The following is a 72,089-nucleotide window of genomic DNA, read 5'->3' as shown; positions in this document are numbered from 1 at the left end:
AAAAGTATGCGGACTGTCCTAAGACTGAGTCTACCAGTAGTTGCTAATTTTCGACCTAATCCATGCTTAGGTCAAAGGAATTTGTCAAAATTACTGTGTAAATGTTCCTACCAGTTTATAGCTCCAGAAACTCCTGCTCCAGGTTAAGTAGATCCCACATACTGTATTTCTCTGACTCTTCATGTTTTATGGTGGCTGTTTGCCTTGTGATCTCAATTTTCTTTTCTTTTTTTAATTTTTTTTAAGTTTATTTGTTTTGAGAGACAGAGAGAGAGAGAGGGAGGGAGGGAGGGAGGATGGGACAGAAAGAGGGATAGACAGAATCCCAGGCAGGCTTTGTGCTGTCAGCAAAGAGCCCGATGTGGGACTCGACTCACAAACCTTGAGATCATGACCGAGATCAAGAGTCAGATACTCAACCAAACTGATCCTCCGTGGTGCCCCTGACCTCACTTTTCTGATGGATCTGCAAAAAGTAGTTGTTTTTCAGTTTATTCACCTAGTTGTAAAGGGTGATGGTGACAGCTTCTGAGATCTTTACCTATCAGAACTGAAATCAGAATCCACCTTATTTTTCAAAGTTAGTGGGAAGAACTGAGGTATTTAAATATTTGCTTTAAAAAGATCCTGAAGAATGACTAGGTATAGAAATGGCTTAACTTTTCTTTAACAGAGACAAGATGAGTAAAACCGAGAAATTTGAAAATATTGTTGTTACTGCTGTTGTTCTAGTCTGGGCTACTGGATAAGTATCTTTCATTCATATTCATTCTCTTCAACCCCTAACCCACCAACATGTTAATAAAAATGATAGCAACTAATTTTAACTGAGTTCATACTATGTTCCTGGTAGTGTGTTAAGTTATTTACTTTCATTATATAACTTGATCCTCACAGTCTGTTGTTATTATTTTGCCTTTTAAAGGCATTTCACTGATGGTTATAGAAGGTTAATAACTTGCTCAAAGTCACAGCCGACCTAGAATTAAAATTTACTTTCAAAAAAAACATTGTCTCAAATATATATGCCCAATGATAAAATTTTCTCTTCTTAGAGATATTAATTTTAAGTCTTCTTATAGTTGAATGAAGTAAAATTTATGGTTTAGATATTTTGTGTTTTACTGTTTATTTATTTAGAGAGAGACACAGAGCATGAGCAGGGGAGCATCAGAGAAGAGAGAATCTCAAGCAGGCTCCACGCTGCCAGCATCCAGTTTGATGCAGGGCTCAATCTCACAAACCACAAGATAATGACCTGAGCTGGAATCAAGAGTTGGATAGTTAACCGACTGAGCCACCCAAGTGCCCCATAGATGTTTTAGATGCAGGAGAAGGACAAGTGATGAACTTTGGCTCAGTAGGTTTTGTCCAGGTGTCTAAAGTGTCTTCGGGTAGCTAACTTCTTTTGTTTTACACAAAGACAGCTTTATTAGGATTATTTGTTATAATAATCAAAAGGCAGGGAGGCAGACAATGAGATATCTTTTTTCATGAATAAATCTGCCATTTCTGAGCAGGATAAGTTATTTTCCAACACTCACTCAACTGGGCACTCATATCCTGAACATCCGGATTCTCTTGCATAACAAAGCATTCTTCAAAACATCTGAATTGGACAAGACTATTATTTTGTTTTCCTGTCATTAGCTTATTGGTCACTGGGAGCAGAAATATCACAAGTTTTCTGGAACCTGAGGTATGTCGGGTAGAAGGTGTGGGGGAAACCTGGCAGATCTGTTCATTTAATTGTGTGGAACTTCTGAGAGATCATCCTTGCACCATTTTGATTGATATTCTTGAAAAAGTCAGGGCCATGGTTTATAATTTGAGTCTTTTTCCATTCGTTCATTCCTTCCTTCCTAAAGCACATGAGATTTTCCTGGTATCTTAAAATTAAACAAACGTAGAAATGGTTAGTGTGAAAAAGAGGCCATTAACTCAAGTAATGGTGATGCAAAGCACATGATCAGAGAATTGCTGATTCATCAGCTCTCTTGCCAAATTGAGCCACCTTTGATGGGTTGTTTGGAGGGTCTCTTCTGATTTCCTTGCCTTTTTAGTTTGTGCTCTTATGTAGTCATTGGCCTTCTGTCGTTTTTCATTTTTTTAAAGCTCACAAACCATCTGTGCCTCCATTGTGGTGCGTCATGGTCTAGGAATGGATCTATGCCTGAGAAAAGCTTGGGGTTTTGCCTCTTTTTTTTTTTTTCCTTAAACTAGGCTTCCGATTTTAACCATTTTGTTCCTCTGGTAGAGACTATTTCTTCTTCCTTTGAGGCCTGGAGACAGTCACCACTCTGTAGATGAACACTTGGAAATACTTGGCTTGCTTGGCCCTCAATTTGATTCTAGAGAAATCCAGAATCAATATATAAGTGTTATTTAATTTTTACATTCTCACTTCATCTCTCTTAGCTACTTAAAATTCCCCATTATAACATGCAAAAAACCCTATTTTTTATGTAAAATTTTGCGCCATATAAATGATCTTGGCAAACATATCTCAAAAGTTAATATTTGTTTCTTGACTAACTTGGTGAACTATTTTTCCCTCCCAAACTTTTTGAATGATGGACAGATCACTTATCTTACCTGAACTTTGCTTTTGCCATTCATCAAATGGGGCTAATAAGACTTGGTTTCACATGGGAAAGTCTAAAACACTTAGGCATGGTCTGCAACAGAGAGGTAGTTTACAAAGATGAGGAGGAATATTTTCAGTTAACTTCTATGTTAACTATATGCCAAGTGGTGTAACATGCTTTACCTACATTATTTCACTTGATATCTCATGTAAGGCTTAGAGATGTTCCATAACTCACCTAAGGCAGCACATACAGTGTATTAGCTGTTATTCTGTTTCTGTCTGGCTCAAAACTCTTAACTATGTTGTACTGACTTCCAACAGCAGGACACTGGTGGAGTGCCCTCTGTCCACCAGGGATTTCAAATATTGGAGAGAGTTCACTCTGCCTTAATGGAACTTGCCCTCTAGGGAAGATAAAGAATTAAAGATTCTTATGAATTTGGTGGCGAAATTGCTTAATCTCTTAGGTGTATAAAGTCAGAAGTGTCAAACAGGCTAACAGATTCAGTTGCGAAGAAAACAATGAGCCCAGATAAATGCAGGCAGCTTATCACTTATGCAGACAGAAAAAGCAAGATCAGCAATAATGTTAGTTCCTCATGTCCCTGTCCAACAGGATGACGTGGAAACAAAAGTCAGCATAAGTGCTGAGTCACTGTTGCTGAGGAACCATTTCCATGCTGCAGCCAAGCGCTTAGCCCACATTAAGGTGGGCACGGTGGAGAGCCCCATTCCTCACCAGAATGAAGGAGGCGGATGAGAAACTGCCTCATGACAGCCTCCCTCATAGTAAGAGGCAGGTGGGAAATAGCCTGGTGGCAGTTCCTTACAAGACTAGCTATTTTCCTCTAGACTGGGAGGGCCACAGGATGCTCCACCAAGTCCTAGGTCAGCGTGTAGTTGAGCTTTGGCTACATCATCTATATGAGGATATGCAAGGTCATTAGTGTGCCAGCACCAAGCCATTCTGTGAATTCAGTTCAAGAAATGAACAGATCTCTGTCTGGACTTGTATCCTCAAATACAGAACCAGGAGTTTGCAGTCCTGTACCTTCCAGTTCTACCATTCTTTAACCAGGAAACTCCTGCATATTTTATGTCTTTTTTCACTTTCTTCTTCCAACTGAACAGCTCAATGATTTTCCTTATTTTCTTCTATTTCCTGGATTCCATTGATTTTCCTTTGCCAGTTTTTATTAGTTCCCGAGTGTTAGTGGCCACACATGGAAGCAAAGAGGTTCAGGACCGTGAGGGCTCAGGCTAATGCTCTGGAGTGACATGGCCTGGGTTGGCAGCCTGTAGCAGTCATTGTGCCAGCTTTCCTTGCCAGTCCCTTCTCATCCTACCTATGCCACACTGCTGACAGCCTGCTTGTGGGCTCCCTGCCGTTGTCATAGATGGGCCCACTGTGCCGGAGTAGAGAAGTCATGAAGGAGAATTAGGTGTGGTCACTGGAAATTACTGCAATTGTTGACATCGAATAAATTAGTCTACCTAGCAGGGTCCCAGAAGACTTAGTGGGTCTATCTGGTTGAGTCTTTCAGCAATGTGCTATAATTTAGGCATTTTATACCTAAAATTTTTCAGCCATTTGAAAAAACAATGGGAGTTAAGTTAAAGTGTGATAAGAGGAATCTGTCTGTGAACTTTTGCTACATGATATTTTTGCAGAAAATATGTGCCTGTTTAAGACTCTCTCAGTTTGCCAATGCCATTCTCAATCATTGATTCATTATTCCATGTAATGTATGTGCATTACTTATCGCGTGTTAATCACCGTGCTGGGTGCTAAGAAGATAGATAATATCATTAAAACAAGTTTTCTTGTCTTTAAGAATGCACACCATATTAGACATATAGGATTATAGAATTTGAGTGCTATTAACCATTTTAGATAATTTTTGGCTTATGTTTTTCATACTAGGGAATAAATTATTTCCAGAAATGCACATGTGGGAACAAAATGGAATTAAGGGGCGGGGCGCCTGTGTGGCTCAGTCAGTTAAGCATCCGACTTCGGCTCGGGTCATGATCTCACGGTTTGTGAGTTCCAGCCCCGCATAGGGCTCTGTGCTGACAGCTCAGAGCCTGGAACCTGCTTAGGATTCTGTGTCTCCTCCTGTTTCTGCCCCTCCCATGCTCATGCTCTGTCTCTCTCTGTCTCTCAATAATAAATAAATGTTAAAAAATTTTTTAAAATGGAATTAAGGGGTGAATTACCTGTATTTGTGACTAATAAATTTTGAATCGTATTAAAGTGATTGGGTTAGAGTGAGAACACAAAGCTCCCACACATAGCAGGGATGGTGTTGGGTAGAAAGGATAATACTATTTTAATTTTAGAAAACCTTGTTAAATATCTGGCATTTCAGAACAGGTAACAAGTAGAGAAAACAATTTTACATATGTTGTCACATATACAGGGTTGATAGAATTAGAGTCAGCTACAATAGGTATTTGTTTCTTTTTATTCAAATAATACACAGACACCCAGAATTGATTTTACTTCAGAATTGAGCAAACTATCATCTTTTGAGCAAACCCGGTATCTTTGTGTGTTGCAAATAATCTTGTTCAGGTGGGATCTAACATTCTTCATTTGTCTGAAAACTCTTCACCTTTCCTTAGAGGCAAAATTACAAATAACCAGCATGACCAAAATTCCCGGTTTATCTAGGAAATTCGTACTTTATGTCTTTTTAACCAAATACTCTATTCAGTTAGCATCCCCTTTCTCTTTCAGTAGTGTTTCAGTTTAGATGAATTATAATCAATCACCAGATCTTTTTTTTTTTTTTTTGCATATTCCCCAATAATTCCAAGAAGTTCTAAACAATCATTGTTCTCCAATATATTATAGGAAGATATTTGGAGTCATAACAGAAAGTATGTCTTTTCCTGCTTGGCTGTAGTTAGACTTTGCTGCCAACACAGACATTTTCACATACTCAGAAGCCTACTCGCTATGATATTTGCCTTACTGCTTTTCAGTGCAGGGTGTGTTGACGGGGCAGGCAGAAATAAAATTTTAAAAAGGCTCAATTGCATATTTAAATGGATTCCCACTTCTGGCGGAAAGACTTTAACAGATCATGGTAGCTAAACATTATATGGCTATAAAGATCAAAGTGGCTGAAAACAACACTCTGGACCATTCACGCTTTCCACGTTGCTAAATGTAGCCACCTCTCCCTGGTTTGGAAACCCTCATTTCTCCTCATGAGATAATTCCAACGAAGAAGTAGGGTCTACAAACATTTCTTAGGAGGAAAGCAGAGTTCTTAAGAGAAAGGGCTTTGAAATAATGTAGATCTGAGTTTGAATCCTGCGACTAGAAATGATTTATGAGTAATCTCACCTCAGTTTCCTAATTTGTATGAAGTAGATTCCTCTCTCATGGAGCTGTTTTGAGATAATGATCAGAGAATATCAAATATATCTGACATCTAGTAAGAGCTTAATGAGTTGTGTATTTAAGACCATTCTTCAGTTTGGGCCTGCAACCCTCTGTCACCCCTGTCCTTTTTCTTTACTTTTCCCTTTTCTTTTTGGTTTTGGCTATGCCTGGGCTGTCCATAGAATTTCTTTGCTGTGTGTAGCTTCAAAGAATATATGGAGGTCTTTGAAAAAGCTTGTGTTTACACCATGTACGAGGGCAGTCTCCCTGTTTTCTTTTTTATCTGGTGTCTCCTTTTAACTGCTCAGCAGAACTTACTGGGTATTTTCAATTTTCTTGACTTATGTCAGGGTATGTGTGTGTACTTTCATCCAGCAATCATTATTCAAATATTTGTCTTATGAAGATAAATGGAATGGCAGTATTAGGTACTTCCAGCTCTTTGGTTTGTCTGTTCTTGGCTTCTCATCTGAATAATGCCTTGGGCCTTCTTCTTAACCCTTTTTGTTTGGAATTCAAACGAAGTTACATCTGTGCTCATCACTATAACTACCAAACTGAGTTTTAGAATATTTTGTTCCTGTTTTGGGAAGCACTGGGAGGTTGAATTTAGAAATCAAAAGTGAATCTTGTTGGGTAAAAATGAGGGATCTGCAAGCCTCCCTTTGGAACATGGCTTTATCTCAGAATCTCTATACCTGGAAGTTGTCAACAAATGGAGAAAGAAGGAAGCAAAATGATGAACCAGTCAGGAGGGGTTCTGGGTAAAAGTTAAATATTGATGGTTTGGGAAAAAAAATTATGAAGGAAAGTTGAAATGAGAAAAAAACTCTCTGAATCCTCTCTCCCTCCTTAAAGAAAAGGTGCTAATGGGTGGAGAGTGATTGTTTAGTGAGAATAACCAGGAGGAAGTTAAAAACATTGTGGCAAGTTAGGGGATAGGTAAAATATTTGAGTTTTGCTATAATACAATCTATTTTGGAGTAAAATGCAAGACCGTGTAAGTTTTTCTTAAATCTAAGGGTAAGGGAGTTAGCATATTAACATGTGGGAACACAGTATAGATATGTGTTTGTATTTTCTACTTCTGAACTCAGGAAGACTGGACTGATAGTTTAGCTCTGCTGCTTTATGCCTGTGCAATCAGTGAAAAAGTCAATCACAATGAATCCTATTTGTTTCATCTGTGAAATGGGGATTATAATATTTTCTACCTTACAAGATTGTGATGGAAGGAAATAATGCTTGGAAGTCACTTGGCGCCCAAGTGCTGGGGTTATAGAGAATCTTTAGTTGTAGCTATTATCATTAATGCTTTAATGACCTTATATTCCAAATGCTATAACAGTGCTTTACATAATCTTACTTAATTCCCATGACATAAAGTAGGTGTTATTACCAACTCCCTCCAGTTTGTAGAATGGAAAATGGAAGACTTGAAGTTCAGTAACTTGTTCAAGACCAGTTGCTTAGTAATCAGGAGAACTGAAACTACATTTCTAGTCTGCTTGCCTCCAAATCCTGTTTGTTGTTGTTGTTGTTTGTTTTTTACCATGTCATGCTGCATTTAATACAAGTAAATCAGTTTGTATTATAATAACTCCAATTATGCTTGTTTTCTAAATAGAATATGACATCAATATAGGTGAAGAGTTTAAGTAATATGAGAAAACAATGCAGCATTGTAAGGATTGGACATATTTAAACAAAACAGTCTGTAATGGCAGCTCTTTACATGTAGCTATGCTAATGCACAAAGATACACTCTTCAAAAAGTATGGTCATTGAAGTACCCAATATCCACTTCTTTTCCTACTACCCATTCTCTGAGGACAGAACAGTGAAAGTATCCTGATGATTCTCTGGTTGTACACATTTTCTTATAGATGGAGGCTTGTCTCCAGTACTCAGAACAGCCAGTTTTCTTATCCTGACAGGTCTCTAGGGATAAAATTTCGCTTAATTCTTTTTTTTATATATATATTTTTTCAACGTTTATTTATTTTTGGGACAGAGAGAGACAGAGCATGAACGGGGGAGGGGCAGAGAAAGAGGGAGACACAGAATCGGAAACAGGCTCCAGGCTCTGAGCCATCAGCCCAGAGCCTGACGCGGGGCTCGAACTCACGGACCGCGAGATCGTGACCTGGCTGAAGTCGGACGCTTAACCGACTGCGCCACCCAGGCGCCCCGAAATTTCGCTTAATTCTTATAAATGATGTTTACTTAGTATGCAAAACTAAAATTGGTTTCTCAACATGAAGCACCCCAAAAGGAATTTTTTGTATGTATTGATTCTTTCAACTTTCATTCATTGTTTTAACAAATATTTATTAAATGTGTAATCTATTTTAGTATTTGTTCTAAGTGCTGCAGGTAGAACAGTGATTTAAAAGAAAAAGAAAACAAAATAAAACCAAAAATCCCTCTGCCCTCCTTCAGCTTATATTCCAGTGACAGGCAGATAATGCATGGTGAGAACACAATAAATATGTGCATTATATAATGTGTTAGGAGATACCTGAAAATAAAATAGGTCTGGTCTATGGAGGTGTCACATTTATAATGGGTTGTTCAAGTAATGCCATATTCAGATGTGGTGTTTAAGACAAGACTTGAGGAAGGTGAAGGTGAGGAAGTGAACTATGGGGATGTCTGTGGGAAGAACATTCTAGAGAAAGGGAAGAAGGGGCAGCAGTGTGTATTTTGTCCAGCATGGTTGGGACTGAAGGGGCGAAAGGGAGATTAGAAAGAACTACACACAGAAAACAGAGGGTTAGATTTTTTAGGGCATGTTGCCCTTTTTAAGGACCATAAGGACATTTTACTTTAAGGGAAATGTGGAGCCCACTGAAGGTTTTGGAGCAGAGAAGTGACATGATTTGACCTACCCTTCGTAGGATCTGCTGGGCAACTGTGCTCAGGATGAACTCCATTTTTTAGCCTTTTCTCACCCATTGCCTTTCCCTACATCTTTTTATATTTAGCTGAACCATCTAGAATCAGGCAGTTCTTTTGAATATTACAAGGACTCAAAGTCTGGACTAAAAGTTCTTGAATAGGGATTGCCTTCTGTAGTCTTTAATTTTCAGTGTCTAGTATGATGCATATCACATAGAAGACATTAAATATTTGTTTAATGTAACCTGAACGATTGGGCATTTCTCCTCTTCCAGGAGTCTTGATACTCAAGATCATGGCTTATTATTGCTTTTCTCCTTAATTTTCAAGATGGTGCTCCAACACTGGATGATATGAAAGCTTTCTTATTCTCTTTTTTCTAATGTTTACTAATTAATGCAGAGAATTCATTTAATATCTCCAACCTGACATTTCCAATATTTATTATCTACGTTATTCATGGATTTCTGCTTTTCTCTTATGTGTCTCACCTTTATTCCTGACCTCCTTGTAACTTTTGTTGTAGCACACTTTCTTTTAATGGGTATTTTATATAAATACAATTTATTGTAAAATTTTTGCACTTCTGTTTTTCTGACTTAAGATTGGAGAGTCATTGAGTCCTCTCCCTTCCTTCCTCCTTCCTTTCCCCCTCCCTTCCCCCTTCCTTCCCTCCTCTCTCTTCTTCCCTTTCTTCCTTCTTCCCCCTCCCTCCCCCTCTTTCCTCTTCCTTTTTCCCATACCCCCTCTTTCCCCCTCTCTACCCCTTCTTCCCTTCTTCCCTTCCTTCCTTCCTTCCTTCGGTCCTTTCTTCTAGAGAATAGAGTTATGCCATTTGAGTTACTTTGATGAGATGAGAACCTCCAAACAATAAAAATGCAACCTGAGAGTGTAATTTCCTTGTATTCCATCAGACCAATAGAATATACATCCTGCACAAACTGTCTGATCTCTCCTTCAAAAATGAGTTCTTTTCTTATTCCCCATCCTGGAGAAGTCTTTCTTATGTGTGAAATAATATTAGAGAAATTAAAGTCAAGATTACTTTGCAATCTTTCTTCTCTTTTTGTGCCAGATAAATTTTCTATAATCTTGTATTAAAATGCAGTTTTAAATCTAATACTCCCCTCCCTCCATCATTTCACCCCATCTGTATTGAAATTCTCTAACATTTATTTTTTGAACATTTGTTGACCCTGAGCTCCAAGACACATGTGGGTGGGTACAAATGATATTTACACAGATATGAAAATGACTTTGAGAAGATATTTTAACCCTAAAGTTTTCTTAAAAATATTTTATCTTGGAAAGCAGATTTACTAGAAGTCTTTGGAGATTCTGCTTTGTTTTCTATTATGATGGCAATTATAATAGAGTAACCTGCATATAATAATAGATCATATAATGACACATTATCTAATGACTTAAAAGTCCATGAAGATGAACATTTTTTAAAGGAACAAAGTCATTGTAAATCAATATTAAGCTTTGGGATTGGGGTAAGAGTATCAGTGCTGCCCCCATGTAAATATAATTTTCAATTGGAGTAGCATGTACAAAATTAAGGTCACAATCATAATGGATGCTCACTGTTAGGAAAACTGGCTGATAATAGTAACAGCTCTGCTGTTGGACATCTGTCTGTTTTAGAGCCCAATCCCACAAAAGTTTCTTATTTGACATTATTTTTTTGTATGTCCTTGGCATATGCTTTAGGTGGACTGATTATTGCAGCAACATCTCAAGAATGCTGATATGCTGACTATTATAAACATGCTATCTAAGGCTTCTTTTTCTTTGTCCCTCCTGAGACTGGTAAATCATTTCTAGTGTGAAATGCCTAGGTTTGCAGGCTCTGAGATAAAAGCAGTATCTGATTTTACTATCATTGTCTAACACCTACTCTGCTTTGCCAAGTCTTCAATTATGTGACTCTATTCAATATTTCCATGAGGGACTTCAGCTGACAAGGCATTAGTGATCATAGCTGCTTTCAAGAAGAAGGTGTCATTTTTTAATAAAAAAGGGGAGAAATCTTTTGGTAACAGCAGCACTAAAGCCTTAGAATTTTGGAGAAGATAAAAATCCTGATTTCACGTGTTAAATCATTACAAATGATTATGTTTCTGTGGGTGTGCATGTATGTGTGTTAATCTTCTAGCCTTCAGTGAAAGTGAGACTGTGAATTTGCTTCGTATCTATCAAATGATGGTTAGAAAACCCTTTCAGTAAATGGGATAAAACAGTACATAGAATAAAACAATACATTAAAACAAAACAGAAAATGGAAAAACTGAATGCCTCGAGGCCTTTTCTTCTCTCTGCTTTAAACTATTTGGTGTACTTCTCCATTGAGCATGAATGACACATTTGAAAAGCATAAAGTAGAGTTTAAAGGTGTAGACCCTGGTTCCAGGTGGCCTGAGTTCAAATTCTAGCTTTACCCTTTGTTTGCTCTATGACCTTGGATATGTTATTTATTCTCTGTTCTTCTGGAGTTTTAGTTGTAAAAAATATATAATAATATTATTTTCCTCATAGTGTTGTTTTGAAGGTGAAATGAGTTAAAATATGAAAAGTTTCTAAAATAGTGCTTGGAACAGTCTTCCAGGAATAATAAGGAATAATAAATATTAACTATAATTATTGTAATACCATATTCATCTGTAATTGATGTCTGTTGTTTATGACAGCGAAGCATCCCTTTCTCTTTGCTTGGGAATGAACTCTTAAATTTTCTGTGGGAACCATTCCACACCGTATATAGTCTAGTTTGGACTTTCAAGCATTGTGGAAGTACCACCCATAGGCTCAGGCAAGAGGGATCCCAGGACTTTAGATCCATGCCTTAGGAGCCCCTAAATTTTGGAGTCCTCTATGGTGCTTAGGGCCAACCAATATGGCAGTGCCATTCAGGCATGGTGACCCAGTCTTGACCAAGATCCACATGGTCTCTGGTCTTTCCTATTTGGAATCACACTGTAACCATCCACCTCATACAAGTAATTGACTACATACCCCAAGGAGCTCAGGGACTGTAACTGTGAGATTGTCCCAGGGGTTCATAGCCAGGGTCTGATTCAGGAAAGCAACTCGGTAAGTGGAATGCTCCTGCTGACCATTACAATATTTCTTTCACTGATTACATAAGATTTACTTCCAGAATAGTGGTAACACCCTGATTTTGGGTGTCACTTACTGATGTTGAACATGAGAAGAATTCAGGTTTCTGGTTTATAGATAGTCTACAACTAACCATTGGGTATGAGACACTAGTGGTCTTGCTTGACTGTGCTTAGAATATGTGCTACCTCTGGTCAACATGATCCGAGTGTGGCCGTGGTGAGAACAGTCCTTTACTCTGTGTGTCTTCCATAATTGCCACCCAGGGTGTTCCACAATATTCCCTTCAGGTTCTGTAACACAAATCATACAGTCCTTTGAGGGTAGTCACAACTATGTGTCTGAGTGCTTTTAAGACTGTTGCTTCTCAGTGCCAACAGGTAAATCCAATTGATCTCTACTTTCTTTCCTTTAAATTTCAAATGTAGGGAAAGGTAGACAGACACCTATTCCAATTGCAGTCAAAATAAAATTGGAAGCCCTAGCCTGTATAATAAGACAAGAAAAAGAAATAAAAGACAGATAAATTGGAAAGGAAGAAATAAAACAATCCCTATTTATTGATAACATAAATTTACAAGGAACCTATTTTTTTTAGTTTATTTATTTGAGAGAGAGACAGAGAGTACATAAGGGAGGAGCAGAAAGAGAGGGAGGGAGAAAGAGAATCCCAAGCAGGCTCCAAGCTGTAAGCACATAGCCCAATGCAGGGCTCAATCTCATGAACTTTGAGATCATGACCTGAACTAAGATCAAAAGTTGGCCTTTAACTGACTGAGACACCCAGGCACCCCAAGGAAACTATTTTTTAAAAACCTACAATTAATAAGAGAGTTTAGTAAAATCACAGGATAAAATCAAATTATAAAAGTCAAATGGATATTTTTATACTAGCAATGTTTATTTGGAGGCCAAAATTAAAATTATACTATTTTCAGTAAACCAAAAAACAATGAAATATTTATGTATAAATATTACAAAAAATACACTGGATCTGCATGTTGAAAACTATGGAACACTGATAAAAGTATTTAAAAGAGCTAAATAAAAGACAGACCATATTCATGGATTAGCAAATCATCATAGGAAAGATGTTGAATATTCCCCAAATTATTTATAGATTTAACTTTATACCAATAAAATTTCAGTAGGATTTTATTTGTGTGGATATAGATGAGCTGATTCTAAATTTTATATGCAAAGGCAAAAAATTAGAATAGTTAAAGAATTTTGAAAAAAAGAATAATGTTACTCAATTTCAAGATTTTCCATGAAGTTATGTCAATCAAGATTGAGGTATTGGCAAAAAGAGAGACATATAGCTCAAAAAAAAAAAAAAGAATAGAATCCTGAAATAGACCCACATAATTACAGATAATTTATTTTTTACCAATATTAAAAAAGAATACAAAAAGCAATCCAATAAAGAGCCTTCTCAACAAATGTTGTTGGTCAATTAGATATACATAGGCAATAAACAAAACCAAGAAAAAAATTTTGACCTAAATCTTATACATTGAAAAATAAACTCAAAATGGGTCATTGGTTTAAATGTAAGATGTAAAACTGTAAAACTTTTAGAAGTAAACACAGGAGAACAATTTATATGACTTTGATCATGAATTTATATACATGACCCAAAGCATGATTCATAAAAGAAAATTGATAAATTCATTGCATTAAAATTTAAAATGTTAATTTTGGGGCGCCTGGGTGGCGCAGTCGGTTAAGCGTCCGACTTCAGCCAGGTCACGATCTCGCGGTCCGTGAGTTCGAGCCCCGCGTCGGGCTCTGGGCTGATGGCTCAGAGCCTGGAGCCTGTTTCTGATTCTGTGTCTCCCTCTCTCTCTGCCCCTCCCCCGTTCATGCTCTGTCTCTCTCTGTCCCAAAAATAAATAAACGTTGAAAAAAAAATTAAAAAAAATAAATAAAATGTTAATTTTGCAAAAGATACAATTAAGGGAATGAATAAATAGACTAAATTATATACTAAGAGAAATATTTGCAAACCATGTATTTTACAATGGATCATAACTAGAATTTATAAATGACTCTCAAAACTCAAAAATAAGAAAATATGGTACTGGCACAAAAATAGACATATAGATCAATGAACAGAATACAGACCCTAGAAATAAATTCATATTTATGTGGTCAATCTATGAGAAAGGAGGAAAGAATATACAGTGAGAAAAAGACAGTCTTTTCAATAAATGGTGCTGGACAGCTACATGAAAAAGAATGAAACTGGACTACTTTCTAACACCATACACAAAAGTAAATTCAAAATGCATTAAAGACCTCAATCCAAGACCTGAAACCATAAAAATACTAGTAGAGGGTACAGGCAGTAATTTCTCTGACATTAGCCATAGCAACATTTTTCTAGATATGTCTCCTAAGGCAAGGGGAACAAAAGCAAAAATGAACTATTGGGACTACATCAAAATAAAAAACTTCTGCACAGCAAAAGAAACATTCAACAAAACTAAAAACATACTGAATTGGAGAAGATATTTTCAAATTATATATCTACTAAGGGATTAGTATCCAAAATATATAAAGAACTATACAAGTCAACACCAGCCACCCCCCTCCCCCCCGCCAAACAATCTGATTTAAAAATGGGCCGAGGACCTAAATACACATTTTTCCAAAGAAGACATACATATGGCCAGCAGACAAATGAAAAGATGCTCAACATCAATCATCATTAGGAAAATTCAAATCAAAACCAAAATGAGATATCACTTCACACCTGTTAAAGTGACTAAAATCAAGAAGACAAGAAACAACAAGTGTTCGGGAGGATGTGAATAAAAAGGAAATCTTGTGCACTGTTGGTGGAAATATAAACTTGGTACAGTCACTATGGAAACCAGTATGGAGGTTCCTCAAAAAATTAAAAATAGAAATACCATATGATCCAATAATTCCACTATTGGGTATTTACCCAGGAAAAATGAAAACACTAACTTGAAAAGATACACGCACCACGATGTTTATTGCAGCATTATTTACAACAGCCAAATTATGCAAGAAACCTAAGGGTACACTGTAAGTGAATGGATAAGGCAAACATAATGTGTATGTATAATATATACTATATATGGTATCTATAAATATAAATAAAATGGACTATTACACAGTCATAAAAAGAATGAAATTGTGCCTTTGAGACAACATGGATGAACCTAGAGCATATTAAGCTAAGTGAAATAAGTTAGACTGAGAAAGATAAATATCCTATGATTCATCAATGAAATCTGAAAAAAAAATGAACACATGGAAAACAGACTCAGAACTATAAGTGCAGAGGACCAAACTGATGGTTGCTAAAGGAGAGGTGAGTGGAGGGTTGGGCAAAATGAGTGAAGGGGAGAGGGAACTACAGGCCTCTAATTATGGAGTGAGTAAGTCACAGGATTAAAAAGCAGCACATAAGGAATACAGCCAATGATATTGTAATAGTGATGTGATGGGACAGATGGTAGCTGTACTTGCGGTGAATGGCATAACGTATCAAATCACTACGTTGTATACCTGAAACTAATGTAACATAATGTGTCAACTATACTTTAAAAATAAGAAAACAAAACCCCAATTTAAAAAAGAGCTAATGACATGAACATACACTTCTCCCCAAAGGATGACAAATATACACATGAAAAGTCATAATATTTAAAGCCATAATAATTGCAAATTAAAACTTGCTGAGATACTACTACACATCGGACAGAAAGGCTAAATCAAAACATTCAATACCAGGATCTGACAAGGAAGTCATAGTCACTAGAACTCTTCATGGATTGCAGGTGAGTACAGTCACTCTAGAAAATGGTTTGGCATTTTCTTATGAAGTTAACCCTACTATACTGTGGACCCAGTGATCCCACTCTTGGGAATATATCTTAAAAAATGGACATATATGTTCATACAAAAATTTCTACGTGGATATTTATAGCAGCTCTATTAATAATTGACACAAACTGGAAACAAACCAAATGTCTGATAAGTGAAGGGATAAGTAAACAAAGGTACATCCACACAGTAGAATACAGCTCAGATATAGGAATAGAATGAAACAGAATTGTTGTACACATAACTTGCATGTATATGCATTACTACTGTATGATTACATGTACATAATATCCCCCCAAAAGATAAAACTTCAAATATGGAAAATATGTCAGTGATTTCTGAAGTTGATTTTATTTTTATTTTTTGGAAATTGAGTTTTCTATGCACTGATTATTGTATTATTGTGGTATTAACGTGGACCTTTACAGGGTTGAAATTCATAGAACTGTGTTACCAACAGATCAACTTTCTTGTATAAATTTAAAAAATAAAGACATTGTTAAGTTAATGAAAAGACAAGACAGAAAACAGTTTCAAAACACATGTTTAATAAAATACATGTGTCTGTAATACATTAAGACCTCTCAAAATTTTATAATATGAAAACATTCAATCTAATTTAAAAATTAAGAATGAAGAATGTTTCAACAGAGAACACAAATATGCACAAGAAAAAGTACTCAGCATCATTCGTTATTAAGAAAATGCACATTTAATCATAATAACAAGTAAGTGACTTAAAAACAAAGCTGACAGTACCACATACTTGTGAAGATATGGAGAATCTAGACTTCTCATACATTGCTGGCGGGATGTAAAATGTTATAGCAACTCTGGAAAACAGGTGTGCAATTTTTTATAAAGTCAAATATATATTAACCAATATGACCCAACACTTCCATTGCTGGGTTTTTATCTGAAAAATAAAAAGTTATGTTCACACAAACACTTGGGCATCAATGTTTATTGCAGCTATATTCATTATCACCCCAAATTTCAGCTGGTGAATGGATAAATGAACTTTGGCCCACCCTTACAATTGGATACCATTCAGCTGTAAAAAGGAACATGCTACCGATAGCGTGATGATATGGATGATTCTCAGATGCATTATGCTAAATTGCAGAAACCAGATGTAAAGGGCTACATTCTGTATGATTATGTTTCTATGACATTCTGGAAAAAACAAAAATAGAGGGGGGAAAAACCCATACCAGAGCTTGCCAGGGACTAGGGTGTGAAGGGAATGTTTGATTATAAAGGGGCCCAAGAGAACTTTATGGTGTGATGGAAGGCTGTGTCATGACTGTCTGGAAGGTTTTACAGTGGTATGCATTCATTAGGTCTCATAGAATTACACACTAAAGAGGATATTTTTTCCTAGATATAAATGATGCCTCAAAAAATTAAAATATAAGGGTTCAGAGGTGGTGTATCGATGAAACTGGGCGATGGGTGTTTGGGAGTTTATTATGCTGCTTTCTCTATTTTGTACATGTTTGAAAAGTAAAAAGCAAACAAATTCAAGAAGGTTAACACGGCTGGCAGGAATTTGGGTAAAAGGATGCTCATACATTACTGATGAACATGTAGATTGCAACAGAAGTTTTTTTGAAAGCAATCTTGTAACAGCTGTTAAAACTTGTAACTACATAAACCCTTTGTCCCAGAAGGCTCGCTATTTGAATCTTTCCCATAAAAATAAGAGCTCCAGGTTTTTAAAGATATATGTACAAGTGTTTATGACAGCATTGTACTTAGTGGTGATCAACTGAGTACAGAGTGTCTATAAATGGAGAACTCCAGAAACACTCCCTTGTGATACTCCCTTTATAGTCACCTACGTATCCCAGTGGCACAATGGCTTACTCAATTACAGAACAGCTGCACTTTGGAATATTATGCAGATACTAAAAAAATAATGAATCAGAATATTAGTTTACAAATCGAATAAATGACAATGTTTCAACCTTTCTTTGAATGACTCCAGTACCTGCATACTTAATCTCTGTGTGCTATTTTGTTTTTTATTTTTCTTCTTATTTTTTTTTTTCACTTTATGTTCTTCCTGGCCTTCACCATATCTCTTTATAGTAAGAGATAGTGAGCTGAATTTAGGGTTTGAGATTAGAATAAATTACTAAGAGATAGCAGGGCATTTTCCTGGGAAGAGGTAGTTTCTCTTTGTTCATTTGGGCAACACTTGCTCACTGGCACATTGCAGTGAGATTTGACAACAAAGCCCTACATGATGATTCTGCACCCACTTTTTTCCCCTCCTGTCTCCTTGGGGGCCTTTGAACTGTGTACCCGGCCACTTAGAAGTTCTGGTGCTTCATCATGTCTCTCTTTTCCCCTGCATTCCTTAACATGAGAAACCACTGGCTTTATTATAGTGGATGAAGTGCCCAGGGGATTGCAGTTGGGAGGCAAGTCCAATGTGAGGGGATTTGTGTTCTTGCCTCTACTGGCAACCCATTCAACTATAGTCTCATGATTCCATTTCTATAAAGTAGCAACACTAATCTGTGCTGTTGGAAGCCATTATGCTGGTAACTCTTCCAGGATATCATTTTGGGATGACATGGAGGGAGGCAGACAATCTTTTTCTTGATCCTGGGGCCAGCTGCATGGATGTATTTAGTTTGTGACAATTCATCAAATTGTACACTGATTTTGGCTTTTTTATATGCATATACGAAAGTGTGTATGTTATACTTCATATTAAAATAACACATACTGAAGTGTATCATACTTGAATAAAAGGTTAAATACAAATAAAAACATCTATATTAAAGTTATGAATATTAGTTACTATATAAGTGATCATACAGTCTCAATGGCTTAGTATAATAACATTTTATTTCTTTTTAAAAAAAATTTTAACGTTTATTTTTGAGAGACAGAGAGTGCAAATGGGGGGAGGGGCAGAGAGAGTGGGAGACACTCAGACAATCTGAAGCAGGCTCCAGGCTCTGAGCTGTCAGCACAGAGCCCAACGTGGGGCTAGAACCTATGAACTCTGAGATCATGACCTGAGCTGAAGTCGGCTGCTTATCAACAGACTGAGCCACCCAGGCTCCCCATGTTTTATTTCCTAGTCATATTTCTGAGATTGTTGCTTTCAGGTAGTACTCCTAAGTAGGTCTTCTCTAAGCACTGACTCAAAGATCCAGGCTCCTTCCATCTTTGGGCGTGGCTATCCTTAACATATGGTTCTGTGTGGTAAAGGGATATACAGGAAAATTCTAAATGGGTGGATTCTTAGGGGTCAGGCTTGGGAAAAGTGAGTATCACTTTCTCTAATATTCTATTTGATAAAAGTGATCAAATGACCTTACCTAGAGGCAAGAAAATTTAGTCTTTCATTTTTTCCATTAGGGAAATAATACAGTTTGATAAATATATAACATTATTTTGTTTTGCATAGACTCTATTTTTAAAAAGTATAATGCAATCCATTTGGAAGAAGTAAGATTGTCATTTGAAACATTAATGAACCAATGATTGAACCATTTGAGAAGATTTCATGGAGAAAGCAGTTTTTCAGCTGTGCCCTGCTGGATGAGGGTAATATTGAATAGGTGGAGAGATTGGGGAAAACATTGGTCCTGGGGACCTTTCTCATTACTGATATACCTACACAAAGAGCAGAACAGGAACATCGCTACTGTATAGCAATTGTTTTATGTATCCCTTATTTTCCAGAGGACCCTTTAGAATGAAAATTAAGTTTAGAAATTGGAAGTTGGAAGTTGGGGTTGCCTCTACTGTACCTAGGGGCCAGCTTAATCATTTTTTTCTCATCAGGAATATAATTATCTTTTGTTTGACATTGCTTCAAAGAAGCGAGTTTACTAATCTGATTTATGAGCATTTTATCATCTATCTCCCTCCACCCAAGATATTTTCTGACAATTTCAGCATGTCTTGTGTTCTTTCAGTCTATTTTGCGTATATGATAATCTTGCTTTCTCCACTAGATTCTTAACTTTGAAGACAGATATTCTCATCCCTCCACACTAAGCACAGTATGGGAGGTATAATAGTAGTAAAAAACTAAGACATTTTGGTTCCTTGATTCATTGGGTCTTGGAAAATATCTGACGTGATAATTTTTTTCCTTTAATTTTGTTTCCTATATTTTTACACAAGAACAACAAAACACCAGTATCATGAATTTAAATCTTCAAATATTTTTCCTCTTTGCAGCTAGTCAGCGAGGGAGCAAGAGGCTAGGTTATAGTAGTTACTGTCATGAAGCTATGTTTCCTTGTCTTGTGAGGTGAGAGGCAGAGATGAATTTTATGAAACGATGGATGCCTTCCAACCTGCCTTTTCATAGAGCCACAAGTAATCCACAGAATGTTGAATACTCTATGTTCCAATACATTATTCATTTAATGTTCTACCATGTTTACAGATTGGGGCCATATGTGCTTGTATGTGCCTTCGACTGGCATCAAGCTCTAGTGCTCTCACTTTCAGGACTTAAGATAATTTGGTGCAACGGTGATTATTTCCTGACATCTCCTTTGCCAACTTGGAATCTTAGATGAGCAAAGAAATAACAATAACATGTCACATAAAATCCAATACATATCCAATTGGTGTGCCTCCAAGAAGCATCTCTCAACAAAGCATCTCTAGTCCGTGTTAAACTTGCATTTTAAGTTAACTGATGATTTTGTTATAGATCAATTGAATGGGAGAAAAATAGAACAAACTAAATTATATTTTCTAATGTGAAACATAATCTAAGAATGTGAGTAATTTGGTTTTCATTTCTATTATCTTCAAATTATTGTGTCATTAGGCATCTTGGCAAAACCAGTAACAAATGTTGAAGGGCAATGTTTTCCTTGCTAAGCCACTCTGGTACCTTGCTAGAGTTCTTGTCTTGAGTGCTGGGACCAACCTCTGAGAATCTATTGTATTTATCAGGTACTTCCATAATTAAGGGCATAGTATTCATAATTAAATGTCAGACCCTTCCATGATTAGGGTCAAGGACCAGAAAATCCAAGGAATCATTTAAGGTGTTATATGGGAACATACTTAACATTCAAAACAACAAAAAGTTGGGTTGTTGTCCTGCTCTGAGCAGGTGGAACCATTGACAAGCCTGACAAGTTGCGCGGAAGCCTTAAAAGTTGAAGCTGTGTCAGCTTCCAGTTTGCTAAGTACTGGAAGTTCCCAGGAAAATGTTCCCTGGAAAACACACTGCTCTTCTTATCCTTCCTTATTTGCCTCAGAAATTAATTTACGAGCTAAGGCACTTGAAATGATGCCATAAATGTTGTGAGACTTTCCAAGACCCTCAGCAGTGCTGAGCCTCAATATTTTTGTGTTGCAGTCTCTCTCCTGCTGCATTTTAAGAAAGCTTGCTCATCTCAGCTTTGTCCTTGCCAGAAGTCTGTTACTTTTTCTTTCTGGCAGGTCTTCCAAGTTGCTGGCAATAATTCCATTAATATCAGAATATGGATTACTAAGTATATCCATTAGTTTTGGATCTACATCCCTCTCTGGACTGGCCAGTGTTGGCTAAAGAATAAATTGGCTGGCTCCAAAATCAAGGTCAAGAGTAACACCGGCATTGACACAGACATGAGGATTAGACAGATGTGCAAGAGAAGGATGATGAGGAGGAGAGCTCAAATATTTCCTAAGGTTGAAAAACTGAGGTGGAGAATGACATATTCTAGGCCAGGGAGAAAGAAAACCAAACCAAACAAAAAAAACCAACAATAACAAAAAACCAAGACAGCCTGGAATTTAAGCATTAGGGAAATGCCAAAGTATTGAGATTTACCAAAGAATGTTCTGTCACTAGCAATGGTGAAAATGAGGAGGAGGATGTTGATGATAATTAACATTTATTGAGTGATTATCATAGAAGGCACAGTTTTACATTGCTTCATACATATTTTCTAATTTAGTCTCATGGGGTAGCTGTTACTAGCATATGCATTTTACATATGACGAAACTAAAGATCAAGGAGATGTAGTAACTTGCCTAATGTGATGCAGGCAATTAAGTGTTCAGGTAAGATTTAAGCTCCATTCTGTTTGATAATAGAGTAGGTGCTTTCATCTTTTCTTTTTGTTTTAAATATTATAGAAAATATTGTTTATGTCCCCAAGATTTCCTCCGCTAGTTCTGTGGGTAAGTCCTGATTTCTGTGAGCTTCTCCTAAGGGTTTGAACCTGCTAACTGTTTATAGAGACCTACCATTGGGCTTCTGGCACTACTTTGATCAAACCAGAAGTCAAAGATGCCTGGAGTTTTATTCCAGTTGGAGACTTGTGGGGGCACTCGGGAGGGAGTATGTAAGCCCCGTCCCCTTGCCTTGAGATGAGACAAACTCTGTGATGTAATTGTGCTGCAGAGCCCCTGCTGCATCAGGCTGAAGAGGAGTATGATACCTGAAATTGTATCCTGCTTGGCTTCTTCCCTCTCTTTCCCTGTGTCTGTCACTTCCTCCCTTTCTCCTGGGAACACCCCTTAATAAATCACTTGCAAATCCTGTCTTCCTGCCTGCTTCCTGGGGGTGGTGGCGGGGGATGTCTGAACCAAGACAATTATGCCCCATTCTAAACTTGACTCCACAAATGAGCCAACTTAAAAAAAATAATGTTTATTTATTTTTGAGAGAGAGAGACAGATCAACAGTCAGACAGACAGACAGTGAGAGGGGGAGAGGTAGAGAAAGGAAGACACAGAATCTGAAGCAGGCTCCAGGCTCTGAGCTGTTGGCACAGAGTCTGATGCGGGGCTCGGACTTTTTAACTGGGAGATCATGACCTGAACTGAAGTCGGACGCCTAACCGACTGAGTCACTCAGGTGCCCCATAAATGAGCCAACTTTGATGAAAGGCAATATGATATAATAATTGAACACAGATAATGAAGACACTTTAGAGATTGTTCCACATGTAGATTTGACCTCCCAGTTACTCTCATTTCATTCATTCAAGCATTCATTTCATTCATTCAACATACAACAAAAATGTATTTTGTACTACGTACTAGGACCAATATTGATGTGTACACAACCCTTCATGTGGATAGGAAAAAAATATGTACTTGTCGGTGTATACACTCAGGGAATTCAGAAGGAATAGACGTTCCAATAAAATTCAACCCTTTACCATTGTGTGCATCATTTCAATTTCCACAATATGATTTCTTCTTGATCTGAATTTATTATGGTTTGAAATATTTTTCACCGCTGAGTGGTGTATGGAGCATCAAAGCCTGAGGATGGGGTTGGCTCAGACTAGAAACCTTCACTCACCACAGGCTGAATAAATGTCTTGCATACAGTGTGATAAAACCACCTTTTTGCAGTTTTGGGGGATTGGTCTTGGGGAAAAAGACGAGTCATAGAAATAAAAGGATTCATCAAAGAAAATATTGTTAAGAATATGCTTAATTATGGAAGGGAGATACTGCCCTGGCTGCAAGTTACTTCTTCATTCCAAATTTATTTTGTGATTAGGGGTGAGAGGTAAAGGAATAAAGCTTTGAAAAGGAGGTGAGTAAACTCAGAATTTTGAACCTAGGATTCTTAATGTTAGAAGCCCCAAAGACCTGTGAGATACAGATTTTGCTCCCAAGTAGCTCTGCCTCTCACTCACTTCACTCTCTTTCTACTTCCCTCACTTTGTCCGTTATGTGAGAGCTCTCACTAGGTTTAGAGAATGTTGCATCTGTAACATGATCTCTCTCTTCTCAGTTTCAAACGTCAAGCCTATACCTGCTATTCCAATACACACCTTTTAGCTGCATTTCCCTTTATTTCTTAGTGACATTTGCTTTTTTTTTTTCTTTTAGTGACATTTACACTTTACCTATCTTTCTGAAATTAAGAATGTTGTGTCAGGTTGCATACCTTTGGTCAAAGGCTATTGTAAAATATACAAGACAAACTTGTAAATACAGGGTAATCTGTAGACCAATTCAAAGAGAGTATTTCTGAGTATGAATATATACTTTGCTATTAGAATCACCAAGGAAAGAACCCAGATCATCAGCACAACTTTATTTAAATGTATTGTCATAATAAATTTTAGTGTTAAAATAAAACTACTGAATAAAGAGAGATTCAAATTTGTATGCATGTCATATATTTCTTGCAGAATCCATCTTCAATGGATACATTTAAGAAATAATATAGAAATCATCTAGCATGGACTCAGAAAATAAAGGTAATATGAAGGATGAAGAAATTCCGTCTCACAAGGCCACAGAGTCAGATTCACTAGGCTCAAGGAACCAGATGGGGTGGCTCAGTCTTTAGGGTGGGCCGAAAAGCTGAGTTTGTCAGAAATTTGAGTCAGGAGTGAAGTAAGAGGAAAAGAGTCTATGTCATGGTTTTTCAAAAGACACTTTATATAAGGTCTTTATAGACATTTTCTGAGCACTTTAAAACTTAAGCTTTAGGGCTCCTTCACAGACCTATGAATCACACTCTTTGGCAGTAGGGACAAGCATAACTGGTTACAAAGGCTTAAAAGACATCTTCAGGGTCTGGTTTCTCTCCCTCAGGGTTGCTCAGTGTCAGCACTATTAACATCATTTTTGTGTTAACTCCATTGTTAGTCAGGATTTTCCTCTTGGTCACATTTGGCTGCTAGTCGTTCCTGGGCTACATTTTCTCTGGTTTATTTGCAGACTGAAATGTGTACCTACTCCCTTAATAGTGCTGAAAAAGTCCTAGAATTAAACATTATCATCTCTGATTGGTTTGATTGGGTCACATGCTCATTCCTGTGTCGATTACTTTTGCCATGGTAACATGAGACTTTAAATGACTAGGTATAGATTATACAGCACCCAGGTTGCTGAAATGGAGTTTATACCATTGAGACACATAAATCGGAAGAGTAGGGGAAGGGACAGTTTCCCAAATGAGAATGGGACATGTTATCAGAAGTTGGGTATGGAAGATAGGTCTTGGGGACAGAGAGGGACTAGAGACAAGTGGCTGTTACACTTATCTATTCAAGGGGTAATGAGAGACTAGACCAAGAGGAGCTAACCTGAGATGAAATAGAGATAATATAAGAAGTATTTTAGTGGTATAATTGAAATACTTTTTATATATGATTGATTAGATTTAGGAGCATCAAAGAAAGATCATTTATAGCTGTAGCTTTCATATTTGAAAGTCCAATATTTGACCTTAGATGTAGCTAGATTCCATTTTTCGTATGATGTTGTACAGGGATTTCTCTATGTGTATCTTGGCTTGATTTCCTTTGAGCTGATTTCCTTCTCAGTATGCTCAGTATGCTGTCTATCAGGCAGCAAGATGGCATCAAGTCAACCTGGGCTTACAAGATCCTTAAAACTCATCAGTCTAGCGTAAGAATTCAAATATTTCTCCCTTAGTATCCATATCAGTGCCAACAAAGGATTATGATTGGCCTTCGTTTTATGGACTGAATTGTTTCCCTTCAAAATTCATATGTTGAAGCCCTAACCCTCAGTACCTCAGAATAACAGTTTGTTAAAGAGGTAATTAAGGTTAAATGAGGTCATATGCGTGGGCCTGTGTTAGGGTTCTCTAGAGAAACGGAACCAATAAGATTGTGTGTGTGTGTGTGTGTGTGTGTGTGTGTGTGTGTGTATGCAGAAAGACTTATCTTAAGGAGTTGGCTCATGTGATTATGAATTCTTGGAAGCACAAAATCTAGTGGGGAAGACTGGCAGGCTTGAGTAAGAGTAGCAGTTTAGGTTCAAAGGCAGAATGCTGGCAAACCAGGATGAGCCAGGGTTACAGATGAAGTGTGAAGGCAGTCTGCTGGCTGAATTCCCTCTTGCTTGGGCAAGGTCAGCCTTTTGTTCTGTGTAGGCTTTCAACTGATTGGTTGAGGCCCACCCACATGAGAGAGGGTCAATCTACTTTACTTGAAGTTATAGATTTAAATGTAAATCTCATTCAAAAATATCCTCACAGAAAACTTCAGGGTAATATCTGACCAAATATATGGGCACTGTGACCCAGCCAAATTGACACATATAATTAACCATCACAGGGGGCTAATCATATCTGAATGGTGTTCTTATAAGGAGAGTAAATTTGAATATACAAGGAGATACCAGAGATGTACATGCACAGAGGAAAGAGGACTATGTCCTGTGTAAGGACATAGTCAAAAAATGGCCATCTGCAAGCCAAGAGACCTTAGAAGAAACAAAACCTTCTAACATCTTGGTCTTGGACTTCCAGCCTACAAAACTGTGAGACAATAATTTTCTGTTGTTTAAGCCACGTAGTCTGTTGTATTTTGTTATGGCAGCCCTAGAAAATGAGTACTGCCCAACCACAGACCAATCACTATATAGCATATAAGGGGCATGTGGCACTCATTGGATAGGCTTAGTCAGGTGCTTACCCCAGAAGCTAGAAAAATAGGGATCGTATGATTGACAATCCCAAAAGAATTACAAAGATTAGAAGAGAAAAATTTTCCAAACATTCTATAAAAAGTAATCATTGTTGAACTAATTCTTCTCACTGTAATGATATTCTTCATTAAGATTGATTCTAGAGAGCCACAGTAATGGAAGAATAGGGAAGTGTATAGAAAAATGAAAATATAAGGAGAGAGACAAAAAATCAAGTCTTCTCATTGAAATACACAAGTTAGGAGATGCTGAAGTTGTGTGCCAAGACAGGAAATAAGAGACATACACATGTGAGTGACATATAATACCACTTAGGCTTTTAAATGAAGAGACATATATAATTGTGCCTCGCCAATGGGAGGTATTCTAGATAGATAGATAGATAGATAGATAGATAGATAGACAGACAGATAGACAGACAAACATAGACACACACACACCCCATAGGGCAGCAGGTGATTTCCTTCTAAAACATTGACTATCAGCACTAAGACTGGGATTTCCAGGTCCTCGGGTAGAACCATAGCAATCTCAAAGGTTCATTTGTGTTATACTCAAGCTTAATGACCATGCTGCTCATTACTAACTTTGCTGTATTTACATTCTAAAATGGGAGGTTATTTATTTGTTTTAATTTTTTTTAATTTTTTTTTTTTTTTTGAGAGAGAGCACAAGCAGGGGAGGGGCAGAGTGACAGGAAGATACAGAATCTGAAGCAGGCTCCAGGCTCTGAGCTGTCAGCCAGCACAAGGCCCGATGCAGTGCTTGAACTCATGAACTGTGAGATCATAACCTGAGTCGAAGTCAGAAGCTTAACTGACTTAGCCACCCAGGTGCCCCGAAAAAGGGAGGTTTTGATTGGTGTGCCTGCGACCATCTAATTTGGAGCACTCCTGTTGGGAAGAACTTCATACATGTAATCTCAGAGGTGATTTTCCATCTTCATAGCTTGCCAATGTATGGGTGCTCTCAGCTCATGATGAAGCCCTGGTCCAAACATATGTGATCCAAGTGGTAGAGGTCATTTTATTTACTCAGGACATGAAGCATATAACATAGAAAATATTCAGGAAATAGAGTTAGTGTTACTTTCCCAAGGCCACAAGACTTCCTCCACCATGAAATCAATACTGAATGGCTCAGAATTTATTTTTGACAATTGATCATTACAATGGTAATAATGGTAATGATGGTGATGATGATGATGGTGATGATGATGGTGGTGGGGGCGATGTTAGTGTGATGTTTACCACTAAAATTTCTCTTTAAGACAGGTGGCTCTGCCTTGAGTGTTTTATCTTATTTACTCATGTAATTCAAAAGTAGTCTATTGAGAATGTATCAAACCAATATGATAGACATGGAAAATGAGAACAGTTTAAATAGGTTGCCTGAGTCTTCAAATTTAGTAAGTATCGAGGAAGGCAAAATAGTACTGTAATCAGAAGCCTAGTTCTAAGAGTGCTGTAGCTGTAGTGAATAGGATCAATGGGCCCTGATAATTTCTTTGATGTTTTTTCCCAAAAGTACTTCGGAACTAACCCAGGTACCCTTTTTAGTAGGCACACTATTGTGAATCCAAGAAAGGATTACATTGTGCAGGGAGAGGGAGTTGGCAGAGCTGAAGGCTATGGTTCTAAAGCTCTCTAGCTTCTGAGCTTTTGCTGAGTGGCTTTCACCATTCACTGAAAACGAAATATCTCAAAGTCAGACTATAATAACCACTAACTTAACTATAAGGATGATGAGTTTGGGATTTCTCTTCTCTAAATAAAAGTGTTATCTATTTCTCACTTCTGCAGGCAAAGTGTGTAAGAACTTTTCTCCACTTCCTTGCTCAGCCCTGCATATTGCTCATTTTGATGACACTGCATATGTATTTTTGAGAAGTTATAGGGTTTTTTTTTAACTTCAAAATTTTTATTCTTCTGAAACCACAGAGGAGACACATTTGAGAAATAGCTCCCTTCAGGTGATAGGTTCCTCCAACATGTATTTGCAAAACTACTGAAATCACAATCTCTGTCACTTCTTATTTCATAGCTAGGACTAATCACCCAACTATAAATTTAATTCCTTCACATTATTATAGATTGCATGTCAGTGTGAGATATAGCTATAATGGTGCCATTCAATAAATCTGATAAAAATGGAGAAGTTTCTCTCCTCATGCTAGCACTGAAAATTTTGGTTGATTGGCACATGACTTGTTCTCACAAGTATAAGAAGGAGAAGAATTCAAGTTCTCATATATTAATAACTGATAACATATACCATTAATAATTATAAATATATCTACATAACAGAACTAGAGTGCCTTGTGTGCTGTAGCTAAATCAATCACTAAACCTGACCGTATTCTTGAATATTTATTGAATAAATAAATAAGGAAGGGAGGAGGCTTCCACAGGGGTCTGAGAGGTTCTTGTCATTGGCTTCATCTTTGCTCATTGCATTTTTCTTTTTTGTACAGCTTCTAGGGTGGCCACTCCTACTGGTTTTGGCCAGCGTCTTCTCCTTCCTGAATCTCTGTGGAACTCAAACAGTTAACATAAATTTTCTTATCTCCCAGTTCCTAATGTAACCATGGTAGTCATGGAGGGTTTCTAAATTTGTTGCTCTGTTGGTTATCACAGGACTTGGGAGGTAAAACGTTTACGGGTCCTACCTACTCACCAAACATCAAAACATATCTGGGCCTCAGCAGTGAAGTAGACATTTACAGATGAACAACCTAAGAGTAAAAAAAAAAAAAAACAAAAAAAAAAAAACTTGTAGGGCTTGTGCAAATGAACTGTTCTGTATACACCAAACTCATTACTTAAGAACATAAAGGTTTTTTCTTCTGCTTCCTATTATGTGCCTCTAATGGGCTATGCTGGTTTAGAACGTTGGCATAGGCCATCAATCTTTGATGCTAAATTAAAAGCTAGAAAAGGACCAAATGCAAGGATCATCAGGGGAAAAATTATACTTTTCCCCAAAGTCTGAGATCTAAGTTCCATAGTCTCTATTTCTGTTTCAGCACCAAAGGCAAGTTTAGAAACAAACAAACAAACAAACAAACAAGTTTATTGAAATATAGAGTAGGAGCATATGAGCAGAGAGAGGAGTGGCTCTTTGGAAATGGGAGGCGGGATGCTTGGGGACCTGCTAGTAACGTTCTAGGATAAATCTCTTAGATCATGACCAGGTAGGAAATGCCAACTTAACTAGCTTTCAAAACTCTCATAAAGTAATCCTGGTTGAGGAATTAGAGCCAGATCATGAGTACCACTAGGATATGGCATGAGCTTTTGGTTTCATTTTAAGAGTCAAGGGAAGCTGCTGAAATGGTTAAAGCAGAGAAGTGACAACATCTGATTTATACTTAATTATTAAGTATAACTCTTTAGCGAGTGGGTTAAAGAGAGCCAAGAGGAGAAGCAGGGAGCCCAGTTGGAACTGTAGCAGTGGTCTTGGTGAAAGTTCCCAGTGAACACACTGGAAGGTGATTTAAATAGAACTCAGACAGCCATGTGATTCTGCCTGCCTGTCACTGAGCCAGGTTCTGTCAGATTGGAGTATGCTACCCAGGCTGCAAGAACAGAACACTCCCTTTCCTGATCAACTTTGGGCGATCAGTTGCCTCTGAAAATAGTTTTCAGAGAAATTTCTATTTATGTTTTTTAATCAGAGAGAGAAAAGAAAAGAATAACTTGGCATGCTTATGGACAAAAGTAATATAGGAAGACAGTAAAAATCTTTCAGCGTGAAAATAATTACCCAAAATCAAAGGCATGAAAGTGCTAGCTGGCTCTCATAAATGTGTTTTTCATCATGTAAATCGTGTTAAATTTGAAATGTGAAAAATGGTTTTTCACTGGAAAGGTTACATGTAATTTTCAGCTACATAAAATATTTATTTGCTCTCGAGCTCTAGGTAGGTGTCATCTCACCCTATGGTCTAATGAGAAAAGCATTAGCCAGGCCAATGTATCCATGAAATACATTGGATAACCACCTGTCCCCTGTGCCTTGTATATGTATTCTTAGTAATATTAGGCTGACATTGTTTAATAACAGATATTATGAAGCTAACTCTGTATCTCCTTTAGGATTGCTAGAAAATTGGTAGCTGCCATCTGGGGAAATGGATTTCTGACAATTTTTTCCCCTCCAACCCTGTAGAGCTTTAAAGACTATTGTAAAAAGCATGTTTGCTGCTACACTCATTATGGGATATAAACGAACTGAATGCTAAAATTACATTTTCCCTGAGATTCTTCATTATTCTATATTATAACCCTTTTAGTGCCTTTTTTGTTTGTTTGTTTAAAGCATATGTAATAAACTCTGAAGCAACTTGAGCAACTTCTAAGAACCTATCTGGTATTTGGTGAAAAGACCTCTGGGATTCCTTTGTACAGGCTTCTTCTGCATCTGTCTTTAGGGTAAATTCAGCCCATTATGTATACCCATTCATTCACTTATTCAATAATTATCGAACCCCTATTATGTGCAGGCCTGTGGTAGGTACTGTGCATCTATTAATGACAAAATGATCCAATTCCTATGCACCCAGTGCTTTCACTTTAGCATGTACAAAGCTGATATTCTGCATCGTGATGGGGTATACGGTAGAGGCTAGCCCCGAGGTTTTGTTCAGAAGTGCAAAGGCAAACACTGCTATTGCTGTCTCATTGGATTTAGACATGAGTGGTTTCTTCCAAAGGTCTGGAACCAGAATTTTGTCTTTGGCACTTGGAGGTCTGTAGTGGGTAATACAGTACTCTGTACAGACTCCTGCTTCAGAACAGAGACATTGATTCCTCCACTTGCCAGGAGTGTTAACTGCTGTGGTTGACTTTTGTGTTTCTTTCCAGAATTGTACACTGCTGAAGGGAACTGCCCTGCCCAAAGTTACAATTCTCCCCAAGGACTCCAGTAATAGGGATGATGGGTAACAGATTGAGTTAGTTCCCTTGCCTCAACTTAGACAACTCTGATGAACAACCTAAGAAGCTCCAAAGATTTCCATGGGACTAGAACATGGAACTTACTGTTCCATGTGTTGAATTTACTCGCTCTTATAAGCTCACTTCCCTATATGTGTTGACCCTAAATGTACTCCTCCATAAACCTCCTTCAAGAAAACCCTTATTCCAGACTCTGCTTCCAGAGAACCCCACCTGAGAAGGGGATTTAATACTTTTACAAATTCAGTTTATAATTTTGAGTGCCTAGACACAGACGCTACAGTCCATTTCCTTCTTTTTCTCTTTACTCTCTGCAAAGTCCCTTTAAGTTAGGTAAGGTATGCCCCACTGACAAATAAGAAATTGAGACTTGAAGACTGATTTGCTCCAGGTCACAAAGCTGGCAAATGATGGACTCAGGATTCAGGCTTACTCCTGTCTGATGGGAGAGCCTGTACCCTGTTACACTGCTCCCCCCATTTGCCCTTTCAGCCCCTTCTGATTTTCCTTGTAAAGTAGATTTCACTACTTGTTCATTCTCAGAACAAAAATTAACTTGTTGATTTCTCAAGTTACTTTTTATCTTGTTTCTCTCCTTCACAGCAAAATCCCAACACGGAATGAAGTTGAGGACAGGCATTCACACCTAGGGGTGTGTGATGTAGCTATGTTGTGCATAATGCTTTAGGTCACACCAACAAAAATCCTTGACCCCATACATGAAAATTCACATAGTAGCACTTATAAAACAAGCAAACAAAGCAAAAACTGTTAACCAGAGAGAAGAAAAGGAAGAAATTTGCAAAGGCGAGGAAATTACAATATGATTGTCATGTCAGAGTGTCATGAAAGATGACACATTATCTTGTAGTGATAAAAATGACACTATAATTGGGGTGTGTAATAGTGATAAAATGGCATCCATTTTGAACTAGGATCCTGATGTATTGGCCATTTCAATGGTATCTGTTCAGAGGTATACAGGGTTCTCTGAGTGGGATTCAAAGCTTCTTCTCTCCCTACCTCCCACCCCTGGAGTGACTGACAAGAATTTGTCACATTCCACGTATTCCCTGATCATCTTCACCTGGAAGCCAAATAAAAGCAAGAGCTCAGCTTCCATAGTGGTGATCTAACGGGGGGTTTGTGGACCTACTTACTCAGTACACACAATCTATTGCTTGAGGGGTTGCTCTCAGCAAAAGGATCTGATTTTCACTTGGACCATCAATAGGAGAATCTGCTGGCACAGCCTTGTGAGATCCTGGGATGTTTATCCATGAAGCTTTCTGATTGGTCTGTTTCCCACTAAGCACTATGGAGGCCATTGGTTACAAATTGAAACACTTGTGGAGATTGATATCTTGTGGTCCATCAGAAATTGGTGTTAACATCTAACTGACTTTGTTATAGATCAGTCCACATCCACTGGACATTGTAGTTCCTGATGTGTGTCTTGACAACACCCCTATTAAGGTTTTTCTGGTGTCCATTACCACATCTTCTAGAACATTAGTTTCATCAATTTATTTTAGACATAGGAATCAAAGTAATAAACTTTGATGATCAAAAACTATATTTCTTTCACAAAACCTGGAGAAAAATCACTTTGTGAATGTGATTCTCAATCTCCTTCTCTATAAAATGGGGATAATTATTCCAAACTTTCACAGTTGTTGTGAAGGTGAAATGAGCTAATGTAGGTAAAACATTTAGGATAATGTCTGCTATGTAGTAATTTTCTCAATAAATGAAAGGAAATCACATTATTGTCGTTCATGCTGGGTTTTGAATAAGACTTGTCTTCCTAAAGGCCACCGGCGAGGACACAGGGGAGCATTTCCAAGGTGGCAGTTTATTGCTCCAATCCAGGACACTCTTCTGAATCCCAATCCATGGGCAATACCGTCTGACTCCCAGATGGAGGGGTCTCTGACTCTCATTTATTGCTTCTGCCACACCTTTTGCTGTAGGCCAGATTCAGATTACAGGACATATTTTTTCTTCCTTTACATTTTAAGAAAATGCTGATGTTTTTCCCCACAGAGATCCATTTCTCCTGATCAATCCGTTCTCCACTCCATCTGCCATCACTTTCTCCAAGTAATGCAGGGGATGTGAACAACCAATCAGGAGAGAAGTTTCAAAGAAATAAGATGAAATGCGAAAAAGAAGGTATGCTTTCTTAAAGTAGAATTTTCTCTTCCTTTTCCATTCTCTCAGTAATGTGTGAAATTTCACAAGTACTGAGAATAATGTTAGTGTCACCCCCAGAACAAGGGGACAAATCATAGATTTGTCCATGAGTGAAAAAAAATATGTGTAAATGTCAAAAAAAAAAACCCTCTGAATTTTAACCAAACTATACTAAATTAATTATTTAACTTCAAAAATTGGGAGAAGGGTTTGAAAAATGTCTTCATTTATTTTCTGTCAGGAAACATGGGGTACATTTTAATGAACAGCATCCACTCTGCAGCTTATGCCTGGGCAATGCTTTTCAAATATGAATGTACACAGGGTTATCCTGTGGATCTTACTGAAATGCAGATTCTGACTCAATAGATGTTGGGTGGGTCCTCAGACTCTGCATCTGTAACAAGTACCCAGGTGAAGCTGAGGCTTCTTGTCTAAGGACAGTACTTGAACAGCAAGGACATAGGACATGTTCATCTCCATGGCTCCCTTTTGGTATAGTCTTATTACCAAACCAGGTGCAGGTGCTTAGTGCTTCCTTTGTGCCCTCAAAGCATTCATGGGGTGGTGAAGAGTAGAGAGATACACATAAATCCTGTACCTAGACAAATAATTACAATATTATGGGATATGGACACATATCTGTGACTGAAAAATCACAGAAAGTGCTGTGGGACCCTGGGATGAGGGAACTCATTCGGCCTGAGAGAATCAGAGAAATCTTTACAAAGGATAGGTTGTTGAACAGACTCTTTTAAGAAGGGGAATGACTATTCCAGGGATGTGGATGAGAGAGAAGGTGAGTGAAACTGGGAGTCACTTATATGGCTACAAGTGGCACATAGAAAAGTTCTATTTGTTATTAATAGAGGAAGAAATAAATTTGTGAACCAGTCTTAAGCATTTCCCTTTATTATTGTGGGAATCAATGTGTTTCAAAAGGAGGGTACAGATGTGTTCATCTCCTCCATCACCCTTTGCCAAACCCTCGCCAGCCTTCAGGATTTTGCTTCATGAAGCTTTCTCTGAGCACCTAAGTCAGAAAGCAATTTTTTCTTCCTCTCAACTCTAGAGCACTCATCTTCATTGAATGTAAAAATTTTGCTCATAGACCCCTCATCTGAAACATCTTTGTAGCATCCTGAAATATTGAGCAGAATTTCTTAAACCTAATAATCACATTACGGCTATCATCTATGTGCCAGACACTATGCACTTTCCACTTCACAAATTCTCTTATTTAATTCTCACAATTATCCTATGATGTATGCAGTATTATCACTAACCTCATTTTACAGATCCAGACTCTCAGGCTCGGTTCAGAGATTAACGTGCCTCAAATCACTGAACCAGAGAGTAGTAGAGCTAGGATTAAAACTCTGAATGCAGTACAATTAAATACCTCCCTATGTTGGATGAATGGATTGATAGACTGTGTCGCTGATTCAGGGTTGATGCAATTTCTTTGAATTTCTTCCATTTTGATGTTGGATTTTATGTCTCCTTCCCTCCAATTTGGGTGGACTCTGACTGCTTTGACTGATAGAACACAATGGAATTGACACTATGTCAGTTTATGGGTCCAAATCTTAAGAAACTTTATTCTTCTTGTCCCTTAATATATATTATCTTGGCGTCCTCAGCCACCATGTGAAAAAAGTCTGATGTCTTGTTGGAGAGATGACCTGGAGAAGCCTTAAGACTATAAGAAGCCCTTAGCCATACTAAGACTAAACCCCAAGAGTTAGAAGTTCCCAGTTGAGCCCTGCCTCACAAAGAGCTAAGGCACCAGCCATTTAAGTAGAACCATTTGGACCCCAGACCAGTCCAGTAGCTCACAGAATATCATTGAATGACCTCAGTGCTTCACAGAGTATAGAAGAGCCATCTATTTTAACACTTCACAAATTCATGAGATACTATGATATGGTTGTTGCTTTAAGCCATTAAGTTTGAGGATAATTTCTTATGCAGCCAATGATATGAAATGAAAGATCATTTCTGACTCCGAGAATCTTATTTTCTCTGCCTGTTGTTAGTGTGTGTTATTGGTGGTGAAGACAGAGATATAGTATGTCAAAATCTCTTGGGGTATGGATAACTGGCACTGAGCAAAATCCCCCAGGTAAAAATGATAGTTTTCTGCCATCTTCCCTGAAGATTAAGCACTAATCTTAGATTAGGGTTTTAGAGCCAGAGGGATTTTAGAAGTCATTTAGATTAACCATTCATTTTACAAATAAAGAAATGGAGGCATGAAAATTAAATCACTTTAACTGGATTAAATAGACGCTGGAAATAGAACCCATAGGACAATGAATTATGCTATAGTATGTGTATATATGTGTGTGTGTGTGTATATATATATATATATATGTGTGTGTGTGTGTGTGTGTGTGTGTGTGTGTGATACATATAGATATAGATATATATAGATATAGATATGGCAATATTGATCTATATATCAATTGCTATAAATTAGTATTACCACAATTACATGTTAATGCTGCAGAATGAATGAATACATTGAAATTCTCAAAGAACGTAATCAGCTATCAGTGTTTCTCAAATTTGGCTCTACATTAAAATCACTTATAGTTATTAAAATAAATAAATAAATCACTCTTCAAGACCTAGGCCTATACATTTAATTGTTTATAAGTGGCTGCAACAATTCGTCTTTTTCTTTTTTTGGTAACAACCCTGGTAACTATTAATTAATTTATTATTAGTAACTAGTAATTTTGAGGTTTATAATTTCATAATAGGTTTATATAGTGTTAATGATACTTAGTATTAATGATACTTTTTCTCTCTTCAGTGACCATATATAATTTCTATGATTTCTGATTTAAATGGTTTGTGTATTTTATCGTTTTTAAAATAATTTTTCTATTTTTTTGAGCTACATTCTCTTAACATATACTCGTTTCTAACATGTACTTAACATGTACTTCATACAAATTTTTCTTTTAATATTTATCTCTTGAAATAGAATTATACTTTCTGCCATCCTTCTCTCAGCCTTGAATGGAAGATCCAAACGCAAAATAGGACTACTAGCTGGCTTTTGTAATGCCATTTCAGTAAGTTGATAAATCATGCAAGCAAGAGTTGTTTGTCAAACATACATATCCTTAAATAAATTAGCTTTTTGTGAAGAGTGTGCTGGATTTATTAGCTAGAGGTTGCTAATAATTTATCACACACTCATTTGTTTGAAATATAATTCACAAACAACACAGAGTTAGATTAAATAAAAGTATCTGAATCTAGGACTAATGCATTGGAGGAAATATAATTATAGCTCATTGCCATATCATAAAACTATTATGGTTTTCCCAATTGCCCACTGGTTGCTGCCATATTTTACAATGGCATGATACGTTTAATAACATTTTTTTTACAAAATGTAAGTTTTAAAAATGGTTGAACCACTGGGGAAAACTGGCAAAAGGTCACGTGGAATCTCTGTATCATTACTTAAAGTTGCTTCTGAATTTATAATTATCTCAAAATATTTTAAAAGAATGGTTGATAACTTCCACTGCTACACACATTGCCCTCACCCATAGGTATTTTTGCTCCTGTGAGATAAATTAAAAAATAAACTCTTATATGTGTGTTGATTTGAAAGAGATTTTGCTTTTTTCCTGAGATCCTGACTGAATTCCACCATAGTAGGAACTGCTACATCTTCATAGGATATTTCTGAAATGCTCTAGTATTCAAAGGAAAACAGTATCTGCTACTATAAAAGCCAGGGGCAAAAAAAAAAATCTGGTTTGATGTAGTGGATAGTTTCAGTGGTATCTCTGCATTAGGACCAGTGGGTTGGGTTTTGCTCATATGGTCCAGAAAGTAAAAAAAAAGAATGCAGTATAACCTAGTGGTTAATTACTTAGGCTCCAGAGTCAGTCTTTGCTTTTTATCTCTCTGACCATGGACACATTCCATAACTTCCCTTTGCCTCTGGGGCCTCATTTTGAAATAGAATTAATAAGAGTGCTTACTGCTTAGGATTCCTGGGAGGATTGAATCACAGGATAAACATGCCTGAAGTTCAATGAACTTTTATTAATGGGGAGCTGGGTGTGAGAGATACTGTGGTTATGATCCCACTACCCCAAAACATTTGGTCAAGATAAACAGCTAAAATACAGAGGCTTTCTACCTTCAAGCACGTTTTATTTAATCCCTGAGTCAGTCCTGACCAGGCCATGGAGATCATCAGCAGTCTTAGCCCTCCAGGACTTAGGGTTACCTGCCTGCCATAGATCTCTCATTAATTGTACCTATTTTGTGGTCTGAACTCCAAGTACCCATCAAGAGGCAACCTTTTTTTTCAATTTTTTAAATGTTATTTATTTTTGAGATCTGGAGAGAGACAGAGTGTGAGTGGGCAGGGCAGAGAGAGAGGGAGACACAGAATCTGAAGCCGGCTGCAGGCTCTGAGCTGTCAGCATAGAGACCGAACTGGGGCTCAAACCCAGGAGCCCTGAGATCATGACCCTAGCCAAAGCTGGAAACTTAACCAAGTAAGTGAGCCACCCAGGCACCCCAGGACACAACCTTTTAAACCAAGCTTGCCACCATTGATTCAGTCTTTGCTTTTTTCCCTCTATCTAGATTTTCTTTGCCCTATTCCTGGTATCCTGTTGAAAACAAAGTATGTTCCTGGATCCCTGACACCTCCACCCTGACCTCGTCATAACCCTATTCGGTAGAAGTAACTTTTTCCTTCATCTTTAATCATAACTTTGCATACTGATGCAAAGAGAGCAATTATTCAGAGCCATAGTACTCTGCCCACCTGGATGAGAACACTATGATGTCACTACTGAATTAGCTGTTTATTTTTTTTTAATTTTTTTTAACGTTTATTTATTTTTGAGACAGAGAGAGACAGAGCATGAAGGGGTGGGGGGTCAGAGAGAGGGAGACACACAATCCGAAACAGGCTCCAGGCTCTGAGCTGTCAGCACAGAGCCCGACACGAAGCTTGAACTCACGGACTACGAGATCATGACCTGAGGCGAAGCCGGCCGCTTAACGGACTGAGCCACCCAGGCGCCCCTGAATTAGCTGTTTATAAATATCAAAACTTGTCTGAAACTTTTCTGAGGTTGCCAACCTTTTGCACACTGTTGGGGAATGCTAACTGCACAGAAGAGTTAGCCTTTCAGCCTGGTCAGTTTTTCCACCTCAGTCTAAACTTTTTTCCTCTTACTTTCTATCATGTTCTTATTTTGATTTATATTGCAGCATGCACAGAAACTGAGACCAAATGAGTTAATAAGGATTTTGAATTCTTTCCTATATATCAAAATGTTTTTGGGTGATGAAAGAGTAGATATAGGAATCCTTATACCCAGGCTTTTGTTAGGGGTGGGGGTGGCAAAAAACCTTCTTAAATGTCACTGGTTTCTTTTTTTCCTCCATTTGCTCTGTGTTCAAGACTCTCACTAGCAATGAGGGTCTGAAGTGTTATAGTTTGATTGTATTTTTTCACGATCCAGAATTTCAACAATAAATAACAACAAACTTAATTTGGTATACATGTTCACCTTATCTTATAATGTACAAAAGGTGTGTGTATTGCTTGATGGCAAATTGGTCATCAAAATAAGCTTAGGTGCATTGTAACACACTGATAAAACTTCAAAAGCATTCCTTATTGTCTAAGAACTCATTGGAGACATGTGTCAGAATCTCTTTTTGATGTAAAACTGGGCTTATATTTTAACAATGGCTTCAAAGAAAATCAAGTATTTAGATATTCTTTAAATATGTACATAATCTGTATGGTAAAAGTTACAAAATGTTGATGGGAAAAATCAAGGACACATAAATAAACAGAAATATAGAATGTTCCTGAATTGGAAACTCAGCACAGTAATGGTGCTAATTGTCCTCAAACTATTGTATGAGTTTAATACAATTTCTATCAAAATTTCAGCAAGGTTTTTGCAGATAGAGACATAAAACAACTTGGATGAATCACCAGGGATTTAAGTTGAGTGAAAAACAAACAGCAAACAGCAATTTTAAAAGCTTATGTGCTATATAATTGCATTTATATGACATTTTTGAAATAACAAAATTTTAGAGCTAGAGAACAAATTATGGGCTTCCAAATGGTTAAAGATGGAATCCTGTATAATCCTGTACAATCCTAGGAGGTTGGTGTGATTCTAAACAGGCCACATGAGAGATGCTTGAGGTTATGCAACTGTTCATTATCTTAACTTGATGATGGGCACATAAACCTATACATATAATAAAATTGTGTAAACTGAACACACAAATGCATACAAATTAAATAGGAAAAGTAGATTGTGTCAAGATCAACAGAGTGGTTATGATATTATCCTATAGTTTTGCAAAAGGTTACTAATAGAAGGAATGTGGGTTTAATAGTTTCCTAGCACTGTGGGAACAGAGTACCATCAACTCAGTGTCTTAAAAGAACAGAAATTTGTTCTCTCACAGTTCTGGAGACTAGAAGTCTCAAATCATGGTGGCAGGATCATACTTCCCTCAGAGATTTTGGGGAAAGATACTTCCTTGCTCTTTGTAACTTCCAGTAGCTCCAGACACACACCTTGGTTTATGGCAGCATCATTTCAATCTCTGACTCATCTTTTAAATAATTGACTTCGCTCTGTGGGTCTCTATTTCTGTGTCTCTTTTCTTCTGAAGACACCAGTCATGTTGGATTAGGGCCCACTGCAATGACCTCATCTTGTTTTTTTGTTTTTTTGTTTTTTTTTTAAGTTCATTTATTTTGAGAGAGACAGAGACAACATGAGTGGGAGAGGGGCAGAGAGAGGGAGAGAAAGAATCTCAAGCAGGCTCTGAACCATCAGCACAGAGCCTGATGCGAGGCTCGAACTCAAGAACCATGAGATCATGACCTGAACCAAAACTAAGAGCTAGACGTTCAATCGATTGAGCCACGCAGGTGCCCCAATATGACTTTCCCAATAAGGTCATATTCACAGGAATTGGTTACTAGGACTTCAGCGTATCTTTTGGGGGACAAAATTCAACCCATAACATTGAGTAAAGGGCACAGAAGATTTATCTGTGTTTTTTTCTTACACAATGCATATGAATCTACTATTGTCTCAGTAAAAAGTTGATTAAAAATCAAAAGCAAAAGGTGATAGCAATGGCAGCCAATGTGGTTAGCAAGTAGCATAGGGCCATTTCAAGAAATATGTTTTATAATCTAGAAAGTGTTTGGTACTGTGCAAAGAGGCGCCAGCTGTGTGTATGAGGCCGGCATCCAGGGCAGAGTGTAGTAACCTGGTCCAAGAGATTACTGTTGAGTACCCAGAAAAAGTCATCACTATGACCCTCATCCCGCTTCTCTAGGACTGAAAGAACTCTCTGGTCAGATATATGCTGTATTGCTGATTCAGAAGAATAGTGATGTAAGTTGATTTGTGTGTGTGATTGAGGAGGAAAAGTGCAAGTTCTGATATTCCTAGGATTTTCCTGTGATCTTCCCCATTGGAAATTTTTCAGTGTTTTGGATACAGTTGGCTTGAAAAAATGGCCTAGAGGCTTGGGAGTTTGGGGAGCAGCAGAAGTAAAGATATTGTTACAAATAAAATAAATATATTCATAGGTCAGTTGAAATGACTCAGTAAATCTGTGTAAAGTCCAAGGTACAGAGAGGAACATATACTTCAGTAAATGGAAGCAAGTATTATTTTTATATTTTGTAATTTGTTAGCTGATTTGAATATCACCATGGGTCACACTTTCCCCTCCAGAATGTTGGGTATTTTAGATTGAAAATAAAACCAGATGTATCTCTAAGGTGAGGAGTTTGTGATAATGTAAGAATAAAATCACCACAAATGTTAGAAATGAAACAACGGTGTAGATTATAAAGTTTTTCTTTCAAAACATGCTCTGACTTTAAACTTAGACACAGTAAAAGAGAGAACTTGTAATCCTATACGTATTCATCCAAAATTTAATATGGTCTGGTATGAGCCCTTTGCAACTTTTAAGGCTTTAATAATAAATCAGTTCCTTCCTGCTAAATGGAAATTGAAGAGCTTGTAAACATCTCCCATTGGAGTCAGGCTGGAGATCATCTTTCAACTGTTTGGGAGCTCAGAGTAGGGCCAACTGACTCAATTGACACAAGCATTTAATTTGTATTTTTTAAAGCCTCCATACAACATTTACTTTCACTTTTTTATCCTGCTTAACACTTCTTTTTGCTCACTCCTTATCCACAAAGATAAAGTTCCTATGTAGAATTTTAAAAAATGGTCTCTTCTTAAATGAAAACTACTTAGGAAAGCACATTGATGGGAATGTACCTACACAAGGATATACTTTCTAATTAACTCACTTGCTCACGTTGCATAATTAAAGCTTATTGAGGCCAATTCAAATGAGGAACTGTCTTCTTTATTTTTTAAAGTATCATTTAAAGTGGTTTGGAAATTAGCATTATTCTAATTACCTCTTCTTAGAAATGAGTTTTTATGATTAAAGAGGAGACAGTAAGATCTGCTTGGTTTTCGATGCAGGTTGTTTGTGTTCTTTTGTTTTGCTTTTGACTCTCAGACTTATTACTGACCTTTGCTTGGTACCAAAGCCCTGGAAGTTTGCATTTGTTCCCATCAGATCCTCTGAGATATCCTGAGCCCAGGATGCTTTGGGTATGAATAAAATTTCCCTAAGGGAAAAGAAAGTATGGAAGGACATATCTCCAAATTCACATCAAACTGTCAAAGGTAAACAGATTGGGCCTTCAGCTTTCTCATTTCCACAAAGGTCCAAGACCTCAAACCCCACAAACTACTTATTCTATTCATTAATGATGGAAACAGGCAAATGTAAGCTAAGCCCATCTCTGGTGCAGGAATGCAGGATGTGAGGAATCCAGAACAACTGTCGTATCTGAGCTCCTCTTCATGATGCTTTCTGCTGAGAGTTCTTACCAAAATGACTTCGATGATTTCAAAATGTGGTGAGGATGAGTCCTACTAAGAACATACCAGGTGAATAGCCCTGAGTGCTCCTTCCCTCAGTCTTTTCTTCTTTTCCTGACCTCATTGGGATTCTGTTACACCTGAGGCATCTTTGGGGGTCCTGCTGAAATAAGCATCTTTCTAGTGAGGAATGTAAAGAATGACAAGTTTATATTAAATTTACTTAAAATATTTAATGATAATTAAATTTTTTGAATAGGTAATACATTTTCATGGTTCAAGATTCAAAAGATATCAAATGACATAAAGTAAAAACTCTCCTTTCCACTCTTGAACCGTAGCAATCCAGTGTTTCTCTCCAGAGATAAACACTATTATCAATTTTTGTGTATCCTTTTATGTATGTACATGTAGGTACACACATGTTCTTTATTTTTTCCTAAAATAGACATAGATTTGCATTGAGATTTTTTGTTATTGTTAACAATATATCATTCCATATCAGCATAGACAGAGCTTTTTCATTTTTCACAGCTGTATTGCATTCCAAGATATGAATATGCCATAGTTTATTTACCTTAGTCACTAATATGGGCATCTACATTGTTTCTAACATTTAACACGTTGTCGTATAACTGTAAGATAAGTACCTGAAAAGAAATTGCTAGATCAAAGGCCATAAGGATTAAGCATATAATATCACCAAATTTCTCCACCTAAAAATTATACTAATTTGTATTTCATCCATCAATGTATGATGTTTCTCTAGATCCTTGTCAGCATGTATTTATGTAATCATTTAAACCAGCCATGTGTGTGTGTTTGTGTGTGTGTAAATCATTATGTGTGTGGTAGACGTGAAGATAAGTGGTTAATGAAATTGAATCTGGAGTCTTCTCCCTCAAATACTGGAATCTGCTAGTGTTGCAATATTTAAAAACCAGTAATTGGTCACTTAGGTTATTTCAATTTCATTTTTGTATCTCATAAACACATGCCCCAAATTACGATGTCACCTGTCCATAGTACAGTGTTGGAGGAGAGGTACTTGGCATGTCCACAACCATCTGCACTGTCTCCTTGAACCTGTTCTTGGAATTGGATGGGAAGAGATATTGACATTTTCAGGTGAACAGAAGTACGTGCTGAAGTTTTCTGGATCCATGCCTAGGTTTTCTCTTTCCGAAACCTGGAGGACATATGACCGCTAAGACATTTAAGAAAAACATATGAAATTGATAAATAAATTAAATGAGTATGGCAGAAACTTAAAAATAAATGACCAAACGATGGCCTCTAAACTGGCATAATTAAGAAATAGACAAGAGGGTGGAAGACAGGGACTGACTGCTTTCCACACCCCGTCCAGTAACACACACCTTCTCTTCATCCTACAGGTTGTAATTTATAAATATGTTTTTTTCACCCATTAATCATTAATCATGACCACCTGGCTGTTCTGCTCTTCAAAGGTCAGAGTTGACATTTTAATATAGCACCTGGGCATCTCTATTAATTTCTTTTTATATTATTTCACTAGAATAACATTCCTGGGAAAATGGAGACATGTGTTAGAAAAGCTCTTTAAGTAACAAATGGTGTTAGTACTTCCTTTAGAATAATGCAGCTGGGGGGCGCCTGGGTGGCTCAGTCGGTTAAGAGTCTGACTTCGGCTCAGGTCACGATCTCACGGTCCGTGAGTTCGAGCCCCGCGTCGGGCTCTGAGCTGATGGCTCAGAGCCTGGAGCCTGCTTCCGATTCTGTGTCTCCCTCTCTCTCTCTGCCCCTCCCCCGTTCATGCTCTGTCTCTCTCTGTCTCAAAAATAAATAAAAAACATTAAAAAAAATAAAAAAAAATAAAAAGAATAATGCAGCTGGGGCTCCCACCTCTACTCAGCCAGTGAGAAAGGAAGAAACATTTCATAAATAAAGACGTACAAACAAATAGAAAGCTGAATCCAACCCATCCATCCATAGTAACCTAACAAAAGCAGCAGCTGATTTAATATAGTTCTAGCTCTCATATACCAGATCCACATTTTCCTCTCTGGACCATGTAAACCAGTTCTGTACGTTGATTCTGAAAATGGTGGAAAGATTGCTCCAGAAGCAGAGAAAGCATGTGTAATCCTAGGTGGAAAATAGACTAAGCTTGTGATACGGTGGCTCCCAAGTGTTTTGGTGAGATCAGGGATTTTAAAGCCATATTGTTTTAGGGGTAAATGGGTGGCTCAGTTGGTTAAGTGCTGACTTCGGCTCAGGTCATGGTCTCACGGTTCCTGGGTTCAAGCCCTGCATCAGGCTCTGTGCTGAAAGCTCAGAACCTGGAGCCTGCTTGGGATTCTGTGTCTCCCTCTCTCTCTGCCCTTCTCCCACTCATGCTTTGTTTCTCTCTGTCTCTCAAAAATAAACATTAAAAAAAATTTTAAAGCCATATTGTTTTGGATTTAGGAAAATGTCTAAAGTTGATGGACATAGGCTTTAATTGATTGGACCATACACAGAAAGGAGAGGAGACCAGGGAAGACCCAGTAATAGGGATGAAGGAAGGCAGAGTAGAAAGCAAACACAGTGTCCTGTTACCTGAAGATATGAGAAGGGATTCCAGGAATGTATGCAGGCTGCTTACATGTGAGGGTGATCTGGGGAAGGGCTTAGGCAGTAAAGTGATCATATCATATTATACAGATTCTTGCTGTCTTTGATTTGGATCACTTCTAGAACCAAAGGTCTAGATTGGCAAAACTGAAGTGACATTCATGCCATGTGTCACATGGAGACATGACGACGTTCATGCCATGGTCACAAGAACATGGCTCATACCAATCCTGTTCTTAAGTGCTCCACAAGCATTTGTGAAGTTTTTTATTAGATTCATCTGTACAGCACCTCAAGCTATGTCTCAAAAATTTCACCACAGCCTATGAGGTAGGTACTATTTTCAGTCCATTTTAACGGTAAGGGCATTGAAGCTTAAATAATTTAAGTAACATACAAACTTTGACCCTTAAAAATGATAGTGATGAGATTTGAATCTGTATCTGTAAGACCAGAAGGTTCATAATTATAGTTTGAATAGCTAGGACGCTATTAGTATAAAGTAATTTTTTAGAAGATTGGAATTAAATAAGTTCTATTTACAATTTAAAATGGGATTTTTAAAGAAGAGTAGTAGGCATTCAGATGCTACATTTTGTGCAATTAATGATTTGTGCCTTCTGCTTGCCACCAAGTGCCCATACAATTAACCAGGCATTATTGAAGTAGCTTTTAAATTTAGAGACATGTGTTGGCAAGCAGTTGTATGAGAGCCTGTGGTAAAAGTCAGCAGTTTTTAAGCAGAAAGAAAAGGATTTAGAAAGAAAACTCTATTATAAAATCATCAACTTCTTTTTGCTTAAGGTAAAAAGCTCATAACATGCTGGAAAAATATATTAGAAATGAGTGCAAACCATCATCGAGACTTTTGCTCTTGTGTTTATGCCTGAGGCCTTTTTATTTGATCATTGTTTTATTAATGGACTTGAACCAATGAACAAGCTGGGGAAAGCTGTAGTACCTGTGGCATAAAGTGTATCGTTGGAAGAATGACTTTTTTTTTTTTACATTCAGGTGTAATACATCATGGGAGTCAATTTAGCATGGGTAGCTTTAATTTATGGTTGAGGGCTAGGAAATTTTTCAGGGAAGTAAGCACAGCCAAATTAATCCATACTGAAAGAAGAAATTCACCGGAGAGAAGAGTTCTTCTCTAATATATATTTGGTTACTTTATTATATCCAAAGTTCTATTCTCAAAGGGTTGTTATACAAAAAAAGAAAAAGTCTGTCATTTACATAATATGTGAGAGCCTATACATTAGATCAGGAAATAGCTTATCTTGTTAATTGTACGAGTGTAGGCTTTGAGACTTCTAAAAAGACAGATACAGGTGATCTCCAACTTAAGATTTTCTTTTAGCTTTACAATGGTGCTCAAGTGATACACATGCAGTAGAAATCATACTTTTAATTTTGAATTTGGATATTTTCCCGGGTTAGTGGTATGAATTTAGTAGAAACCACACTTAAGACTTTGAATTTGTACCTTCTCCTGGGCCATTGATATGTGGTACAATACTTGTTTGAGATGCTGGGCAGTGACAGTGACCAGTCAGTCTTGTAATCATAGGTGTTAACAACCAATACACTTACAATGATTCTGTACTCATACCACCATTCTGTCTTTTACTTTGAATGCAGTATTCAATCAATGTTATGAGGTATTCAACCTTTTATTATAATATAGGCATGTGTTAGATGAGTTCCCTCAACTGTAGGCTAATGTGAGTTTTCTCAGCATGTTAAGGTAAGCTAGGGTAAGCAACGATATTTGGTAGGTTAGGTGTATTAAATGCATTTTTTTGTAGGATAATTTTTTATGTTTTATTTATTTTTGACAGAGAGAGAGAGAGAGAGAGCGAGCGAGCGAGCACAGGGGAGGAACAGAGGGCGGGGGGCACAGAATCCGAAGCAGACTTCAGGCTCTGAGCTGTCAGCACAGAGCTCGACCCTGGGTCTCGAACTCGTGAACCGTGAGATCATGACCTCAGTTGAAGTTGGATGCTTAACCAGCTGAGCCACCCAGGCACCCCATATTAAACACATTTTTGCTGAGGACATTTTTAATTTACAATGAGTTTATTGGAAAGTAACCCAATTATAAGTCAAGGAAGTGGAAGACCTGTACTACACCATCACCCTGGTGATGAAGGAAGGTATATAGAGAAATTCAGTTAATTGTTTTAATCCCCTTTGGAGCTGGCACTTACAAAGCAAGTGTTCAGTAACTAATAAATGCATGAAAGGGTGGAAAGGAAGTGAAGATGAGGAAAGCATATGATGGATGGTGCTCAGAGACACAACTCATATGCATGATATATGACTATAGAGCAATTATTTGACATCAGGATTTTGATATATGAAGTGGCTATATCTCAGGTATCACACTTTCTTCTACTATATATCAAACCCACATAATTTACATCTGGAAGGAATTTTGAAGATCATTCACTTTAATCCCTATAGTTTACATATGAGAAAAAGGCTCAGAGAAATTAATAATGATAAAATTTTACCCTTTTGGATAACAGAAGAGCTGGAATTAGAATGTAGATTTTTCTGGCATTTCCTTCAATACACAGATTTTTTTCTCCCAGATAATTTGAGCCCACAACTACCAATTAATAGAATATAATGAAATAAAATGTACTTTTTTCCCAACTTTATTGGAAACCACTTGTCACTTCCCAGCATCTCAAGGAAGTATTGTACCACATATCAATAGCCCGGGAGAAGATACAAATAATAATCAAAGACAAATAACTCACTGTGAAAATGGACAATGGATTTGAATAGCTATACCTCCATATAAGATATACAAATGGCCAAAAAGCACATGAGAAGATGCTCAACATTATTAGTCAGAAGGAAAATACAAACAAAATCCAGAAACTACAACTTCATACCTCTAGGATGGCTAAAATAAAGAAGACGGACAATAACAAGTGTTTACAAGGATGTAGAGATACTGGAACTCTCATGTACCACTGGTGGAAATATAAAATGGTGCAGCCACTTTGGAAAATAGGTTATTAGTTCCTTAAAATGTTGAATATGAAGTTGTCATATGACCCCAGCAATTCTACTCCTGGTATATACTCAGGAGAAATGAAAATATGTCCATACAAAAATTTGTACAGAAATGTTCATAGAAACATTAGTCGTAATAGTAAAAAAAAAAAAACCAGAAATAACCTAAATGTCTATGAACTGATGAATGGATAAACAGTATGTGGTGTAACAATACAGTGGGATATTGTTCAGCGATCATAGGGAGTGAATTACCGATACGTACTGCAGCATAGATGAATCTTGAAATTATACTAAGGAAGGAAGACAGACACAAAAGTCACGTATTGTATGATTCTATGGAAAATAAAGAAAGACCACCCAAATGAGAATAAGCAAAGCCTATTTATTCAGTTTCCTAAGGCAAGGGAGGCAGCCACCATCACTTGCATTTGGCAGAGAGTCAAAGGCAAGAAGAGTGGGAAAACTTTATAGTGGAAAAAAAGAATGGTTTCAGGTAGCTCTGATTGGATGCTGTTGATACAAGAAGTCTTAGGTGGGCTAACTAGAAGTAGGGTATTCTAAGTAATTGATTAGGGATAAATATTTGGTATTCTCTGGTTGATCTAAGTTGGAAATGGGAGCAAGAATTAGAAAAGTGTCAGTTTTTAATCATGTCCTAGACATTTTGGGCCTATTGTTATGGTGTTTATTGTCTGACTTCCTCAACTGGTTACTTTAGGCAGTAGGTTGACTTTTTTGGACTGAGAGTTCTATATTTATACTGTATATTTATATATAGCCTATCTATTTGTGTGTGTGTGTGTGTGTGTGTGTGTGTGTGTGTGTGTGTGTATGTGTGTATTTAGTCTCACCCTTCATTATGTGAAATGTCCAGAATAGGCAAATGCATTGAGGTAGAAAATATATTAGAATTTGTCTAGAACTGGAAGGGTGAGGTAGGGAGTGATTACTAATTTAATGGGTATAAGATTTCTTTTCAGGTTACAAATTAGATTATGATTGTGGCTGCATAATTCTGCAAATATACTAAAAGTGATTGAATTATATACTTTATATGGGTGAAATTTATGTCATTTAATTTATCTATCAAAAAAGCTTTTAATGTAACTCACTGATGGTTTTTTATTCGTTTGAAATGATAATATTTTGAATGTATTTGGCTAAAAGTATTTATAATTAAAAGTAATTTCAACTTCGGTTTATTTTTATTAATATGATTATTAGAAAATTTAAAATTACACGTGTGACTAACACTTAATTTTTATTTCACAATTCTGATCTAATAAGTCAGGCATTTAAAAAGTAATTACAAGTGTAAAGAGTGTTATGGAAGGGAAAGTTTTGTAGGTTCTTTGATTCTATTATTTTTGCTTTTTGTAAACATAGATGAAGAAAAAGGAATTCCTAAGGATTTGTTAGGAAGATATAGGAGCAAAAACATATACCTTTTCTTTCCTGGTTTAGAACTCCTTTCTTCCATCTTATAACTACCTTAATTGTAATGAAAGAACTATAGGTTTTGATCACTTGTTAACTTCAAAGATTTTTTTTATCATATTGAGACTGATGAAAGCCATGGACACTCTTCTCAAGTTGGGGGCTAATACATTTATGAACGATGATGAATTCTGTTGCTTTGTATAATATCCATGCACACTTTTGGTAAAAGCAGGTGAACCTTTTTTTTTTTTTTTTGGTAGGGGAAAACATCCTTCCCCCTTATGACTTGGAAGTGTGGGATAAGGGATACTTCCTTTTCCAGTCACACTGATTGGTTCAAGAATGAATGCTTTACTTTACTTGGCCTGTCCTGGAGATTTAAGGAAGCAGAAATCTCTCCTCTGCTGAACTCAAAGCAGGAAAAGTCTAAAACAGAAGATTTTGAGGGCGATCACCTGGAGGCAGGTGACCTGCAAGGTGAAAAATAACAGAAACCCTTTAATATCACTTCAGCCTCTAGATCCAGCTTTAAACTAATTTGTCAGTTAAGGAAATTGATACATTTGTTTTTTTGGCTAAGCTAATTTGGGATGGATTTTCTGACATTTACAGCAGAAAGAACACTGGTTGTTATCCAGACTAAACGCAAGTGAGATTTACAGATATCATTCAGCACATCCATGAGCTTTATCTTGAGGATCCCTGGAGTATATCATTGGTAAGCTGGGAGGATTGTTTTGTGGGCTTTGAGCAATGTATGATTAATCAACTCAAATTTTATATTTTCTTTGTGAATAATCCTGTGTGCTTGTTTGGGAAGGTTGGAACTTTTAAATCAAGAGTGCCATATCTTTTCTTTCTCTTGTGGGGGCAGGGAAGTAATTGCCAATCACATCCTATAATTAATTGAGTGGTTTTTCACTTAGACTTTATCAAAAAAACCCATTTGTTTATAATGTGATGGTCCTTGGACCACACTTTGAGAATACTGAAATAGGAATACATAGTTTTTATCTTTTCCCATACTCTTCCTCCAACTCTCATCCTGTATAACCTCAGAGTCACTATCAGAATTTAGTTTGCATATCAAATTAAGTTATAGGTGCAATAAAGTAACTTCTAGGATTTTATTTGCATAAGGTTCTCTGTGAATAATATTGAGAATTTTGAGGAATATTTGGGTCTGTGGCAAATTATGTCATCAGAGTTTGTGGAAACTGTGATATGTGTGTGATTTTCTCCTACTTTATGAGTGAGGGGAAAAAAGGACTTTTGTAGCATAAGAGCTTAAACCAAAGTGGATTCATAAGCATCTCTCTGACCTGGGGACAGGAGTCATCTGATATACAGTGGGAAGAGCACATGTGAATTCAAAGACCAGTTGCATCATCATATCAATTACTGGGGTGCCTGGGTGGCTCAGTCGGATGAGCATCTGACATCAGTTCAGGTCATGATCTCATGGTTAGTGAGTTGGAGCCCCACATCAGGCTCGCTGCTGTCAGCATAGAGCTGGCTTCCTGGCTTCAGATCCTCTGTCCCCCTCTCTTTCTGCCCCTCCCCTGCTCATGATCTCTCTCTCTCAAAAATAAATAAACATTAAAAAAATAATATCCATTACTACTGGGTTTTCACTAGGGCTATGCTCTAGCTGCTCTGTGGAAACAAGTACATGAGATCTGTCCAAGTTCTGGGGACCTAATAGCTTTTTGAAGGTTTGCGTGAGGAGAGAAACATTGCAGATTTCATACAATAGTCATTGAAGGTATCCACTGCAGGAAGCTGCTACCCAGCTGCTTGATGTAAGGACTAGAAAGCCACAGCTAAAATCTCCTGGGAGCACTTGCTGGGCATTATCACAATTATTTATTAAGCACTATCTGTATTCAAGGATTTTGCTTACTTCAAGAGCATAGTCAAAGAAGGTAAGACATGGCTCTTCTAAGAGATCTTGAAATCTAGAAGGAGATTGAACAGTCTTGAGTGCCTCACCTATCCACTGGAGCTAATAATATCTGTCCGACAGTGATTCTTGTGAAAAGTAAATACTGTAATCTTTTATAATATAAAACACTTAGTTCTGAAACATGGTAAATTCTCATTCTCCTCATTGTGAATCAAGAGATACGGAATAATTTACATGCTCTTGATAGGAGAAGAGTTGGACAACCATGATCAAGATGTGTGGTTCAGTTACAGGAAAGGGAGACAGGGGCACAGTGGGCTCTTGGGATTGTCTTTGTTTTCTCTTAGATTCCGTAAGGATTCCCTTAGGATTGACGACTCCTTCATTCACTCCCAGATGTTTTCTCAGTTCAAATGTGTGTGTGTATGTGTGTGTGTGTGTGTGTGTGTGTGTGTGTGTGCATGCGCATACATGTAACCCCTAAAAAATTATAATTGTTTACTTGGCAAGTTTTCTAAATGTGACTGGGATCCAAATATGTGACTTAGATGGTCCATTTTCCTAGGTGACTGACATTTATTGAGCCCTCATTTGATGCCAGGTGCTGTATTTAGAATACTTTATTTCATGCAGTGTTTACATAAACTATGCAACAGAAGTATTATTATCCATATTTTACAGATGAATTAGGTGAATGAAGCTAACTTTTCTAGTCACATAGCTGACAATTATTAGAGCTGGAATTTAGTCCTAGCCATCCATTCCAGAGACTGTATTCCTAACCCTTTACTTTTATTATACCTTGATGGATAGTCTAAGGTTCTCAGAGCATTTAGTATTATTTTTTAGTTAGCGAGTCAGCTCTCAACCTCTTGGGCTATTCCTGATTTTATAGATACAGAGTAAAAGAAATAGAAGATTTTGTAACACCTTAATTAAAACTGACCCCTATATCCTGAAATACAAGGGTGGTCCACCCACATCTGCCACCTACTGCTGCCATCTACCCATTGTCATCTCCTTAGTTAACCCCAGACTGGGTTAGCTCCAACATCAAAAGATTTCAGCTTACCCTCTCTGCCCCTGGAATCCTGTGGGTCATTTAGATGTGAATCAGTTGGAAAATTAAATTAAATTAAGTTAAAATGTACATCTCTAGGTCCCACTCCTGGAAATTCTGAAGCAACGGGTCTTGTTGGTGCCATAAGCATCTGCTTTTGTAAATGCCTCCAGTGTTTCTGACTTGTTTTGGGATCATGATGAGACATATTGTTGTATATAGATGAATTTGTCAGAAAATGTGGTCTCTGTCCTTAAAATTAGAGTTGTGTTAAAATACACAGACAGAATACTAATATGAGCGGATATAAATGATGAAATTTATATAAATTTTAATATATACAAATTTAAATATATCTATTCCTTTTCTGATATTAACTATGTGGTCTCTTCTAGTTATAGACATCTAACTTGCCTACTGAGACCGTTTTATCTTTTTCAAAGTATTTTCACATCTTAATTTAATCATTTGGCATCTAAGAGATCCAAATGAGGAGCATGTGTATCATTCTCCATTTTACAGCTGAGGAAATTGAGGCTAAGCAAGGTTAGATGGTCTTTCTAGGTTAATTAGGCTTGTAACTATTAATTGTGACTGTGTTAATGCCACAGGATGCTTCCTTAAATTGCAATCGGAATAGTCTCTTTACATTGAGTTCTACTCCTGAAACCCGTACTACACAGTATGTAAACTAAATTGAATTTAAATAATAAAAAAAGAATTGTCTCTACTAGATAGAGACCTCTTTATTATTATTTAAAAAAATTTTTAAGTTGCTTTTTTAAGGTTTATTTACTTAGAGAGAGGGAAAGAGAGATCATGAGCAGGCGAGGGGTAGAGAGAGACAGAGAGAGAGAATCCCAAGCAGGCTCTATGCTGTCAGTGCAGAGGCCAATGTGAGGCTTGAACCCATGAACCATGAGATCATGACCTGAGCTGAAGCCAACTATTGTATGCTTAACTGACTGAGCCACCCAGGCTCCCTGATAGAGACTTCTTTAAAGGCTGTCCTCTAATTCCCAGGACAGTGGGCATCTACAATGTCTTGGGTAAAGGAGAGTGTCATCTAAAGGTACCTTGGGTAAGAGGCTCACAATGAGACCATATTCAGAGAAATCCTTCTACAAGTAGTACACACTGCTTTTGATGTCTACAGCTCTGTCTTTATTGTCCTCGGTCAAGTCCTAGCCAGAAGATAAGGAAGAGATCATGGAGAGAGTTCAGAGATCCTCTAGTCCAAACCACCCATTTATTCACAAACACAGAGCCCAAGAGACAATGCATATTCTGTGTATAGTGGCCACAGTGAGTTGATGACAGAGCCAGTGCCAGGATGTCTGTCTCCTGAAGCTCCACAATAGAGTGAAATGAACCTTGGGATGGGAGTCAAACAGACTAGGCTTCAAAATTTGCCTTTGTCCTTCACTGGGTTTGTGACTTTGGGCAAGTCACTTAATATCTCTGAACCTCAGGCTCTTCATCTGTGAAGTGGAAATAATAATGCAAACCCTAAGGACTAGTTTTTCAAATTACTGATATTTCAAAGCAGCTGGCCTGATTCAGGGTAGCTCTCAGTGAGTGAAGGTGTTCTTTCTTGTCCCGTTTCTCTTTTGATTCAAAGTTCATTTTTCAGGCCAAGTCTAACACCAAATAACGTACTCTATGGCTCTTCTATATGTATCGTGTTTTAGATACTGCCACTTTTGTAAAAGAATATCCTACTACATATTCATAAATGCAAATCAGACTCCAGGACTACAGCTTTTGACTCTGCAAATTTATATCTAGATATTAACAGAAATTTGTGCAAATGGTGCTGGATTATATTAGCCAGGAGCAGGAGGGAAAATGGACGGTGAACACCAAATAAACCTTTCTTTATGCTTATTTTTGGTCTTGGGAGTAGAAGAAGGAAGTAGGAATCTCTGTGGGATGGACTCCTGCAGAGTCACCAGCACCCCAGGATTGTATATGCCATTAGGCAGGGAGTGTTGCTACTTTATGCACTACACTTTGTGCAGCAGCTGGCACATAATAATATACAATTACTAGTACAATACATAGTTAATAAGTATTGAGCAAAGCAATTCCTAAATTTAACTTTTAATAATTTCCCATGTTCTGTTTGTGCCTCATTTATTTCACTTTGATTAGTTTTATCCCTCCAGCTATGCTGTAGCCTCTCCAAAGGCAGGTTCTGGTAAAATTAGTCCTAAAAGTACCTCCAATTTGTAAAATATCTACTTCTAGTAACAGGTCCTGTGGGACACACACCACAAACAGAATCCTCCCCACATTTTTATTAAGTTGATCATTATTCCCATATGACAGATGAAGAAACAGGGAGATTAAGTAACTTGCCCATGGTCACACAGCCTGTTTAGAGCAGAGCCAGTGGTTGAATCCAAGGCCCGTATTCCTCACTATCATACTTCTCTATCCCACTCAATGTGTTTCAGAGAATTTGCACGTTGCAAGTATTGAATATGAACCATGATCAGCAGAGCTGGGTAAGGTAAAAATCTGACGTGGACAAAGTGTTTTTTTTCTGTATTTGTATTCTGGGGTGCCATTATGCTCTTCTAGAGCTGTCCGTGGTGCTGGCTCCCCATTGCCAAACCCTATTCAAGCCTGTCCCAGGAAGTGCCTTCCCCCTAATTCTTTTCATGAAAATTTGCTTTGTTGTATTTTCTTAGCTGTCATTTATAAAGCGTTTATGCTGAATCTGTATTATGATAATTTTATAGGGTATATTATTTAATTCCACACTAACCCTAAGAGACAAGTTTTATTACTATTTCCATTAAAGATGTAGAAACTGAGGCTCAGGAATTTTAAGAAATGAGATTAAGACCATAGGAATATAACTTATTCCTTTGACCTTCTATTTGTTTTTCGTTCCTGAGTCCAAATCCTAAATGCATAATGATTGCGCTATTGTACTAACCATATCGTAGGGCTATACGTTTTGAAGATTTCAAATGATGCCTCACATTTGATCTTAATACCAGATCCAAAGGAAGGAAACATAACCATGATTAAAAAAAACTTGAGGGGGCCCTGGGTGGCTCAGTTGGTTAAGTGTCTGACTTTGTCTCAGGTCATGATCTCGTGGTTTGTGAGTTTGAGCCTTGCGTCGGGCTCTGTGCTGACAGCTCAGAGCCTGGAGCCTGCTTCGGATTCTGTGTCTCCCTCTCTCTCTACCCCTCCCCTGCTTATGCTCTGTCTCTCTACCCCTCCCCTGCTTATGCTCTTATGATGGTAATTAAAAATTAAAAAAAAAAACCTTGAATGATAATGAGCAGCAAGTTAAAGTCACAAGGATGAAAGTCCTTAGTGTCCTGTTTTTACCAAGCACTGCCCTTCGTCCCTTCCCTGCTGCACAATACAACCGTTGATGTTGCACTTCTGCATTTTATCAGAGGCCTTTCTACAAACCAGTGTCTGAAGGTGGAGATTAGAGAGCCCAGAGCCACAAGGAAGATATTTTGGCACAAAGAATATCTTTGATGTTTCTTTAGTCTCACCAAAAGGCTGTTGCATTGCTAAAGGCCAACCTTCTCTTTAACCCACATTAAACTGATGCTAGACTTGGGTTACATTGGAAAGAGATTAAGAAATGTAGTCTTGTAGAGTCCTGGAGAGTTTGGAAATCAAGACTCAACTTACTCGTTATTAAGAAGCATTTATTTGAAGCTCAACATTTCCTTTTATTTCACATCTATTTCCTTTGGCATGCTAAATTAAATTTAAATATTTTGATTAAAATTGAATATAATTCAATTCTGTTGAATTAGATTTATTCAATATAGCTATTTTTCCACTTATGGATTTATTCTAAATGAATAGAAAGACAGTATAAATGATGTTCAACAAATGGTTTCCCCTCCTTGGGATGTGAAACTTTCAGTGGTTTTATTTTAACTTTATTTTTTTGGTATGCTTTTATATTACATACTTATTAAAAGTTAAAAAAAACCTTTTGTTTTACAAAATGATTGCTAAAAAAAAAAACTGTGTTTTGTTTCCTGTGGCTACCACTATTAAAACAACTGAGATTTATTTTCTCATAGTTCTGGAGTCCAAAAGTCTGAAATCAGTATCACTGGGTCTAAATGAAGGTGTCACAGGGCCATTCTTCATCTGGAGGCTTTAGTGGAGAAGCTGTTCCTTGTCTCTCTTAGTTATGATGACTCCTGGTATTGCCTCAGTCTTCAAGGCCAGTATCTTTAAATTTTCTCTGCTCCACCTTCACATTTCCTTCTTCTATATGCAATCAAATTTTCCTCTGTCTACCTCTTATAATGATACATGCTATTGCATTTAGGGCCCAGACAGCTAGAATGAGCTTCTGATCTCAAGATCCTTAACTTAAAACATCTGAAAAGTCTTCCATGTGAAGCCATATTTACAGATTCTGGGATTAGTACATGATGTTTTTGGGGACCATTATTCAATGCACCATAAGTGGTTTCCAAAGGGAGAATGGCAACCAATGAAGATTTCATACCTGCTTTTTAAATGGATTCATGCAGTGTGAAGCCCCAATTTCATGCCCTGCATCAGCTGTGTGTCTATAATTAGATGAATGTATGGCCAATTTACCTGGGATAGTTCTAGTTTAGATTATTGCCTATAGAATTATTAATACTAAAGATTAATACATCTATTAATACTAAAGATTAATACTAAAGATTAATACATCTTTACTCCCAGTAGTGTTTTGGTTTATGTAATAAATTATATAGCCACCTTCCATATGCTGTCGCATATATTCACAAAATCAGCTCTTTTAGTTTTATTGTAATTATGATCTTGGGGACAGAGAACCTTACTAGGGACAAAGTGGGGTCACCAAATTCCACCATATACTTCTTCTAAAAGAAGCTGCCAAGTGATAATGAGAAGGGTCTAGCCCAAGTCTCTCTTTAGTGGGTCTGAGGATATGTGCAGGCAGAGTAGCTGATATTAGGGATTTAAGCTGCTGCAGACTCTTTTGTTTTCACTTGCCCTTATAATAGTGTGTGTAATTACAGGGCAAGGGCAAGGGCATGTATCTGCTGATGTTCTCTGCTAGGCCACATGCCCATAGGAAAACTTGGCATCTTCTCTCTCCACCACGACTATCAGTAAATTTGCTTGACACTTGGATGGCCTCTGGGTACACACTCCTAGAGGGCTGATGCTCCTTCCATGTTAATATAATCTTCTACCTTTTAATTCATATAAATGAATTCATATGAATTATTAGTGAAATTTAAGAATAAGTACAGGCTCTGGTTGGAATGCCCTGGGAAGGACATCTCCAGTCTCTTCCACTGCAGATCATTTGTATAAATGACTTGACTTCAAACAGTTTTATTTGATTTTTCTCTCTTTCTTTTCCTTTCTACCATATTTCCTTCCTTCCTTCCTTCCTTTTGCTAAATACCCTATCTATTAATGGTTCAGTTTAGATACTATTAGACCTCCTTTGTAGGTAAGGAATCCTAGACTCAAATATGTTAAATAATTTACACAAAGGTTACTCTGATATAGGCTGGGCTCACAGTCCAACTTATCCATGTGACTCTGGAGTCCACACTATTAATAATTCTAGCCTATTCCTTATCTCCAAAATAGGTAATCAGTTTTAAAATGGACTTTACAAGCTGTAAGTTTCAGGGAGGACATCTGTGTACTAACAATGGTCAGAGCTAGTTGTCTGGAAGCTATTGTTGGGTTAAGAGAGAACCAGGCTCACTGATAACAATGAGATCAGAGAACACTAAATAATAGAGGCCAGTTGGTAGCAATTAGCCTATAGGCCAGGATTTAAGGAAGGGATAGAAAAGTCCAAGGAGACTAATAAGCAATTGAAATAAAAGTGTGGAAACTGGAAAGGAAGGCATCCTTGGTAGCTTATGTAAAGGCTCTCATCTCTGGTAGCAAGAGGAACAGAAAGCTGAGAACCAGGTACTAAATCAGAGTGGCTAAGCTACAGAGATTAAAACCCAACCAAGATAGGTCTGTTTTGCTGAGAACTACAGGGAAAGAATGGGGCTCTTTCAAAGAAGATCTGGCTGCCCCAGGTTCTAGCCTACAGACTATATAGTTGTCATCTCTTCAGGATGTGCCTTACTGCAGACAGCCACCTCCCCTAAAGATGTGACCAAAAGCCCAGCCATTTTGACCCAACAAGGAACAATTCAGACAAGCAAATTGTATTCCAGCGCTTCCAGTGGGGTTAGCCAAGGTCTTATATGACCTGGTTTGCAGTTAGACTGTTCTCTCTTACCAATCTCACTTCCTCCAACACTCTTCCACAAGTGTTTATCCCTAGAAGATGTACAGCGTGCCAAACTCCATCTTATCATCTGCTTCTGGAATACCAACCTCCAATAGACCCTGAGAATCCTCAGGCCCAACTCTCCTCTGGACAGAATTAATATTCTTCCTTCCCCCATGCTATGAAGAAATTCTTCAGTCAGAAGGATAGAATATCCTAGATAAGCAAGAAAGGGGGACCCTCTTAAGATACACCTGTTGTATACTAGGCCTATTGCTAGGAATGATGTGACTGACCATTTGGAGACCTCATTTCTCTTTTCCTTAATTAGGTTCTGGTGCCTAAGCACTGATTTCTGGAAGCAGACAGATGGAATATAAACTATAGAGAGCTCAGTTGGCTAAGCATCCTTGAATTTTTGTTGGCGTACTCACACAGTGAAGTGTGTTAGATCAAAATGTTCCCAAATCTAACACCTTCAGAATGCTTGATCACCAGCTGCCAAATTTGGGAACAAAAATATCACTGCTTCCCAGTCTTTTGGGTAATATTCATTAACCAATTCTGGAGAATCACATGGCTCTGAGTTTTTATCCACCCATCCTGACCATTGAAACATGTGAGAACAAAGCACAGTCCAGCTGGGCAGTTGCCACAGCTGCCTGGGTTGGTGTTAGTTGCTTTAAAAGGAGGAGTCCTCTAAGAGGGGAAGGTATCACAGATGCTCCATACCATTTCTGTCTTGGAGAACGACGATCCTAACAACCTTGCTGTCCTCTACACAAAATGCCACATGGAGAGGTGTGTGTCATCTTTAGAGCTGCTACTATTTATAGCATTGAGTCAGATTTCATAGGTCTCTATGTGACAGATTTAATGTCCAAAAAGTTCTGGGGAAAATTTATCCAAAAGGTCTGGAGATGAAAGAATTTGCCTGTCTGCAAAGAGGAGTGAGTGAAACATTTCCGCACAGAGTCTTCAGCAGGTTATAATCCATAAATCTGTCAGCAATCTTTACTCTTCATGTGTGTGAAATTATGCAAGCTTCTTTTTTTCTTTATTGTCAACTGAATTATGCACTCTGTACTATAGATAGATCAACTCTTCCTAGGCAGCTAACTGAGCTGCTGGAAGATCAGGATGTGTTTTATTTTTATGTCATCCTGCTCTGATTCAGTGTTTATGGTGACACATAAACAGATATCAAGTTAAAAAAAAGGATCCATATTAAATGTAAACTTCCATCATGACCAATGAGATGTAATTGGTGCTATTGACAACACTCTGGCCTGCATCGATTTTTCTATCAGCCTGAAATCTGATGACAGCCTTTTTTCACTCCAACCACTTGGTTATGAACCTTTGCAGAGGAAAAATTATATAAATTATAAGTTGCTATATGTAGCCATGCTACTTTTCCAAAATAAGCAAACTTGGACACACATTATGTACTACAGCAACATAATAATCACCATTTAGTGACTGTTAAGCGGGGTTGCCTTGTACTGCTCTTTAGAGACCTTACTCTACTTGCCAGTTTTTTGCCCAGAAGGAAAAGCACATTTTTCTTATTCTCGTAAAGGTAGTATGGGCTTGAGGAAGACTTGCTACTGGGTGCCCACGTGCAGAGATTTAATGCACTATCACATTTAATTTATGTGAACTCATATAAGGTAAATATTATTACTCACAATAAGTCCCATAGGAATGATACAAATCATCCATGGTCAGGGGGCCAGTCAACAGAAGACTCCTTTCAAGTCTTGGGAAACTGCAGAGTCCTGGCTTATTTCCCCTCAGTTTCAAGGTCTGCACTGCACCTCAGAGAAGCCTTTCTATGGAAAGGAGATGTGGCTTTTCGTTAGTCAGATTAGATACCAGTTGGTTTATCTGCGACTCTCCCAAGCTGTTGTAGATACTACAAGAAGCTTCACTGCCGTGGGCTGCCCTGCAGTCACCAATCCGTCCACAGCCCGGGCCCTGCCACTTAGGCTGGGATAGCTCAGCTTCCAGCAGATACTTTTGCATATAGTTTTCCTGGATAATCCCAAAGCATTAGCAAGCATGAAGTGAAACTTTAGAAAAAAAGCTTTGCTTAGAAGTTGGCTCCTTCAAATCTTTTCTTTTACAATTAATATAGGGGTTCTGATCTATTTGGAAAGACAGGGAAATAGGTTAAAATGAAAGGATTGGAGGAGGAGCCATGGAAAAACTAAAGAGAGATTTCATGGGAATCTAGAAAGAGCTGAGTCTCAGAAATGTCAGCAACAGAACCTCCAGCACAGCCCCAGAATGTGGCTGCTCTCTCAGCTTACTTCCTTACGTGTGATTGCTCTGAACTAATTAACTTGCTCTTGGTCTGCAGCCTCTGGGACTTCTTTATGACTATGTGGTATACATGGGCTGGTAATCTCCACTTTCATGGACCTCTGAGTTTTACCATTTGGGATTGGAATTTCCCTGTGTTCAGATTCCCAATAGAAGCGTTCTTGATTTTGAGCCAGAAACTGGCCAGTCCACAGACAGACAACTTCTAATCTCAGATATTTCCTTTGGGCTATGATGGGAGAGGGTGAATATCAACGGGGTCATCTGGTATAGCACGCACTCTCCAGGGTATAGTGGCTGCCATTCTAGATAGTGGCAGGGCTTCAGCCCCTGCACGTTAGCTCTGAACTTACTTCATGCTCTTGTTCCCTCCCTCTGCTTCAAACATCTTCCTCTATCTGTTCCCCTTGGTGGCAGATTCCAAGGGCATCATTCCTTTTTCTGGCAAGCTTATTGGATTGGCAATAACATTGTAAGTGATCCTCTAAGCTCTGATGTGGTACTCCTTGAGATGCTGTTTCACATTACTGTTTCACATTCACATTACTGAGCCCCATGGAATTATACCCAGTTTTGATCTTTTTCCTGTAAGGTTTTGCTTATTACTACTATTTCTACTACTACTAACACGTAAGAGAATTTACAAAACATCAAACACTGTTATGTTGTTTTTATGTATCAGCTCAGTCAACTTCATGAAAATAGTATGTGGTAGCTAATAGTGGTCCCATTTTGCTGATAATAATATGAAGTTTTGGTGAAAGTAACTATGATACCCAAGGAAGTGCAGTTTCCAGACTGTGTGCCAGGTGCATCAGACTCTAGAGTTTATACTCATAAGCACAACATGGCCCTTGTAAATGACTAAAAACTTGTGGTTAATATCTAATGAGTGTCCTGTTCATGAGGAACAATCTTTCTGTTTCTTCATGTGAAATATACATCCAAGTCTTATCTTTTCAACTAGACTTTGAACCTATTATGGGCAGGAACCATAGAATGCATGTCTCTAGTCTCTTCTGTAACACATTCTAGTTGGAAGCACAGATAAAGCTCAAATGTACTTACTGTGTGTCTGTACCTGTATTTAAACAAATTTTAATGTTTATTTTTGAAAGAGAGTGTGAGCAGGGGAAGGGCAGAGAGAGAGGGAGACATAGAATCTGAAGCGGGCTCCAGGCTCCAAGCTGTCAGCACAGAGTCTGACACAGAGCTCGAACTCACGAACTGCAAGATCCTGACCTGAGCTGAAGCCAATGCTTAACTGACTTAGCCACCCAGGAACCTCTGTACCTACATTTTTATTCAGCTTTCAGTTTCATCAAAAATAAGCCGTAGCTAAATTTATCTTCTGCTCAAAAGTATTGACTTTTCAAAGACAAGAAGATTTAGGGTTATTTTTCAGAGTCTCTAGACCCCTGAATATGAAAAGTTCTCAGCAATAGGGTGCCATCATTGTCTAATGTATTTATTCTGAACTGGTAATGATAGAAGCAGTACATGTGCTTGCCTGGTCCAGCTGTGCTGGTAATAATTAGCTTAAGGAAATTGCACAAGAATTAAAAACCTAAAACCAGCCAAACCAAAATAAAGAAAACACACATTTGGCCTTGTTGCACTGAGTAGTGAGAAAAACTAGCACCTGGCTACTAACCTCTCTAACCTAAAGACTCTAAAACATCTTTTTATCATTATTAACAGGTTGAAACATTGAAATACTCTTCTTTATGTTCTCCCAACTCTGCTACCTTCCCAGCAGGTGGGCTGGAGCATGTTTGGATCTCTCGGTTCCATGACTGCCAAGATAATGGCATGAAAAACACAAGAATAGCACAGACCATTAGCTGATGTTTCTCCACCCTCAATTAACCGTGAACTATGTCTGTGAAATGGCTTTTAGAACCAATAGATGCATAAGCATATGCGATTGCTCTTATTCTTAGAGGCCTCTTATTCACAAAGTTTGGGGGATAATGGGAAATGGTAAAGATAGACTAGGATCAGTGTTCACAGATTTATCCATCAACTTATCCTTAGATCATTACATTTTATTTCAACCAGTCTCTGAACTGTAATAGAAGGGAGATTTGGAGCTGAAGATTAGGGGGGTGGTGTTGACTCTGCTAATTACCACCCATATGACTTTAGGCTAATCATTTAGTGTTTTGGTCTCAAAATTAAAAAAAAAATAGTTTACTCACCTGTAAAATGGGGTAAAATAATCTCTATCCTATTTTTCTACATGGCCATTATGAGGATCTGATAGGAAAATAAACACTAAAGCACTCTATACAATTAAAAATTTTTTCGATCTACCATACTTGTTACCAAATGGCTTAACAATGCAGAAATACTTTTTCCTGTGGTCAATTAGGGAAAATCTTGACTTTTTTATAAGGGAGCTTAGAAAACAGAGGGGGAAAAAAAAGATAAATCCTTCTATCATTATTTTGACATGTCCTTAAGTAATATGACATCTGGACTCTCCCTCTATCCTGCTCTTCATCCTATTTCCATTGTCTCAGGCTCCACAGAATGCCTGAAAATAGTCCAAAGAATATTGATAAATTTCTCATCCTACTTCCATTCCTCCATACATGAAACAATTTGAATTTAAAAGAAGTCTTCACTGATGACTAAAAAGAATCTTTGGCTCATTGCAGACATGGATTTTTTAACCAGTGAATTTTTATGCCCCTCAAATCTTACCAACAAATAGAGGCTCATTGTGCTTGTGACAGATAAATAAATCAAGTCATCAGGGTTTCCTTCTTCCCATTAACCTGTGTTGGTTGGTAAGAGTATTGGTGAGTATAGCATGGCAGATCAGATCGTGGACTTCAGTATCTTACCAACCTGGGCTTTAATTCTAAAACTGTCAATCATTAGCCATGTAGCTTTGGGCAAAAAGCTTTAACATATCGAGCCACTTTCACTTAAAAAAAGATGTTAGTAATAAAATCCATCTGACTAGATTGTTGTAAGGGTTGAAAGAAATATGATACTTAGCATCATGTCTGACATGTAGTATGTCCCCATAAGTCATGGTTATCTTCCCTTCCCTTCCCTTCTCTTCTCTTCTCTTTTCTTTTTTTCTTTTCCTTTCTTTTCTTTTCTTTTCTTTTCTTTTCTTTTCTTTTCTTTTCTTTTCTTTTCTTTTCTTTTCTTTTCTTTTCTTTTTTCTTTTTTTCTGATAAAACAAGAAGTGTCATAGCACCAGTGTGGCCACAGGCAGGCACATCCAACCTGCCCAACCCCAAGTAGGCTGGGCAAGATTGTGCAGACTTTGAAGTTAGTTAGTTAATGTATGTATGTAATCTCTACACCCAATGTGGGGTCCAAACTTACGACCCTGAGATCAGGAGTAGCATTCTCCTCCAACTGAATCAGCCAGGCATTCCTATTATAATTTCATTGCTATTATTATTTGGTCAATTATTAAACATGAAATTGATCTGAAATGATATAAATCTATGTATGTTTAGGACACTCAGGTGGCTCCCATTTTCTATTCAACTCTTCATGATCTTTGTCCAGCTTTAGGCTTTAGTTTTTCCTGGGATGACTAAACTAGAGATGGTTTTCTCAGGGGCTTCTTGAAAGTCAGGGCCTATTCTATGGGGAGCTACCCTATTCAATAAATCAGGCTGATACCAGGGGAACATGATTGCATTAGCTCAAAACCTGGATCACTAAAGCAGAATATGACTATAGTTTAACTCATAAAGCCTATCCCCGCAAAAGAGAGCAACTTGGCTGATGATCTCTGGCAAGAGATAACTTTTAGTTTTCTTCAAGTAATATCTCATTTATAATTGAGATCTAAGTACATCTCCATAATCCATCACCTAATTTAAAGAAATATCTTGTTAATAAAACAGTGGCGCCCAAAATGTCTATTGATTCTAAAGGATGTAATCATAAATCAAGTGTAGTGTCACACTTAGTTAAATAAGCTAGACATCTTAAACACAAGCAAACTAAGAAAATATTCTTGGTGAAACTTTTGAAGAGCAAAATGGGCAGCTACTGAGGCCTGTGTCTCCTTGCTCAATCCACATCCTCCAATCTTGTGTAGATTTAATGTCATGGCTCAGCATGGAAAATTAAGATTAGTGCTTAATTACTTGTTGGTCTTTTATTTGAAAGAGAATTTGAATCACCTGGAAAGTAGAAGTAACTGTTTCCATGGGCACGTAGCCAAGAAAACGGATGAGATTTGTGTGAATGCCAGGGTCCCAAAGCCTTTGTGTGTCATTTCTGATGGGGTGGAGAGCTCTTGGTAAAAAATCATCAGAAGAGTTCAATGGCTATGTCTCACAACTGCAATTTGGGGACCTAGTTAATGAAGAGCTCTTCAGTGCACTTGAGAAATCATTAGGCAACTGATTTTTTGAAAATGATCTTTAGACTTTTGACCAATAGAGGCAAAATAATTTCTTTTAAAAATATATATTTATTTGAGAATGTAAAATTAAAATAATAACAATGCAGTGAATAATTACATAGGACTAGTAGTGATAAAGAACTATACAAAACTTGACATAGTTCACTTTCATTAGCTTGCTAGGTCATCCCAATCAAGCCGTGGAAGTAGGCAACATGAGATAGTGTGCTGCTCTCAGAGAGTGCCTACACACTAGCTGCAAGAAAATCACTCCCAGGTGGGGGTGGGGTGAAGAGAATGGATGGGAATGGCAGCTGCTTGTTAAAAATGAAGATTTATGATCCCCTTTTGGAATGACATATTGGATTGGTAAATTTGCAAACAATGTATTGGACCTGCTTGCTTTTCTTCTTAGGTACCCGCAGGTAAGTGGGGTTCTCTCCACCCCCACCCCCCCATGCCTCCTGCTCTTGAGTGGGGAGGCCTGCCCTGGACCAGTGCTTCTGAGTGCACCAATGGTCTTTCCAATTCTGAGATTCAAATGGCAGACTTCATTGTTATGCTTTGTTTTGTTTGTTTGTCTTTATACTAAAGGTATGTCTTCCTGCTTTGGTTTTATCATAGTAAAGGTGATATTTTGAACACCTTGGGCCTTACTCTTTTATTCAGAACCCAGAGTGGGACAGAGAGCCTTTATTTGTTGGGTCTCCTGAGAACCTAATGCTTTACATAGGCTTTTCTTACTTAAATTTGCCCGTTACTCACTTGTTAGTACAGAGCAATGTACTGATCTCTGCATACTTCCTTTGATCTCACTACACCCAGCCTACTCTCTCAACTATTTTGATAGTGATTTTCTTCTACTCACAATACCCCAGTGGTGCTAAATTCTCTTTTCTCTTGCAATCCCCTCTCCCTCTGACATTTCTCTTCACACATACTCCCTCTCCTCAATCCAGGATTTATTTATTTTTAATTTGCTTCTCCTTAGTGTAAAGTTCTTTGTTCTTCAAATGTGATGGGTTTTCCTTCTTCATCGAATGGTGCTTTGAAAAGACATCCTTTCATTTATGTCAAAAGAGACACACACAGGAACTCCTTGGCAAAGGGAGTCTTTCCCTTCAAGTTCCTGGGCAAAGAAATGCTATTATCATGAACTTTTCCTATTACTTTCTAGCCAATTAGTTGTGCCTTCCACTCATCTTCCAGAAATTGTTTTTAACATTATTGAAAGCTAATGTCATGATGCCTTATATAAGTAGTATAGATGTTATTATTTTTCTGCTAAATTGAAGCTCTTAAAGGCAAGGATTGTTGGAGTTTTCATTTCCTTTGTATATATCTGGGTTCTAACCCAATTCCAGAAAGAGTATGTGATCTGGGGCATCAAAGACCTCATGCTTCTTTGCTCAGGATCAACATAAACAAGCCTATGAATGGATGTTGAGAATTGACCTCTAGGAAGTGGTAGGAGAGCTACACACAGGAGCCCCAGGGGGAGTGGCCCTGATTCAGACTGAAGGGGAAGCCAAGTTCAAAGTTGCTATGACATTTCTGACCAGAGCTCCATCAGTCCAGTAGTACTGGACACATGAAAGGGAAAATTGGAGGACTTAAGAGTTTCTTTACATTGGAAAGAATTAGATACAATCTCTGGGAAGTCAGAATAGACCATGTTTGCAGATTTACCGAATTTTTGAGAATCTACTTTTGAACATGGATGTTTGTCAAGAAAAAAGAAAGTTCAGATAAAATGTTTGGGTGTTTATTCACAATGACTGTAGCTAAGAAAAATATCTGTGTTTGGTGCTGATCAGGCAAGAACTAGGCAGCAAGCTGTTCATATCTTAATTACAAGATCATATTAAAATAAGGCAATTTAATTGCAATTAGTGTAAAATAATTTATTTATAAACTCCTATTGTATGAGTTTATATCCTATAATACATTTTATTCCAGCCTGGTACTATATGTGCTTCATTATACTATAAAGTACAAGGTCATTAACCTGCAATTTCACTTGCCATCTTGTTTATTATATGCCATTCTGTTCTGTCTTTAGTATGGAATTGTTAAGTCTTCTTAGGTTATTTATTTGTTACTACTAATTTCTCTGTGAAGCTCTACAAGGCTCTGATTACAGCTAGTTAAGCAAGTAGGATGTGTGCTCTAAGCAAATGACTTTCCTTAAACATCTGGAATGGGTCTGGAATGGGTTCTGTTCTTCATCTGTCTCTTCTTCCTCATATTTGCCCCTGATTACTAGTGATTCTGGAAGCTCAGTGCATTTTTCCAAGTTCTGAAACATTAGAGTGCTTGGCACCTTTACAGAGAACACTTGGAACACAGCAAAGTGAATTATAGGTAAACTCTAAGCAAAATGCTACTCCTATTTCTGAAGCCAGCAAATTACTAAGGTTTGGGCGGTCGGGTTTGGTGAGTTGAGTATGGTTAATATGTATAATAAGTCTAGAGTTGTGGGGTAGAAATCCTCATGTTGATAGCTTCTCCCAGATAATGTCTGCTTGACAAAATACACAGGTAAACTTAGTCCAGGGCAGCCATCACTGAGGCACTCTTGGCCTCAAATATGTGGATGGATCAACGCAAATCTGGCAAGTGACTGAATATTCTCATGAAAAGAAGGGAACTATTTACTGTTTGTGCTATCATTGTGACAAGAATTGCTGAGCTAGGCACTTTACATTTTATATTTCAATCCAATTTCCCAACCCTTAAAGCTAGATATTATTAAAAACTTCAGGGGATCCTGGGTGGCTCAGTCAGTTAAGTGTCTGACTCTTGATATCGACTCAAGTCATGATCTCATGGTTCACGAGTTCATTGGGTTGTGTGCTGACAGCGTAGAGCCTGCTGGGGATTCTCTCTCTCTCTCTCTCTCTCTCTCTCTCTCTCTCTCTGTCTCGCTCTCTCTCTCTCTCTTAAAATAAATAAAATAACCTTAAAAAAACCCTTCATTTTATATCCCAAGAAACTGAGGAGGGTCAGGGAGGAAACGTTCCTTGTTCAAGATGAGTTACCAGATAGCTGAGCTCTCCTGACTCCAAAGCTCTCTGCAGTGCATCACAACCTAGTGTCCTTTCAGCATTACTATACACATTTCTTCATGGTTAGTTGTCCTTTCTGAGGATTAATTCCATAAGTTTCATTTCCTCTGTAGTCCTGTGTTTACCACATAGTAGTTTGTTAAAACCTTTCACACAGAAGGCAAGCAAAAATGGAAGAAAGTGCAGGGCAGTCCCAGTGAAAGTCTGGCAATTGCTCAGTCTAGGGAAATGAATATTTCTAAATAACCAGGTTTTCTTTCTTTATGGAACAACCTGCCCATATTTATTCCCTCAAAATTAAAAACAAACTTCTCTTTGAGTATTTTTTTGCAGGATGAATTTTACCTCCTATCTTTTTGAACATAACCATTTTACATATCTATTTCTTTAAGTATCTGCCCTCACCACAAAATGGTGACTCTATAATGGCTGTGACACTGATGGCAATATTAATTATGAATCCTTTGCATGCTCAACAGTGCAAATGACATATCAACATGCTCAATATTGGATTAATCAATGCCTATTATGGTCATTATTTAAAGTTTATTTATTATGAGATTGGGAGAGATAGAGTGCACACAAGTGGGGGGAAGGGCAGAGACAGAGGGAGAGAGAATCCCAAGCAGGCTCCACCCTGTCAGCACAGAGCCTGATGTGGGGCTTGAACTCACGAACTGTGAGATCATGACCTGAGCCGAAATCAAGAGCTGGACACTTAACTGATGGGGTCACCCGGACACTGCTATTATGATCATTATTTATGATCCTAGGACTTAATATAATGTACCTTTAACAGTATTGAAAAGTATAAGATTATTTATTCCTTATCCTAAAGATCTGCATTCATTGTTCTCTTTTATATGTTTTGTATAATTTTTCACTTTTCTTTTCACTATCAGCTCTTAACACTCCACTGCCGTTGATTTAGTTTTCAGCATATGCCTGCCAATAGGAGGCATCTGCTGCCTTTAATTTGCAAGCTAAAATGAATTAGGGAACCAGATGCCCTTCGTTATTCAAATTTTGTAGAGGTTCAAAACCTCTCCTAGGAGTGAGCAAATGTGTTTTAAGAGGGAAGTTATGGCATCTTCCACAAGGAAAAGAGATTTGAGTACTCAAGGACACCTTTCTTAGCTAGTTCCTTGATCTAGATCTGTTTTAGAAAGTTGACAAATAAGTCAGCTAAGCATCTGACTCTTGGTTTTGGCTCAGGCCATCATCTCAAGGTTGGTGGGATCAAGTCCTGCAACAGGCTTGTGCACTGAGAGCACAGAGCCTGCTTGGGATTCTCTCTCTCCCTCTCTCTCTCTCTCTCTCTCTCTCTGCCCCTCCCCCACTGGCAGTCTCTCTTGCACATGCTCTCTTTCTCTCTCAAAATAAACAAATAAACTTAAAAAAAAAAAGAAAGTTGACAAATATGTGATCATAGAAGGCACTGTTGTTTCCCTAATTGCATCCTCTTGGCCCTACCTTTTCATTTCATGGTGGCTTAACTGGCATCCCTGTGTCTGTCTGGGGCTTCCTCTCACCACCAGAGCCTGCTCTGCCCATAGACTCTGTAGGCAAGATGTGCTGGGGAATTATCATTCCTAAAGAGGGGAAGGTCCTCACCCAATTAGTGGCATTATTGCAAAAAATCCAGTTCCCTCCCCACCTCCATGTGTGATAGCTATGAGGCGTACATTCCCTGCTATTCCCAGACTTTCCTACTGTGATTATTTTCTAGTCATCCATAATGATAGCTTTCATAATAACTTACCTCTGTTGGCTTCCTACCTTTCTCTGTCTGGCTCTCCTATTCCCCTACTTGTGTTTCCTGAAATTTCCTCCCAAAAGGCAAATCACCTGCACTTGCACTTTTGTCTCAAGGTCTTCTTTCTGGGGGTATTCAGACTAAGGCACAGAGTTAGAGATAGTTGAGATGGTACAGTGCTTATAAAAAGGGATTCACTTTGGTTTAAGGAGGTTAATATTTGATTATTAAACTTTTGAATTCTCTTCTGCTTTCATTATCCAGGTTGCCCCTATGTCTCTTAACTGCCTGCCTTGTAAATATTAGACAAGGTACACATTTTTGCCAGTAAATATGGCATGCTCACTGCAGTATGGATTCAGAGTTGATGTGTATGGTTTATGTATCAACTCTTTAGGAAAATGGTACTGAATACAAGGTGAAGTGAGCTGAGTAGCTGTTTCACTTCAGTATCAAGTCAGCACTGCAGAAGCCAGAAATGAGAGTTTCTTGGTACCTATGGCTCTTAGAAAGGGGAAATTACCTGAATAAATCATTGGTTTGCTCTTTTTGTTAGTGATACAGGGGAATTTGCATTTTTCCTCTCTTAATTTGCTCAAGATTGGCAGTTTGAAGGGACAGTGCTATTGCATGGCAGCTGAAGAAAGGAAATAATAAAAAAAAATGAACTTTTCATCCAGCACTCCCTTGTCTTCCTTTAAAGAACCATGATCAAAGGTGAGAAGGGTAGGAGCATTGGATTGGAATTCTTCTCCCTCTATGAAAGGTGATTACAAAGACAAGTATGAACTTCAGGGGGAAAAATAGATATTTCAGGCAACTAAATATACATGTCAAAACAATGAAGTTAGACTTGTACCTTGCATTATATACAAATTTACTAAAAATGATCATAAACTTGAATAATGAAAACTATAAAATACTAAAAAGAAAAGCCAAGAGTAAATCTTTATGACCTTGAGTCAGACAATGGTTTCTTAGGTATGAAACAAAAGCAAAAGTGACAAAAGAAAAACATAATTTGGACTTTATCAAAATTAATAACTTTGTGTTTTAAAGGAAAACCATGAAGAATATGAAAACACAAATCACAGAATGGAAGAAAATATTTGCAAATCACATATCTGATAAAGGACTTGTTTCCGGAATAAAGAAAGAACTCTTACAACTCAATAATAAGAAGACATATAACTCAATTTAAAAATGGGAAAATTCTATGAGTAAACATTTCTCCAGAAAAGATATACTGATTCTCAAATCAGTAGCCATTTGGGAAATGCAAATCGAAACCACACTTACCTATGACTTCATACCCACTAGAATGACTGTAATCACAAAGACAGATAAAACCAATTATTGGTTAGGATGTGGAGACATTGGAACCCTTGTATATTGTTGGTAGGAGTGTAATATAGTGCAGCCAGTTTGGAAAATAGTTTGGCAGTTTCTCAACATGTTAGAGTTATCACATGAGCTAGTAAATCTCCTTTGCATAAAATATGTCCACACAGTATCTGTAACCTGAGTTTTCCTAACAATATAACTGTTATAGCCAAATAATAGAAAAAAGCTTAAGTGTCTGCAACTGAATAATTGATGATAAAAATCTGGTTTATCCATTCAATGGGTTATTATCTGGCGCTAGTAAGTGGAAATAGTACTACAACAGTACGGATGAACCTTGAAAAGTTACGCTAAGTGAAAGAAGCTACTCACAAAAAACACATATTAGACAGTTCCATCTATATAAAGTGGCCAGAATAAGTAATTTTATAAGACAAAATGCAGATGCATGGCTGCAAAGAGCTTGAAATGAAAGGATGTAAGAAGTCCGTG

The sequence above is a fragment of the Lynx rufus genome, unplaced genomic scaffold, assembly GCF_022079265.1.
Source record: "Lynx rufus isolate CCGP_SWC_20201006 ecotype Redwood Valley unplaced genomic scaffold, mLynRuf1.p SCAF_11, whole genome shotgun sequence".
NCBI lineage: Eukaryota > Metazoa > Chordata > Mammalia > Carnivora > Felidae > Lynx > Lynx rufus.
The sequence above is the reverse complement of the archived record's forward strand: the minus strand, read 5'-3'. Positions refer to the sequence as shown.